This window comes from Chinchilla lanigera, unplaced genomic scaffold (assembly GCF_000276665.1).
Source record: "Chinchilla lanigera isolate Chin_1 unplaced genomic scaffold, ChiLan1.0 scaffold00074, whole genome shotgun sequence".
NCBI classification, from domain to species: Eukaryota; Metazoa; Chordata; class Mammalia; order Rodentia; family Chinchillidae; genus Chinchilla; species Chinchilla lanigera.
In genome coordinates this window covers 4426459-4498179 of record NW_004955475.1, presented here as the reverse complement: position 1 = coordinate 4498179, position 71721 = coordinate 4426459, and the positions used below count along the sequence as shown (strand labels likewise).

The window sequence follows — 71721 nt, the reverse complement described above, 5'->3', positions numbered from 1 at the left end:
AAACCCAGACAGCTTTAAGGGCCTGAGATCCACTCCCTGCCCCCTCCTCTCTTCCCCCGTCCCCCATCCGAGCTGAGCTGCACCTCAGACAGCTTCAGGAACTCCAGTGAGCTGGCCCTACCTCTGCCCCACTAGCTCGGGAGTCAAGGGGAGCCCCAGATAACCTCAAGGGCTTTAGGTGCTCCTCCCTGCCCCCGCCTTTCACCCTCAGGGTAGCTCAGCTGAAACTCAGACGGCTTCAGGGCACTCAGTACCTGGGCATTTACCCCCCTCACTGATGTGGGAGCTGGGCAGGGTAGTGGCAGTGTATGGAAACACAGTGACCACGACCCACCCACTACGACACCCCAGTGAAAACAGGGCTGAAACCTGGACAGCTTTGGGAACCCCTGAGTCGGAGCCAAGCTGAGCCACAGGCAGCTGTGGGAACACTGGGGATCACATCCTGCCCATACACACACCATTGAGGGAGTCACACCCAGCACTGGGGACCTTTATGTCCTTGCCCCACTACTGACATCATTCTGGGAATGAGGCTGAGCTCCAGGGAACCTCTGCATCTCTGAAAATGACAAAATGAAAGAGCAAAATGCAATCTCAGACCTCTAGCCCACCCAGAACAAGTCCAGGAGACATCAACACAGCTGAGTTTGGTGAGTTTGGAAGTCATATACCTGAAATTTCTGAAATGATAGCAGCTGAAGTAAAGAAACAACTCCATCAGGCCATAGAAGACTTCAGATCAGAAATAATCTCTGAGGTAAAAAAAGAAATGACAAAAACAATGAAATAATTGCTCAGCACATCTAAAGAAGACACAGAAAAAAATAGAGGAGCATAGTAAATTAATGGAAACCTTGAATGAACAGTATAGGAAAGAACTGGAATGCATAAAATATATTTAAACAGATATCCAGGATATTAAATCTTCCATCACAGCTGGCAAAACTGCTTGAATGAAGCTGAAGATACCCTTTCAGACCTTGAAGACAGCACTGCTGTGTATGACCGTGAAAAGAAGGATCTGTTAAAAATAAGAAACAAAGAAATCACAATTCAACAGCTGCAAAAGAACAGAATATTAAAAGCTGTTAGAGAAAATAACAGATCACCTATAAAGGAAAGCCCATCAGAATCACAGCAAGTTTTTCTACACAAACAATCAAGTCAAGAAGAGCTTGGAGTGAAATATTTCAGGTCCTGAAAGAAAACAGCTTCCAACCCAGATTGATATACCCTACAAAACTATCCTACAAAATTAGTGGAGAAATAAAATATTTCCATAATAAAGATCAACTGAAGAACTTTATGAGTGTCAAAGCAACCCTACAAAGAGTTCTAAAAGATATTCAAGAAAGAGACAAAAAAGACCACAACTTTAAGAACAAGAATAGAAAGGGAACACCAAGCAGAGGAAGCAATTAAACAGAGGCAAACAAGCGCAACCAACAGCAGGAAAACAACATGACAGAGATAAGCCAATACATATCTCTTATAACCATCAATGTAAATGGACTCAGTGCACCAACCAAAAGAAGTAGACTGGCAGATTGGATCAAGAAACAAAATCCAACTATATGCTGTATACAAGAAACACATTTAACTAAAAAAGAAATTCATAGACTGAAAATTAAAGGATTGAAAACAATATTCCATGCTACAGGTACCCAGCAAAAAGCGGGTGTCGCTATTCTGTTTGCAGACAATGGGAACATCAAACCAAGAACAATTGAAAGAGATAAAGAAGGTCACTACATAGTTGTGAGGGGAAAACTTCAAGAGAAAGAGATAACAATCATAAACATCTATGCATCAAACACAGGAGCACCCAAGTATATAAAACAAGTTTTAACAGACATGAAAAATGAAATAATCAGCAACATAATCATAACAGGGGACTTCAATACCCCATTGTCACAAAGAGATAAATCAACTGGACAAAAAATTGCCAAAGAAATAACAGAACTAAACCAAACATGTGAACAAATGGACTTAGTAGACCTGTACAGAGTGTTCCATCCAACAGCATCAGAATATGCATTCTTCTCAGTTGCACATGGGACATTCTCTAAAATAGACCATATGTTAGCACATAGAACATGCTTAAGGAAATGCAAAGGAGTTGAAATTATCTCATGCATACTATCAGACCATAGTGCAATGAAATTGGAAATTAATGACAAGGGAAATCACAAGAAATCCATAAACACATGGAAATTAAACAGTACCCTCCTGAACAATCAATGGGTCACAGATGAAATCAAAGAAGAAATCAAACACTATGTACAATGAAACAAAAATGTTGACATAACTTACAAGAGCCTGTGGGATGCAATGAAAGCAGTCCTCAGAGGGAAATTCATAGTAGTGAATTCCTACCTCAGGAAAATAGAATGAGCACAAATAAACAATCTTATGCTGCACCTCAAGTTTATAGAAAAAGAACAAATCAAACCAAAAGCCCAGAGAAGGCAAGAAATTATAAAGGTCAGGGCAGAAATTAATGCAATGGAGACTTAAAAAACAACACAAAGATCAATGAATCAAACAGTTGATTCTTTGAAAAAATAAATAAAATTGATAAACCCCTAGCCAACCTTATTAAAAAAAAGAAAGAAAAAATTGAAATACATGCAATTAGAAATGGAAGAGATGAAATTACTACAGATCCTGTAAAAATTCAGAAGATCATCACTACCTACTTTGAAAATCTTTACTCTCACAGGATGGAAAACACAGAGGACAGGATGGACACAGGATGGACACAGGATGGTCCACAGGATGGACAGATTTCTAGATACATGTGATCTACCAAGGCTGAATGAAGAGGATATAAAAATCTTGAATAACCCTATATCAGCAAGTGAAATTGAAAATGTAATAAAAAAAACTTACCAATGAAGAAAAGCCCAGGTCCTGATGGATTTACTGCTGCATTCTACAAGAAATTTGGAGAAGATTTAATGCCAATACTTCTCAAACTCTTTAAGGAAATTGAAAAGGAAGGAATTCTCCCCAACTCATTCCTGAAGGCAAGTATTATCTTGACACCAAAGCCAGAGAAAGAGCCAACCAAAAAAGGGAACTACAGGCCAATCTCCCTAATGAACTTAGATGCAAAAATACTCAATAAAATACTGGCAAGCAGAATGCAACAAATCATCAAGAAAATTATATACCATGACCAAGTAGATTCATTCCCGGAATGCAGCGATGGTTCAATATACACAAATCAACTAATGTAATATACCATATCAATAGACCCAAAGACAAAAATCACATGATCATCTCTATTGATGCAGAAAAAGCTTTTGATAAAGTTGAACACTTATTCGTGATAAAAACCCTACAGAAAATTGGTTTAGATGGACTTTACCTCAATCTGATAAAAGTCATCTAGAGAAACCAACAGCTAACGTCATTCTAAATGGTCAAAAACTGAAAGTTTGCCCTTTAAAGTCAGGAATAAGACAAGGATGTCCACTGTCACCACTCCTATTCAATATAGTTCTGGAAATATTAGGCATAGCAATTAGATAAGAGAGAGAACTAGGAGCAATAAGGAGAGGAAAAGAAAAAGTGAAATTATCATTATTTGCAGATGACATGATACTCTACATAGAAGACCCCAAAAACTCCCCCAAAAGGCTTACAGATTTAATAACTACATTCAGTAGCATAGCTGGATACAAATTCAGCACTTAAAAATCAAAAAATCCCATACACAAAAAACAAGCAGACTGAGAGAGAAATTAGTAAAACCACACCTTTCAAAATCTAAAAAAAAAATGAAATAATTGGGAATCAATCTAACAAAAGAAGTAAAAGATCTATACAGTGAAAATTACACTACTCTGACAAAAGAGATTGAAGGGGATATCAGAAAATGGAAAGATATTCCTTGCTCATAGATAGGAAGACCCAACATGGTGAAAATGGCCATACTCCCAAAATTGTTATACAGATTCAATGCAATCCCAATTAAAATACAATTAGTATACCTCACAGATCTAGAGAAAACATTCCTAAAATTCATCTGGAACCAGAAGAGGCCTAGAATAGCAATCTTGGGCAAAAAAGGAAAGGTAGGAGGCATCACAATCCCTGACTTGAAATTATACCACAAAGCTACTGTGATAGAATCGGCATGGTACTGGCAAAAAACCAGACCTGAAGATCAATGGAACAGGTTAGAAGATGCAGACACAGCTATAAACACACTCAACCACCTTATTTTTGACAAAGGGGCCAAACATATTCACTGGAAGAAAGATAGCCTCTTATCAAATGGTGCTGGAAAAACTGGCTTTCCTAATGTTGAAGACTAAAATTAGACCATGTCTTTCACCGTGCACTAAACTAAAGTCAAAGTGGATCAAAGATCTAAATATCAAAACAGAAACACTAAATCTACTGGAAGAGAAAGTAAGTAAAACTCTTAAAGGCATAAGGGTAGGTAGAGAGTTCATGAACAAAAAGCAAACTGCACAGGAAATACTTCAAAGAATCAACAAGTGGGATCTCATCTTATTGAAAAGTTTCTGCACATCAAAAGAAATCACCACAGAGTAAAAAGAAAACCCATGAATTGGGAAAAAATTTTATCCATCTGCCCCTCAAACAAAGGACTCCTATCTAGAACATGCAAAGAATTAAAAAAAAAATCAGGCCCCCCAAATTTGAAGACCCAATCCAAAAATGAGCATCTGGGATGAACACACACTTCTCAGATGAAGAAATAAGAATGGCAAATAAATATATAAAAAAAGTTCAACGTCATTAGTCATTCGAGAAATGCAAATTAAAACAACACTGTTTCATCTCACCCCACAAAGAATGGCTATCATTAAGAAATCAACCAATGACAAGTGCTGAAGAGGTTGTGGGGAAAAAGGAACACTTCTCCACTGTTAGTGGCAATGTAGGCTGATGAAACCACTGTGAAAATCAGTCTGGAGATTCCTCACAAAACTAGGATTAAAAGTCCCACTTAACCCAGCTATTCTCCTTCTGGGTATTTTTCGAGAAGAATTTAAAACGTCATAACACAGCAATATATGTGCACCCACTTTTATAGCAGCGCAATTTGTCATAGCTGAATCTTGGACACAACTCAAATGCCCATCCACTGAGTAATGGATAAAAAAGATGTAGTATTTCCATACAATGGAGTATTACTCAGCTATAAAAAAGATAAACTCAAGGCTTTTATAGGTAAACAGATGCAACCAGAGACCATACTCATAAGTGAAATAAATAGGACCTACATGTGTAGAGATCATGTTGTCTCCCTGGCATAAGAACATGAAAGAGTAAATAAAACCCAAAATGTACAATAGGTAATAAGAAAGGGAAAGAAATTGCTCAAAGGAAGGAACAACTGGGATGAAGGAAAGAGGAAAAGAAAGTACTAAGGCACTATATATATATATATATATATATATATATATATATATATATATATATGGATCAGTGGCATAACTGTACTGTTGGTGTCTGACAGCTTTTTTGAGGGGAACAGTTAATGATTAAAAGTTTTTTTTTTAAAGACATATTTTTACCAATTTTGCATGCTTGTATCTGGTAATCTGAGCAATTTATGTGACTACAACAATTTGCAATATAACATCCATTGGTGAATTCCTACAATCCTGCCTAGAGACACTATATATTGTCTCTAATGTTCTTTTAAATTATTATTTTCTTATTCCTTTTAATTATTTGATCAGTCTTCTATTCTTACATCTGGTAATCTGAGCAAATTTGTTGAAGATAACAATATGTAATATAGCAACAACTGTTAATCTCTATCATTTGGTTTGAAACCCTGTATCATTTTTAATGTCCTTGCTTTGTGTTGTTTATATTTTGCTATTGTTCTTTTTTTGTATTATTTTCTCTAAAATAAAATTAAAAAAATAAAAGCAGCTAGAGAAAAGATACATATCATCTATGAAGGAAAGCCCATCAGAATAACAGCATTCTTCTCAGCAAAAACCCTCAAGTCAAGGAGAGCTTGGAGTGATGTATTTTAAGTTCAAAGGAGAACAACTTCCAAGCTGACTGATGTATCCCACAAATCTATCTTTCAAAATTGATGGGAAAATAAGATACTTCCATGACAAAGAACAACCAAAACAATTTATGACCACCAAACCAGCTCCACAAAATGCTCTGTAAGACATATTAGAAAGAGATAACAAAGACCACAAATGCAGGAACAAGAGTAGAAAGAAGCCACTAGGCAGGACAAGCAATTAAACAGAAAAAGACAGGGAACAAATAACAAGAAAAACAACCTAAAAAAGAAAAGCCAGTACATATCGGTTATAACCATCAACATAAATTATCTCAATTTATTAATCAATAGAAATTGACTGACAAAATCTATCAAGAAGCCAGATCCAACATTCTGCATTCCAGAAACACATTTAACCCAAAAAAGAAATGCATAGACTAAAAGTCAAAGGATAGAAAACAATACTCCATCCAGCAGGAACCCAGAAAAAAGCAGGGGTAGCTTTTCTATTTGCAGACAGTGTGAAATTCAAGCCAAACAGATCAAAAGAGACAAAGAAGTTCACTACACACTCGCTAAGGGAAAACTCCAAAAAAAAGATAACAATCATAAATATTTATGCAACAAACACAATTTCACTCATCTACATGAAATACATACTAACTGACATGAAAAACAAAATAAAAACTATCACAATTGTAGTGGGGGATTGTAATATGCCACTCTCACAAATGGATAGATCAGCTAGACAAAAAATTAACAAAGAAGTAGTAGAAGTAAACCAAGCCTGTGAACACATGGATTTGGTAGATACCTGCAGAGTACTCCACCCTAAAAAGGTAGAATATATTCTTTTCAGCTGCGCATGGGTCATTCTCCAAAATATATCATAAATTAGCTGACAAAGCATGTTTAAGTAAATGTAGAAGAATTAAGTAAATCATTCCATGCATACTATGTGATCATAATGCAATGACACTGAAAATCAACAACAAAGGCAACCAAAAAAAATTACATTATAACATATGGAAATTAAGCAACATCCAACTGAACAATTAATAGGTCACAGAGCAAATTAAGAGCTAAATTAAAAAGTATATACAACTTTTATGGTTGATACATGTGTCAGCTTGAGGAGTCTGGAAGCTTAACTAAGTAACTCAGCAGTTCTACATCCTAGGGTGAAAGGGGTATTCCCTTGCTGCTCCAGGATGTTGTTCATTGTGTCAGTTTGAGAAGTTTAAAAGTTCAGTTGCATGATTCAGCAGGTGGCCAGGGTACTTGCTTTGTGAACTTTCTGAATTTGTGGAAGAGGAGGGAACAGAGATGGTGTGGGCATGGGTAGATAGCTGATATACAACATAAGGGAGAAAAGAGTCTTGCTACCCCGTAGTGCTCTTGTTACTTTTGCTGTATTCTGCCAGCCTAAATTGTTGTGCCTGTTCCATGCCACCTTACCTTTAAACCAGTTGATTATGGACTGAAACTTCCACAAACTATGAGCTAAATGAATCTTTCCTTCCTTAATTTGGGGTGTTAGGTATTTTGTCTCAGCAACTAAAAAAGTAAACAAGACAGAATTTGATACCACAGAAGTGGGGTCATTGTTGTGACTACGCCTGACAATGTGGTTCAAGAGCCTTTGCAAATGGCTTGTGGGAAGTCTTTGGAAAGGTTTGGAGATTTTGCCTGAAAGAGAAGTGCTAGAATGCCTTCAGCTGTTCTGTATTGGAGATTCTTGTCAGGGCTCAAAAGACCAGAAGGCTGGCAGAAATCCTAGCGGGAAAGACCTTTTCTTGAATCTATTGAGATGATCATGTCACGTTTGTCCTTAGCTCTGTTAATTTGGTGTATTGCTTTTATTGATTTACATATGTTGAGCGATCCCTGCATCCCTGGGGTGAATCCCACTTGGCCATGGCATATAACTTTCTTTTTTTTTTTTTTTTTTTTGTTTTTTGGTTTTTCTCCTGTACCGGGAACCGAACTCACGACCTTGCGCTTGCCAGGCAGGCGCTTTTGCCGCTGAGCTAAATCCCCAGCCCCAGGCATATAACTTTCTTGATCATATGCTGAATTCTGTTTGCCAATATCTTACTGAGGATTTTTGCATCTATGTTTATTACGGAGCTTGGCATGTAATTCTCTTCTTTTAGTTGGATCATTCTCTGGTTTTGCTATCAGGGTAATGCTTGCTTTCAGGAATAAATTTAGAAGTATTGCTTCCCTTTCAATTTCATTAATGACTTTGAGAAGTAGAAGTGTTAGTTCTTCTCTAAATTTCTTGTAGAATTGAGCAGTTTATTTGACATGTCCTTGGCTTTTCTTTGTTGGTAGAATTTTAATTACATCTTTGATTTCATTGATATTGTTTCATTTAGGATTTTTATATCTTCTTGATTCAGCTTTGGTAATTTATATGTATCTAGAAATCTGCATTTCTTTTACATTTTCCATCTTACTGGAATACTAGTTTTCAAATTAGGTATAAATGATCTTCTGGATTTCTGCAGCATCAACTTTGATTTCACCCTTTTCATTCCTAATTGCATGAACTTGAGTCCTGTCTTAACTTTTTTGATAAGGTTGAAAAAGGGTTTGTTGATTTTATTTAATCTTTCCATGAGCCAACTCTTTCATTAGTTGATTCTTTGTATTGTTTTTGGTCTCCATTGCATTAATTACTGCTTTAATCTTTATAATTTCCTCCTTCATATGAACTTTTGGCTTAGCCTGCTCTTCTTTTTTGGAAATCTGAGGTTCACCATTAAATTGTTTATTTACACTTGCTCTGTTTTTGTGATATGGGTATTCACTGCTATAAAATCCCCTCCTAAGACTGCTTTCATTGTGTCCCGTAAGTTCTGGTATATTGTATTGTCATTATCATTTAATTGTAGAAACTTTCCAATTTCTTATTTAATTTCTTCTGTGAGTCATTGGTTGTTCATTAGGGTTCTATTTCATTTTCATGTGTTTATGAAGTTCTTGTGGTTTCTTTTGCCATTGATTTAAAACTTTATTGCACTATGGTCTGATAATATGCATGTGATAATTTCAATTCCATTGCATTTCCTGAAACATGTTCTATGAGCTATAATGTGGTCTGTTTTGGAGGATGTCCCATGTGAATCTGAGAAGAATGTGTATTCTGATGTGGGATGGAATACTGTAGATATCTACTAAGTCCATTTGTTCATAAGTTTATTTTAATTCTGATTTTTCTTTGCTGATTTTTTGTCTAGTTTTTCTGTCTTTTGTCACAGTAGGGTATTGAGATTACCCAATAAAATTGTATTAATGCTGATCTGATTTTTCAGACCTATTAATATTTGTTTTACATACTTCAGTGCATTGGTATTTGTTGCTTATATATTTATGATTGTTTTCTCTTCATCTTGATTTTTCCCACTTCTATGATGTCATTGCCTTCTTTATCTCTATTAATCAGTCTTGGTTTGAAATTCACTTTTTCTGAAAATAGAATAGCTACCCCTTCTTTTCTCTGAGTTCTTGTCATGTGGAGTATTGTTTTCCATCCATTGACTTTCAGTCTATGAATTTCTTTTTGCATGAAATGTGTTTCTTGTATGCGGCATATTGCTGTATGCTGGTTTTTCTCCACTATGCCAACCTTAGTCTTTCAGTTGGGGAATTAAGACCATTAACATCAGTGGTTATAACTGACATGTATTGACTTATCTTTGTGAAATTACTTTCCTTTTGTTGGCTTCCCCTCTTTTTTCCCTTCTTCTGTTTGATTATTTGCCTTGTCTGGTAGATCCCTTCTGTTGGGCTTCATGGAGCTGTAGTCCTTGTTATCTCTTTCAAGAATGTGCTTCAAGATACTTTGGAGTGCTGCTTTGCTTTGAGAATAAACTTTTCTTATTCGACTCACGGCTCCTCTCTGTCCATCTATCTCTCTCTGTCTCACTCTCTTTCTCGCTCTCTGTCTCTCGACCTCTCTCTGTCTCTCTCTCTCTCAGGCTCTCCATCCCTTTTCCCCACTTGTCAAGTATTACTCAGCTATTTATAATCTATTCCTCTGTTAAATTTCTGTTATATTGACTAGCAAATCCCTGAAAGAAGATTTTTTTCCATGTCTAATTGGAGTTCTATATGTCTCAATTATTTGTATCTAAAATTCTTTTACTCTACCAGGGAAGTTTTCAGCCATGATGACTATGAGCAAATTTTTTATGCCATTTGTGCTGTTCCCTGCAATTTCATTCCCTCCAATCAATCTTACATCATTCTTCTTTGCTTTATCTAGCAGCTGCTCTATTGATTTCTCATGGTCCCTTGCTATTTTTAAGAAATCTTTCTTTTCATGCTTGCTAACTGCAAGCCTATCTTCTGTATCTGAGATCCTGCCCTCAAATTAACTTTATCTGCTGCAAAAACTTTTAATGGAACTTTTATTATCCTGGATATCTGCTTGAATTTGCATTATGGATTTCATTTCTTTGCTATGCTAATCATTGATGGCTTTCATAATTTTCTTACCTCTTCAATTTGTTGGGGATGAGAAGTTGCTTCTTGTTTGACAAAGCCCCTATTTCTTTGGTACTGTGCCACAGTATTCCCTGTGAACCTTAGTCAATCTCATTCTTGGAATACCAGGAAGAACATTGTTTAAAACAGTTATGTCACTTTTGGCTATAGTAGTACCAATGACAATAGCATTGCACACAGCCTAGAAAATGGCACACTAAGCTAAATATTAATTTGCTACCTTTAACCATATTCACTAGACTTATGGTTATATAACAAAATCTAAAACAAAGCAGAATATTATATGTAGTATACAAGTCCTTAATATGTCAATTTTGCCCTCAGGGGTTAAAATTTAAAATGGGTTAGGGAGAAAACAGAGACATGGAAGAAGAGGAAGAGATTAGAAGTAAGTCTGGAGGGCAAAGGGGCTACCAAGCTAACTTTGGGACAGTGGTGCAAAAGACTAGAGGGAAAAAGAATAGGAAGAGATAAAAGGAAGAACAGAACAGAACCACAACCACAAAGAAGCTAGAAGCCAGGTTGACACTCATATAAAAACAAGATCAAACAATGAAGGAAGAAAAAACTAACAATCACCACCACATCAAAAACAACAAAAACCACTTGCGCGTGTGAAGAAGTACACTTTCAGGTATGTCTGTGTTGTCTCTATAGATAACGTGTGGAGACAGTCTTGATCCATGCCATTTTATCCCAGCCAGCCAGTAGTAGCTTTTTGGTGGGGTAGTGGATAATCTCGGGGAGGCTGCACCTTCTGACCAAGACCAGACTCATTGGGCTTGCAGCCTTCAGTGTACATTCTGCAGGCATGAATCCAGCTGGGAGACACTAGATAGAGCCTGTATCCACAGTTCTGAACTCAGCTGGCCCCTGTACAAGATGGATGAGAACCAATTACTCTCTCATGTGTGGTGACTGAGCCCTCAACACTCACCACCAGCTAGTGCAGTCTTTCATATCCATTGTTCCCCTCCACTGCTGCATCTCTCTGTGGAGGCTTCTGGGGTTGCCAGCTCTCACTGTGTGTCTGCAGTTGTGAACTGCTCCTCTTGTGCAGTGAGCTCTGTGTCAGGGAGAAGGCACCACCAGATACCTCTTCCTTCTTTGTTAAAGATTCTCTGTTCACTCTCTATGTGGGTTTCAATTCTCACTTCAGGTCCTTCCTGGGTCCAGGGGACCCAGTGTCCTCCTTTTTGTCTTCCTCATGTTGCTATATTTCAGCATCCTGACAGCGACTCTCAGAGAGGCTCTTTCTCTGCTGCTTACCATTCTGCTATCTTGATGCTTTCTCAGAAAAGTATTTCTTGAGCTAAAGTATTTGAAGAAGTTTTAATGTACATTTTATTGACACAATTGTAGTTTCACATACAACTATAACACTAATATAGAGATCCCATGTACACTTTACCCCTATTGTAAGTTATACTACAATGTAACAAGCCTGATATTGGCAAGGACAAAATCCATTTAATTCAGATTTCCCTATGTTTACTTATAGTCATTTATGAATGTGTGTGCATGTGAGTATTTTTGTACCATTTTTATTCCATGTTGGTTCTTCTGTATCACTTTAGGTGATACAGAGAATGGTCCTGTACCAGCAAGTATACCTAATGTTGCCCTTTTATAACCACATTCACTTCTTCTTACTCCTCTCACTTTGGTCCTTAACCCTATGGAAATTCTCTAATCTACTCTCCAATTCTGCTATTTCACATTATATAAATGAAACCATTACAAATTAATTTTTACTCTTTTGGGTTAGCTTTTTCACTTAGCATACTCGAGATTCATCTAAATTGTTGTTTATATTATTTTTTCTTTTTCTTTTTGAGAGAAATTCATGGGATGTATATAACACAATATATTTATTTACCCATTGAAGGACATCTGTGTTGTATCTGGTATAGGAATAAAGCTGCTATGAACATGTGTATATATGTTGTTAGCACTGTACTTTTATGGTAGGCCTATCAGGTAGACTTTTTCCTCCCACTTGACTGTCCCATTTCAAGATGATTTTAGTTTTATAGGGTTTGTACATTTACACATGAAAAATCCTCCTTCCTCCCTACTATAAGAACCTCAAAGAGTAAATAAAATCTGAAAGGTACAGTAGATATTATGAAAGGAAAAAGAAACTGCTCAAATAGGAAGGAGCAACTGGGATGAAGGAGGGGAGAAGAAAAAGAAACAAAGAAGAGAGAAAAATATATGTATATATACACACAGGATAGCTACGATAATTGTACATCTAATATCTGTTGATTTATTGAAAGGCACTTTTAATGTGTAATTGTTTAATCAATCTTGCATGCCTATATTTGGTTATATGTGCAACCATTTTGAAGATGACATTGTGTAGTATAGCAACCATTGTTAATATCCTATCACCATGTTTTGAAATTCTGTATTATTTTTATTGCTCTCTATGCTGTTTTATTTATGTATTTGTTTTTGTTATGTTGGTTTTTCAAAAATGAAAAATAAAATTTATGTATATGTATATATAAGGATAAGGATTTTTTTAAAAAATGAAAAACAAAATTTATATGTATATATAATGGTTCATTTGAAAACTTTCCTGGATCTTCCATGATCTGTTTCAGGTTACTGAATGAAAAGGAGCACATGCATGTGGGTCATTCTAAATTTCCAATTTACTTCCTATAATGGATATTGTCCTTGAGGAGTTTTAACAAAATCAATTATAGATGGATACAGCCTCATAGAGGCTTTAATTATGGCTAGAAATTTCTGAAATTTCCTAGAAATTCCACCCTCAAGACCTTAATGGAAAGTAAGGAGAAGCCTCAGACTCAGTAATAGTGGGTAAGACTTTATGATTGTTTTAGAATCCTTGCCTTTAGGTTCCAAATTGCAAGGAAGAGTAGCCTCAGGCTCACTGATAGTGGATGCCTAAGGCCAGAAGTGTGTGGTTTTTCTGTGGCTCACATTTACATTTGAACACAAGTAAGGAATTTTTCATTAGTACAAAAAATTCTGAAAATAAGGCATTTTTGATCATTTTTCCTCTTTCTTACAGTTCAATTCTAGTTGTGCAGTAGGATTATAATCAGTATTTCCCTTTATATTAACAGGTATGTTTAAAGAAGGAAGCATTGCTTAGCACTAGACCATTGCTTTCTAGTTATTTGAAAGAGGGCTCTAAAGGTCCTTCTTAAATTTATTTTGACACCAATGATTTTAATATTTGTAATTTTTTTGTTATTTAGGGGCCATTGATCATCACATACCAGCTCGGGAGAAGCTGCTTTTCTGCTGATGGCTGTGGCACTGTCTCACTGTGGCCACCTCATTCCTGCAAGCACAGGTTTCATGCCACTGCCACCTTGGTCACTGCCACCCCTGGAGATGACAACACCATCTTGGGTACATTGTGTCAGCTTCTAAATATATTAGATGTATGGGCTAAGAGTCTCTCCACAAGTCTCATTAGTATACTGTATTTGTTGTGCTATATCTGCAAAGGCCCCGATACCAAAAAGGACCTCCACTTTTATGTTGGTACTATCTTCCTGTCTATTTCTATCAGCCTGATCTGTTGCCAATACCTGTAACTGCATATTGAAATGAAGATATGGACTGGGGCATAAGCAAATATGAATAAGGTCACTAACATCATGTGGGGGTAGATGATGTTATGGTTTGTGTCTGCATGTTCCCCCAAATCTTCATGCAGTCATGGGGTGGGCTTCTAGGATTTGTGATTGATCCATGATCCAATGCTGGGATTATGGGTGTGAGTGTTACACCTGCCCTGGGGCGGGTAGCTTGCATACAATGTAAGGGAGGGAAAGAGGCTGCTTGCTGCCATTCCTCCCTTTTGCTCTTGTTTTCACTGTGTTCTGCTGCCATGAACTATAGCCCTCTGCCATGTGCCACTCTGCCTTGGAACCAGCCAAGTATGGACTAAATCCTCCACAACTGTAAGCTAAATAAACCTTTCCTTCCTTAATTCTGGGCATCAGGTATTTTGTCTCAGCAATGAGAGAAAAGTAACCGAGACAGATGATGTTTTTCTCCAATTGAATCTGTGGTGAGTGGTCCCTGAGCTCCGTTATTTATGACACTCTGTTTCAATTCATAAGAAGTTTTAAATCAAACATCTGATGTTCATGGATGAGCTGAATTTGGTTATTAAAATAGTTTCTAGCCACCATCAGGAAACAACAAGTTCCAAGAATATCTCCTTGCATAGTTGCCTTCCTAACAGCCTTCTGGTATTTAGATGTACAAAGATCAGAATGTTTTATCTTTAAATATTCTGAAGGTGCAAGCTGAGGAGTTTCTTTAAAAGTCTCACTCAGCTCTGGGTCTTCCCCAGGAGCCAATGTCATAGTGGGCAGCTTTTCTTTTTCCTTATATTTTCTCCCTTGTTCTGTTCTAAAACAGAAACTTTTGAGGTACTGATATTTAATGGATCTAAAGCATATTTTAGCAAGCTCCAAGCTGAAAAGGTCTCAAGAAAAATATTTTCTCTTCTGTCAAGAGATCTCTTTAAATTTTTTTCACCTTGTCCCAATTTCCAATATCCAATATTCCTTCCTGTGGGAGCCAAGGATTGTACTTAATTATTTCCTGGAGTATTTTGGTGATACTGCTAGCTGGTACTGGGTACTTTATGTTCTTTAAAATAGATTTTAAAGAAAGAGATTTCAAAGAAAATGATTTTAAAGAAAGAGGTTTTTATGAAAGGGATTTATTTTTAAAGAAAGATTTCTTTTTAAAGAAGGAGAATACCCTTGCTTTAATCTCAGCAAATATATTACTTGTGTTGAAAGCAATTACCTTAGCTCCTCATCAGACATCTCTGGAACTGTCACATGAGATCCAAATATTGTTGAAACACTCCTATGAAATTCACTCATGAGGTGTTAATGCTATGGGTTCATGCCATGTTGGACCCCAGTTATTGGAGATCCCTGCAGTAGGCTCCAATTTCCTGTCAGATGTTATAGTGCATGATGAGAAGAAAGAACAAGAGACAAAAGAGCAGTATAACAGGGACCTGGGATGACAAATTGTTCACATGGAGCAAAAGGCTATGAGGCAGCCAGAACTTTGGTATTTATAGATCACACTCACATTAGGAAAAATGGTAGTTGTATGCACCAGACAAGTAGCTAAGAAGGCAAAGCTTGTAACAGAGGGAATAAAGCATCCTTGTGAAAGGGACAGGAACAGCCAGATTTAGGTTATGGTTAATGAATAAACTGCTGTGCAGCCAATTTGGGGAAGAAATTTTCCTCTGGAGTCATTCAGGCCTCAGTGGGAGCATTATCTCATATCTTCTATCATGAAGAGATGTCTGCAGCCTTGGTCAGACTCACTAATTCAACTGAAAGCCAATTTAGGCAAGTAGCCTCCATACAGCCTGCAGTGTTTACAAGTAAGCACAGTCACACTTGGGTCTGGGGGAGAACAATGTTGCAGTCCTCTACAATAACCCATCCCCAAAAAAGAGGAGTAGAAAAATGAGGGAAGCATAGTACAAACAAAGAAAATGATATAGGGTGGATAGAAAGGGACAAGGGGATTGGTCTCTTGCAACAGAGAAGTGGTCCAAGGAAACTGAGACAAAGGATCTCAAGGTAGGGAATGGGAAATAAGAAGAATAAAGATATACCATGTACATAAACCTAACAACTCCAATTAATGTAAATATATTTGTACACAAGATAGTCAAGATAGGTGTACAGCTAATTTCTCTTCATTGAAATGAAAGGTTTGTGCTAATATTTTTTGACAGTATATCATGTCTATATCTTCTACTCTGAATACTATGAAGACAATGATATGCAATGTATTAACTGGAGACAATGATATGCAATGATATGCAATGTATTAACTCTCCTACTAGCTTGTTTTTAAATTCTATTTTATTATTTTTATTTTTTCTCTTTAAAAACAGGGTTTTCCAACATAGAATATTTGTCCCAAAATGTCAATAAGTGTTAAAGTTGAAAAAAACTGACCTATAGCAAACTCAAATATAAATATGCTATAGTAGGAAATTACCCAGTTACAAATTCCCAGTCCCAAAAGGCAGAAAATAATGTAAGAGAAACAGTTCCTCTAAAGGATCAAATCTTTGCACAAAAAATATAATTTCAGTCTTACATCCTAGTTTACTTGCTTGTGAAAAGTAGTCAACAATTACTTTTTGAAAGTTTCTTTTACACCCAAATTTAAGAAAATATATTAAACTATTTTCTGGGTGAGATAAAAAGAACTAAAATGTAATATGTACAGTATGTGTACCAATTCCGTGTGATGAATATATTGATCATTTATCACAAACATGAGCTAATACATAAAATAAACTATTTTCTACACTGTGCAAATCAAAGAATATATGCCATAATATGAGGTAAAACAGAACAATACTAACAAGTATGAAAATGGAGATAGGGGAACTGGTGAGGAAAGGGAGATGGGCAAGGAAGAAGGTAAAACAAGCTATAATGTATATGCAGCCACTCCCAAAATGACTGCAAACTTCATGAATTGCAATAATGTACTAAAAGAAAACATTTTGAAAAACCACACAACCAAAAACAAAACAAAAGAAAGAGAAACTACACTCAGACAGGTGCCAGATAACACCACTACACACACACACACACACACACACACACACACACAAACACACATATATATACTCACTTTAGCATTACTATTCCTGTACCAGATACACATCTCTTTAACGTAATTTCTAACACTAAGCTGCCCCCTATGAGGTTCCCCCTATACTTATCCATCATAAAAGTGCAAGAGGAAGTCAAATGGCCAGAAAGAATGTAGATAAAGCTGTTCAAGGTTAGGCTCAAAGACAGCAAGAGCGCCAATCAGATGATGAGTTGTCAGGTGCTCACATAGGAAAATTCACTAGCTCTAAATAAAAAGGAGCTGAGGACAAAAACCCAATGGTAGTCATTTCTGATATCCCCCACCATTCCAGAATAGCTGGGGCTCTATTTTTATCCTTTTTCAAGATCTCTTTATTTACTTACTGGAGTTTGATAGCCTCTATATAAGAATAAATTGTATGGCCAAAGCATAAGCACCAGAATGGAAAAAAAAAATTGGGAAAAGGAGATGAGTCCAGATACTATTCTTATGGGTTTGGGATATGGATTGTAACCATCTGGATCCTACAACTGCCTACTCATGGAGGTTATTTATAAATCTGATATTTATTTTATTATTTTAAGATCCTTTTTCTACTTTATGTGAACTATTTATCTACAAACTACAAGATTCATAGTGCACAAATTCCACCAGCTTTAACTGTGATAAGATTAAGAACACTGATTTTGAATCACAGTGTCAGCTAAGGAATTTGAAAATGCTTGTTGAACTATTATAAGTTCCACTGTAGCCTTACTGAACCATAATAGTTGTGAGCTACAGGTGTAGGTGGAGACTACAGTAGAGGTCAGTGTAGTGATTGGAGTACACTTTTTTTCATTGTTATATGTATATATATGTTTATTACCACATATTTGTTCTGCATGCAATGTATAATCATCTTGGCAAGTGAGTTCATGCACATAATGTGGCTTGGGTCTTTCTTAAGTCTCCTTCCCCTTCTGTCTCATCTTCCCTTTTTCTCCTCTAAATCCCCTTTCCTCATTTCTATTCCTGTTTATACCATTAGTTTTGTCTCATGCTCATAATATGTTTATATTCATTGAGGTTATTAGGTTCCTGTACATGGTATATCCTTATTCTACTTGTTTGACCTTTCCTTCCTCACCTTCTCTCACTCATGTTACCTTGAACCCATCATTATGGTTTGCACTATTCCAAAAATAGTCAAAAGCACTTCATATAGTGTCAATAAGCTTCTGCTATCTCACGAGTGGTAAATTAACATAATCAAATAGCTCTATACTGTAAATTCACACTAGGAACTATGCTTTTAATATTATCAGAGAGAGACCATGGCAGATTTATATCTCATCACATCAGAGAGCCAATGCCAGAGGTTACTGAACTGAGAGAAATTTATGTTTCAAATTTTGCTTCTCTGGCACCACTCTTGGTACAAAAATCATTATTAGGACTTTTAAAAGGAGCAGAATTAAGAAAATACATAGTGCAAGGTGATTTATGAGGCAGGTTTAAAAAACATAAGCAAGATATTCCATAGTGAAGGATAAGAAGCAGAAGAGTCCACAAGAGCTGCATCTCCCAAGTCAAAGGATTGGAAGCTCATTGCAGAGTAGCTGGTATGAGTCTGCACTAGAATCCTTAAGGAACTGGAGGCCAGTGTACAAAGATAACGGTGAAGACTAGAGCTCTTCAGAATTTGTCACTCTTCCTTATTCTTTCCCTTTTCATTCCATCCAGACTACACACCTATTGGATTTTTTCATCCACATTTAGAGCAAGAATTCTCACCTTGCTTTGTTGGGCTGCATGTCAGTCATCCACAGAAAAACTTAAAACTGTGCTTTACAAATATATGTGGTTTTAGTTTATTCAAGTTAACATATCATAATAAATGATCACATAACAAAATTTGTGAAATTGGATTTTTTGGATAATTTTATTGATACATTTTAGATACACATAATGATCACATTCATCATAGGAAATCTATACTTATGCATGATATATCTTGATTCTTCTTTTTTCCCCAATCCTCTTGCCTTCCTTCAACATCTCTTCCCCTCCTTATTTACAAAAGCTTTGCTTCCGTTCTTACTTCTGTTCTCCCTTTTATTCTTTCCTTCTGTCTTTTCTCCCACACCCCTGCCTTTTCCTTATTTAACGTTTCTTCCCCATTTCCCAATATCTATTTATTTTTCATTCTTATTTACAGTTTTGATTTCTCACACCAGAAAAACAATGTGTGTTCAATTTATTTCACTTAATACTATGGTCTCAAAGTGCGTCCATTTACCTAGAAATGCCGTTAAGTTTATTCTTTATGGCAGAGTAGTACTTCCTTGCATACAATGTACCATATCTTCTTTATTCACACATCAATCGATGGGCATTGAGCTGTTTTCAAGATTGAGGTTCTACAAGTTGTGCTACTATAAACATGGCTGTGCATATTTCACTGTGGTATGATGCTTTTAATTCTTTCAGGAAGATATCAAAAAGGGGAATAGCTGGGTCAAAATGAATCTCTAATTATAGTGTTTTGAGGAATCTCCACACTGATTCTCACAATGATTGCACCAGTCTACACTCCCACCAAAAGTGGAGAAGGGTATATTTTTCCCCACATCCCTGCCAGCAGTTTTTATTGGCTGATTCTTTGATCATAGCCATTTTTCTGGAGTAAGATGAAATCTCCTGGGGCTGGGGATTTAGCTCAGGGGCACAGCACCTGCCTGGCAAGTGCAAGGTCATTAGTTCGATTCCTGGTACCGGAAGAAAAACAAACAAAACAAAACAAAACAAAATGAAATGAAATCTCGTTTTAATTTGCACCTCCTGAATGACCTGTGATGTTGAACATTTTTTCATGTATCTGTTTACCATTTGTACTTCTTCTGAGAAGAGTCTATTCATTTCAGATATGGCTTTTTAAATTGGGTCTTTAAATTTGGAAGGATCTGACTTTATTTGAGTTCTTTATAATTTCTAGTTGTTAGTCCTTTGTTTTTGAGGAACAGCTGGGAAAAATTTTTTACCACTATGTAGGATGTGTCTTTATTTTGTGGGTGGCTTTTTGTTCTGTAAAACTCATTAATAAGTGAGATCATGATTGATTTATTGTATTATTTCCTGTGTGATTGGGTTTTTTAAATAAAGTCTTTGCCTATACCTACGTCTTCAAGAGTTCTATTGTTTTATCTTCCAATAGATTTAGTGTTTCTGTTTTAATATTTAGATCCTTGATCCATTTTTTTTTTCTTTTCCGGTACCGGGAATCAAACTCATGACCTTGTGCTTGCTAGGCAGGCGCTGTGCCGCTGAGCTAAATCCCCAGCCCTTTGATCCATTTTGATTTTAGTTTAGTGCATGATAAATGATACGGGTCTCAGTTTAATCTTTGGCATGTAGAAAACCAATTTTCCAGTGCCATTCATTAAAGAAACTATCTTTCTTTAGTGAAGGTGTTTGGGCCCTTTGTCAAAGATAAGATGTTTGAGTGTGTTTGGAGTTATTTCTTTATCATCTGATCTGTTCCATTTATCCTCAGGTCTATTTTATTTTGCCAGCACCATGTTGGTTTTTTTACAATAGCTTTAGTATAACTTCAGATTGGGGGATGTGATAATGACTGCCTTGTCTTTGGTGCCCAGAATTGCTTTTGCTATTCCAGGTCTCTTCTGGTTCCAAATGAGTTGTAGAATTGCTTTTTCTAATTCTGTGAGGTATGTTGAGGTTATTTTGATCATGACTGCATTAAATCTATATAACAATTTGGGAGTATTGCCATTTTCACCATGATGGTTCTTCCTATCAATGAGCAAGGAGTATCTTTCCATTTTCTGATATCTTCTTGGAGTTCCTTTCACAGAGTAGTGTAGTTTTCAATATAAAGATCTTTAACTTCCTTTGTTAGATTGATTCCTAAGTATTTCATTTTTTTTTTTTTGAGATGCTATTATGAAGGGTGTGGTTTCCCTAAATTCTCTCTCAGTGAATTTGTTGTTTGGGTACAGAAATGATATTTTTTATATTTGTATTTTGTATACAACTACAAACTGAATTTAGTTATTAAATTCACAAGACTTTTGTTGGAGTTTCGGTGGTCTTCCATGTAGTGTTGTATCATCTTCTAATAGTGATAATTTAATTTCTTCCTTCCCTGCCATTATTCCTTTAATTTTTTCTCTTTTCTAATTGCTCTGACTAATGTTTCCACAAATATGTTGAGTAGGAGTGGTGATAGTGGATATCCTTGCCTTATTCCTGATTTTAGTGTGAGAACTTTTAGTTTTTGTTCATTTAGTATGATGTTGGCTATTGGTTTGTCATAGATGGCTTTTATCAATTGAGATAAAGACCATCTATTCCAACTTTCTGTAGGGTTTTTTTTTATCATAAATGGGTGCTGGGCTTTGTCAAAAGTTTTTCTGCATTTATTAAGATGATCATGTGATTTTGTCCTTGGTTCCATTGATATGGTGTATTACATTTATTGTTTTATGTATGTTGAACCATCCCTGCCTCACTTGGATGAATCCCACTTGGTTATGGTGTATAATCTTCTTGATGATTTGATGCAGTTGCTCACCCAGTTGGGGATTTTATCACTGGAAGTCCTGAGACAGAGACAGCCCACAGCTGCTCTATGTCCCAAGTTCAGTTGACTCCTCCTGGCTCTTGCACAGACCTTCTGTTGCACTCCACTGTCAGGGTTTTCTCCCTCTTATGCTGCTGGTTGTACTGGGAAGGTGCTTCTTCCTTTTTCACTGTGATTTTCTGTCGTCACTGTGCTTGATGTTTCTGCGGGTTCCAATTAGCTGCTGTAGTGCAGAGCATTTTCTGCTCTGCTCCACTGGTGTGTTTTTTGATGGAGGGCTTTGGGCTTTTTCACTTTCAATGTGTCCCTGTAGGTTCATTGCTCCTCTCCCCATGACCTGGGTGCAGGAGTCCAATATTGATGACTCCTAACTCGGTCAGAGTTTACTGAATTATCACAGTCTGGTTACAAACTGGTGACTATCAGGGAGGTCACTTCCTGGTCACTCACCCCTGGTGCGTGCAGTGAAATAAGTTGCCAGTCTTCAATGTTCTCTGTTTGGAGAATGGCAAAGAGTTGAGGGGCCATACAGACAGTCTATCCAGTGTGGATTGACTGTGCCATGCTATGAGGGTTCTATCACCCGAGAACTTCCAGAAATGGTGGTTCCTTTGTTGCACGAAGGTGGAGGTTGTGCTGGCAGCTGCATGGGACTGTTCTGCCTTTTCATAAATGCTTATGCCTATGTTTTTTTGATGGACAAGGCTCTTATTTCGAGTTGATTTTGGCAGAAGGATGTGTGTCCCTCCCTTTCTTCTGATTACCTGTTTTTAGTTGATTTTTCTCTGATTATTTCCAATGTGACTGCTCCTCTATTCAGCAATGCTGAATCTTCTCTCTTCCTTTTTTAAAAGAAATCTGCCTCTTTAATTCATTACTGAAGCTTAGAGATATGATACCTATAGTTGCATGTTGCAGATGAGCAGAGGTGTGTAAAGCCAACCCATCACAACACTCTGTCCACCTTAAGGCTTTCTAAAAGTTAATGGAGATGAAAGAAATTGGTAAACAAGAAAGTGCTGCTCTCAGGTCCCTTACTTTTATGGATGGATCAGGCTCTTAGAAGCTATGCAGTGAACTAAATCCTAGAAATTATGCAGACAGGATGGACATACTTAGAAGGGTTCTGAGCTTTCCTTGTGAACGGGAAAGGGCAGAGTTAGCTCTCTTATCTGTCGGGTGTGCATCTTTTCTAAACAAAATCTCTCTCATGTACAACTTTGGCTCTCAGAGGAAACATAGGACAGTGTGGAATTGACTGAGTGGTATGTTGCAGCCTATCAAGATATCCAGCAGTAAAAGAAAGATTTTAGATGGCTCCCTCTAGTACAGTTAGGAACAATGGCGCTGACGGAGTCATTCTCTTCTCTCCATTTAATTTTAGACAGCTCCCTATGGCTGTGGCCATTCCTCTTTCCATTATCCCAAGAGAAGTAGGAAATAAAATAACAAAAACCAAGGAGTTTTCTCATGCACTAGGGAAGAACATATGCATGTTGGATCAGTCGACCTACTCAAACCTCATTATGGGTTCATAAATACGTACTATATGTCATATATGTAATTAAGGTCAGAGGAAATGCTGAGGGAAACATCCACGTTGAGAGCTCCTGAAATAAGTCATCCTGTCAATCATACCTAGGGATTCATGGGGAAGCACCTGGGCTGAGGTGCATATCCTTTAAATTCCAAAAGCCTCGTTCATCTTGGGCTGCTGCCACTGCAGTGTGCTATGATTTCTGTGCAGTGTTTTTACTTTCCTGTCACCCTGGCACCTTTTTTTTATGTATGTGCTATATCTTTTGTCAGCATCTACATGCTCTGAGCACATCTTCCTGTAGTCTTCAATAAATGTAACTGCTTGCCACTTGCTACCAAGTGTATGCTTGCAATTCATTGTCTTACACAAGAGCCTGGATTAAATCTGGCATTCCATGGCAAGACCTCCACAAACAGTCCCCTCCAGTACTGCAAATGACTTCCTAGGTAGCCACAACAAAAGCAGCCATCTGTCAGTGCAAAACCTAAAGTGTTCCTACCTCCCCTCTTGTCCAGCAGGTCTAATGCACCAGAGTCATGGCACAACAAAAATTAATAGGACTCCACCTTAGCCCAATTGAGTCAGAATCAGGGTAAGGAATTCTGGATTTAGGTAGTTGAAAAAGTTCTGTGTCACTCTGAGATAATATGATATTCTGACCTACACACAAGAAGGTCATTGTCCAAGACTCAACTGATTAACAGGCACAAAGCAAGGACAGAAATCCAGTCCTCTGTGACTCCAACATTCCCATTAATTTCCACTGGATGTAATGAGTTGATGAATCTTCCAAGAGCATCTTTCTCAAAAGATTCTTTAGCAACCACACCAGCCCCACCCTGCCCGACCCACAGCATTCTATGTCAGACAAATCAATATTTTGTTAAGTGTCAAATCCCTTCCCAAGAAATTCTCTCTTGCTAATTTCCTTATTTTTTTCTCTCTTTTTTTTTTGGCTAATTTTCTTTTAATTGCCCTTGCTTAATTCATAAAGTCCCGGGGGCCACCAAACTTTTTCGCTGCTTTGAGAAGCGAGCCCAGAGAGCCCTCCCATTCTGTCCATGCCAGCACTGCCCCCAGGGCTTTCAAGCAGATGCTATTTCAAATCTTCTGGTTAGCTTGGAGATTTCAGGTGGGAGATCTTAAGGAAATACCCACAAGTGCCAGTAGGGCCAAGTAACTTTCCAGGGGCCAAGGGTAAGAGTCTGGATTAAAGAAACAAAAACTATGAGCACAATCACCTCCTCCTGGTTGGTGGCAAAGGTAGATATTTGTGCAAAACAGGAAGTGGTGACTCCTGCCATTATGGCTTGTATCTATCTAGATGTTCCCGCAAAGCTTCATCAGTCATAAGTGGGGCTTTTTGGAGGTGGCAGGAACTAGGGTGTATGATGTGGGGATCAAAGATATGATACTAGGATTAACAGTGTGAGTGTAAGGGTGGGTAGCCTGGATGAGATATAAAGGGAAGAGTGTCATTGCTTGTCACTTGCTGCTTGCATTTTTTGCTGCTTTCTGCCTGCCACAAACTATTTCTCCTCTGTGCTGTACCTTTGCCATGCCACCCTGCCTTGGAGCCAGCGAATTATGGACTGAAATCTCTCCAAACTGTGAGCCAAAATAAACCTTTCCTCTTTCAACTTTGGCTGTAAAATATTGTGCCTCAGCAATGAAAGAAAGTAACTAACACAGAATTTGGTACCAGAGAAGTGGGGTTATTGCTGTGACTATACCTGAACATGTGGTTCAGGAACCTTTGGAACTGGCTTATGAGAACAGTTTAGAAAGATTTGGAGATGCTGTCTGAAGCAGCAGCCCTGGAATGCCTTAAGCTGTATTTGATGGGAAATTCTTGTCAGAGAACAGAAGACCAAAATGCTGATAGAAATGCTACCAGTAAAGACCAGGTTCAGGAGGTTTCTGCTGAGTAGGAGAACTGCATTGGCTATTAGACTCCTGACAGTGTATATTATGCTTGGCAGGTTTGTATTTTGCTCAAGTCCATAGACTTTACTTGAGACTGAGATTAAGGGCAGTAAACTAATCTAGAAGAAATTTTAAGGCAATCTAATATTGAGGTGGTGGCATGGCTACTCTTGGGAGCCTTTTTCCAGATTTATGTTGAGAATAAAGAACAAAGTGCCCAGCAGGATGATTTTAAAACATTTTGTGTGTAGCCAAAAATGCTCCAGCAAAGTTGTGGCTTGCAAAGATTGAACAGAGGAGAAATTGGTTGCTGAGAAGACTAGCAAGAAGAATACAATTAGTTCAGAAGAGAACAATAGAAACAATGGCCTGAGGACATCACAAGAAGCAGGACACTCTTCCCTTTACAGCCTCAAAATTGCAAAGTGAAAGACTTTGCCTTGAGAAGACAGCCCCAGGGTATCATGTTCAAGAATGGCAACAGCCTGGGGAAGTTGTTTCTCAGAATTTGGCTCATAGGCAGTTGACCACTACAGATGAGAGAAAGAAGCCTGGCTACTGATCCAGCTGGCAGCAGACTTTGGCATCATCCATGTGGTGCAGACTTTAAGTGCATGCAGAATGTAAGAGTTGTGGTGTCAGGAAATCTTCTACCCAGATTTCAGAAGGCCCAGGAGGCTAGGCAGTGTGCCCCTGAGAGGGCAGTGTGTGAAGCTGTGAGTGTGAAGCTAAAGGTGCAGTGGAGACCCCAGAAGTTTGGAAAAGTCAGGGACATGGGGCATCTGAGGAAACTGCAGGAGGGAAAAGAACCAGCCCAAGAGAGAAGTCATGGGAGCTACAACCACCAGTGCTGCCTAAGGGGTGGGGGCCACTCAAGCTGTCTGGAGTTCAGTGTACTACAGAATGCTTGGGATGCTGGACATAGACCTGCAGGACTGTTTGCTCTGCTGGATTTTGGACTTCCTTTGTTCCCATTCCTTTCTATCCCCCTTTGTTCCTTTTGGATGGAAATATTTATCTTGTGCCATTGTATGTTGGAAGTGTTTATCATTCATTTGTGCAGGTAAGCTTTGCCTTAATCTCAGAGGAGACTTTGGACTTGGATTTTTCAGCAGTTCTAAAACTGTTAGGACTTTTGGGCAACTCCTAGAGATGGATTAAATGCATTTTGCATAAAGAAATGTATATGAGTTTTTGGGTGGGCCAGGGGTGAAATGTTATGGTTTGTATCTAGCTGCCCCGACAAAGCCTCATTCATTCATAAGTGACTTTTAGGAAATGGCTGGATCTAGAGTTTGTGATGTGGGGCTCAAGGATGTGATGCTAGGATTAAGGGTGTGAGTGTGACCCATTTTAAGTGTGGGTAGCCTGGATAAGATATAAGGGGCAGAGAGTTGTTGCTTGTCACTTGCTTAGATGATTTTGTTGCCTTCTGCCTGACATAAACTATTTTTCCTCTGTGATGCCCCTCTGTCATGCCCTGCCTTGGACCCAACTGACTATGGACTGAAACCTCTACAAACTGTGAGCCAAAATAAACCCCTTGTCTTTTAACATTGGGTGTTTGATATTTTGTCACAGCAATGAGAAAAAAAAACTAAGACACCCGCCTAAGGTAGGATAGGGCTGAACACCAACAGATAAGCCTAAGGGGGCAGTTGCCGCTGTGCTATATCTGTGGAGCCCACTCGATAAGACACCCTACAATAAGGAACAAAAGCTGTATTTCCCCTCTCCAACTCACAGCCAAACAAGTGCAACCTTCATCTTCGGCAGCCATCTAGACAATAGTCTTGGTGAAGGATACCATTCCTGCAGCTTGAACTACCCTACTAGACACATCCTTTTCAGTGAGCCACCAGTAAGGGGTGACTATCTTTGGCATCAGAGGCAGCACAAACAGATTAACTTTAGAGGTGCCAGCTAGCCACTGGCAGTGCAAAAAGAAGGGGCAGGTCTCAACATGTAGATGGTGTCGTAGTGTTTACTGGCATATAATCTGACTGGGATACAGGGCCTGGTCTGAAAGAACTGAAGTTTTCTTTGATCTTTTTCAGCTCTGGTTTATTTCCCCTGCTGGATGCCCCTTCCCCCACTTTCTCAGTTCTCCATTTTCCTTCAAGCAAACCTACCAACCACAGATCCCAGGCATGTTGCTGTGGAGTAAGTGACAAGAATGCACTTCAGTGATGTGCAGGTGGGGTCCCTCCTGTACCCAAATTTATTAGTATTCAGCAAAAGAAATATATGTTGTAACATACAGGCAGTGCATCAAGATATAGAGATGTCATTGAGAGCTAGGAGTAGAGAGGTCAAAATCCAAGTTATTCTGTGATACCTCAGGGAAATTTCAGACACGGCAAGGGACCATACGCCCCTCTACACTGGGATAGAAGTCTTACATCTATGGTGAGGATGTACTGTAGTTCCTAATTTCTTCCCTTGTTCCCCAAGACATTTTATTTAACATGACCTAAATATACACTCCTGTTTTCTTCTCCCGCCCCACTCCTATATACCAGCAGTGGAAATAAGCACCAGTAGCAACAACAATAATAATCAAAGCCCAATCTCTTAATAGGTTTAACACACACATATACATCAATATGAGCTTTCTTCTTTTGAATGACTATAGGATGGAAAAATGGAGGATCAGGCCAATAAGCCATTACCTGGAAAATCACTGTTTCCCAAAGTATCATCCACATATGAGCTGGAGCAGGGTAGGGAAGGGGGAACAGTGGTAGGAAGAAAGTCCCCCAAAGCAGCAAGAAGGATCAAAGAGTTCCTCAAAGTCTCTTCTTGGTGTCACAATCTACAATCTGAGCTCCAGGAAAGTCTCATCCAAGGATTTCCTTAATGAGATAATTAATTCCTGATGGTTGGAGCATCATTGCCATTTGTCTCTCCCAGCATCTTGAGGAAAGGGATGTGGCTTAAAAGCTATGCCCTCCTTCCTGGATGGAGAATGTTTCCAAAATGCTCCTTTGGAAAAGTTCAATATGACAAATAGTACAAGAAGGAAACACCGGTTTCAAAACGGAAGCATGAAATATAAAAAAAAGAGAGATGAGCACTTTGAGAAGGTGTACACAAAATGAAGGATACAAGGGAAAAACATAAAGCCATAAAACAACACACTGTCTACCTGATTATGCATACCTTAGGTACCTAGCATTTGTCTTCAGTACTTGGACATCTGCTGTTCCTATCATGCTGGGGAGGGAACAAACAGCGCATTATGGCAGGAGTGGGAAGCGGGAAACGAGAAAGTGGGCCCTAGATAGTTGAAAGCCCAGCCCTCTGCAGAAGCAGCAGTGATTTTTGTAGTCATCTTTTGTTTAAAACTATAAACAGCACCTTTTAAAAATAAAATATATCAGAAAAGAACAATTGGTAAACATTGTTTTCCATGAATATAAAATGCAAACAATACAAAAATAGATAATTGACTTTTGATACATATACATATATATATATATGTATATGTATCAACTTGGATGCAACATACACATGGGTAAACTTGAAGTCTTCCTGCTAAACTCCTTATGTCTCCCTCTAGCAATGGGGCCTGGGGGTCAAGGGCAGGTAGGATGGCAGCACAGATGGGAAAGCCACTGGCAGTAGGACGAGGGCACACACCCAACCTTCTTAGTGTAGAAAGCTACTTTCCTCCTTGAGGGAGAGACTGTTTACTTAAGTCTTTATCCTGGGAAACTTGTGTCCCAGTACCCGGGCTAAAGCCAGTTGAGCAGGAAAGGCTTCCTTGGAGACTCTAAAGCACCAAGAAGCTATTATCCTGGCCTTGGGAGAGGGCTGCTGGGTAGACTTCTCTATCAACATTCGCTGGTCCCTGAAGGACTGGTCTTACGTGGGAATTCTCTTGATCGGAGCTATCAAACACTAACATAGGACTAGAATTTGGTTGGTTCTCCCACTGCCAATCTGTGCTGCCATCACCAGATATTCCCAGCCAAGTATTTCTCTTCAAAAATGCAGCTGGCATTTAGTCATAAGTTTCTAAGCTCTAGAGACTCAAAGGGGCATGCTTCTTTAGCCATGAAACCCAACTGCCCCACTTTTGGTAATAAGGACCCTGTCCCTGGGCTAGCCAGAGAAGTGAAGGAGCTTGGAGGCAGTGATGATGTCCAAACCATGAATTGCTAATTAACCCCAGGTCCTACGCTGGTGTGTAAGCTTCCAAAGCCCAGCAAAGTATATTAAGGTTATAACAGCTCTCTACAGAGTCAGTGCATCTTGCTGACCTTTTGATCCTGAGGGTAGCCCTCTGCTCTTGGCCAAGGGCTGAAAACTTCCTTTTCCTCTCCCCAGATTTGGTGACCGGCCTTCTCCAGCAGGATATAGAGGCTGGTGATAGCTACCATCTGTGTGGCTGGTACAGTCCACACTCAGATAGGAGCTCAAGTTGCCCTGAATGCAGAGTGAGGTGGGTTTTCTCCTGTTGTAAAGGCATTTGGTGTTTCCTTCTGGCCAAATAGCCAGGACAATTTCAGCCTTACCCTTCCACAGCAGTTTTGGTAAGAGGCTAAATGGTGGGAATCTGGTAACTTCTCTCTTGGAATGCTGTGCTGAGATGGGGTGGACATTCCTTCCATTTTTCTGCTCCATGGCAGATGCATTTCTTCACAGTATAGCAAATATTAGCCTGGAGAGCTGGTCAGGGTTCCTTGAGGTGTGTTGCTGGCATCACAGAAACTCGTGTGGTACTTCCAGGGACATAACACCTGCCAGGCAGGTCTGCTTTTTTTAGGGAAGGTTATGAGACCAGCCCAAATCTGAGCATCATGACAAAGAGCCTGGATGAATACAGCCCCTTGCCAAGGAGCACTTTCCTTCAAAATCACCTTGATTCAGTGAGCCATCAGCATCTGTTCCAAGCTTAAATTGCCATATCTCAGGAATGGCAAGAGCTCTGTTGACTTCTCTTAACAGGCATAAAGATGGCTGGAGGGAGGGTCAGACAAGGCAAGAATGATAATTTAGGTCAACACATCCAGGTAACACAAAATGTCCATGCCATTTCCAATAAAGAAATTTAAAAGCATCTTTCCCTTAGGGGGATTAATGAGAAGTTGGGCATGAGAAGATTAGACTGTTGCAATGTCTTCCTGACAGCAAACTCTTCATCACCAGTATTTCCAACCTAGTTCAACATGAAAACTCATGGATGCAGAAGAGAGGGTGCTATTCATTTCATAAAGGACTGAAACTGCCACACGAATCAGAATCTTGTAGTTTGATAAGAGTGAGGGCATACCACAGTCTTTCCTCTCAAGAAGCCTGGTCCTTTGGTGATGCTAAAGACTTGACTAGTTGAAAGATGAAAGTTCTTCAGAGTGCTGGTAATAGCAGCTGAGTTGCCTTTGGTATCCTGTGGTAAGAGTGCAAGCCTAGTCTCTCTTTATAACATCCAAAATAAGAGGTGAGCAAGGCTTAAGAAACTTTTTGGTTTTGGGGAGAAGCAATTTTCCTTTATAAGAAGTTGGGCTGGCTCAAGCTCCACAGTATGAAATCTCCTCTCTTGCCAGCTGGGACAAATGGACCTCCTTTTTCCCTGCCCCTGTATCCCACAAAAAGCCCACTCCCTATAGCCAAGTCTAATATAGGTTGTGTTTCTTGCCTTATTTCCATGAAAAGACTACGGTGAGATTATGAAAACTTCTCTTACAGGACAAAGTGAAAATTCAAGTGTCTGTAACTCAAGCGATCACAGGGTTAAGAGAAGAAAGAAAAAAATTCCTATCATTCCAGAGCTCATGACTATGGCAGTGTCCACAATAGAACTTTTTTTTAATCCTTTGTTTGCAACTGGACAAAATTAATCATTCCATTAAGGGGATTAGTGTTTTTGTCTTCAATCCAAACTATGGCAGGCCAAGTTAAAAGGCCCCATCTGGTGATGATGCCAAAGTCCACAGCGATAAGGAGTTAGACACATGCTACTTGATCTTAAGCATACCTAGCTGGCATGAATAGCTTACAGTCATTTGATGTAATAGTGACAGCTATGCCAAGGCTGAATGTGAGGGGGAGGATCTGTACCATAACTTCACATTGCTAACAGCAAACAGCCCCCCATCCCCAAGTGAAAAGCAGTACATACAGACTTGGCTGCTCGTCAGTTCATCATTAACTAGGGGGAGGGAACAGAAGACGGTAAAGGTTTAGAGTTTGTCTAGGATGCATGATATATATAATCACTAACTTGGCAACTTGAATAGGCACAAAATTATAGCATCCCAAATCCTGCATTGGTCACAAGAAGAAACCCTGAAAACAAAAACTGGAGCACAGCAGCAGTAGGCTTTCTGGGCAGACGTTCTTGAGCTGAACGTGGCCATAGATGGCAGAAGTGGGAAAGGGGAAAACAAAAGTGAAAACCCAGAGGAGTTTTCCTCCACAAAAGGATTTTCAAGTTAAACAGCAATACCCACCCCCACCCCTCTGCCCAACCCCTAATCCCCATTCACATGCTCAGGCCCCATGCCCCTACTCCAGAACTGATGATGACTACTTGGCTAAGTTTCCATTCATAGCAGTGGAGGAGTAGCTTGTGGGAAGAGAGGCACCTTGCTCAGTCTTTTCCTTTGACAGGTCAAGGCTGGAAGCCCTGTAGTGACTGGGCTGAGGCTGGGAGGACTCAGACTGGACCCTAGGCAGCTGAGGGATGCCGTGAGTGATGCCCACAGGTTTAGCCTGGTGCAAAGGGCTGGGGCTGAATCTTCCAGTACTGGAGGAACAACTGGGCTCATCAGCAGGCACTAACACATCTTGAGGCCTGGTTCTCACACTCTGGGAGGCCTGTGGCTGGAGATCATAGCAAGGGCCCATGGGCAGGGGGAGGTGTGAAGGCCGGGCTATCTGCGGCCTAGATTCCCCAGGTGCTATTGTCTCTGGCTCTGGCCCTGATGCTGACATGGCTACAGGAGGTACACAACAGGCTGCTTGCCCATACGGAGACTGGCTGGAAGGCCCACCCAACTGGCTGGAGTTTATCCAGGCAGGGCATGGCCTCACTGGAAGAGGACAGGGAGCCCAGGTAGACCATCTGTAAGCCCCTGGGGGTTCAGTATAGAGCGACAGAGAACTGACTCGGCCCCATTCTTCCTCCCCTTCATCTTCTTCGTCTGAATCTTCCTGCTGGGCCTGAAGCTCAGAGTCCAGACAGCCCTGGGCCAGGTGAGAATTAGAGAGTTCCAGCTCCAGGGTCTCTGCAGTGTCAAGAGATCGGCTTCTCCTGTTGAGAGCTATGGCAGCAGGTGGAGGTCGACGGTGCATGCCAGGTAGCCCCAAATATCGAGGGAGGCTGCTTACACCCCAAGATAGACCTTGGTAGAATCGGCTGTGGTAGTTGTTGAAGGCATGTTTGTGGTAACAGCCCAGCTCAAAAGCTTCCAAGGAGGCTGCAAGGTCTTCATTATTGTGAAACTCAGGATTCTCTTCACACTTCCCTTCCCCTTCTCGCTCCACATCAACTATGTCAAAGGTCACCATGGGGGGCAGCTCAGGGAGGTTTTGAGTGAAGGAGGAGTCAGAATCCGAGCTGCAAGACATGCTAGAAAAAAGGTTTCCATTGCTAGTAAACTCCACTAGGGCCTGTGAGAAACTCACAGCGACATTCCCTTCCTTTTCACCCCCCTCTTCTGGTTCCGCGGGGGGTGAATAAGTAGGGTAGGCCCTCCTGAGAGAGCCTCCAAAATTGACTTCTTGCGTGTCTGGGTCGAACATGGCACTGTTCTGGAAAAGCTGCATCAGACAGGTACTTTGATCTTTCTTGGAGCAGGTTCCCTCGAAACGCTTCTCCAGAGGACGGAAGTCCCTCCAGTCTGGCTCACTGCTCGCAGTGGCAGGGAAAGCTGAAGTGCTTCCTTGGTGGGAAGTCTGAGAGGCTTCTGATGTCCCTGCCACCAGGCCCATCACTGATGGGCCTAAGGGCCTCATCTGATACTCCAAAATAGGCTTCTCCTGCCAGGCCTGGGCTTCTTGGACTTTAACCTCTATAGCACGACCCTCTGGGCCTTGGGTTTCTTGGGTTTCAGCCTCCCCGGAATGAGATTCCCAAGTCTGAGTCTCTCGAGCACATGCCTCTATGGCATGAGCCTCTTGGGTATAGGCCTTTCTGTTGTGGGGCTCCCTGGCGTGCACCTCTCGAGCACACGTCTCCCAGGCCTCAAGCTGCTCCCTACGAAGTTCCCAGTACAGCAACTGTTTCTGTATAGTCACTAGCCTTTCTTCCTCTGTTTCCATTGCCCCAGGAGGCCGAGAAGAGGAAAAGGGCTCAAAGTTCAAGAAGGGATCAAATATCTCAGAGCTATGACCATGGAGGTCATAAAGGCAGTCATCCTCAGGTGGAGAGTTCTCAAGACTGTCATCTGGCTCATAAAACTCATATAGGGCATCTCCACTATAGCTGTCTCTGGGTAAGCAATCCCTGTGGACAAGCCCCAGTGCCTCACCCGAATCATCCTCAAATCCAGGTGTGGTGGAGTCATAGTAACCTTCATCACTATTGGGGGCAGACTCTTGCTGGTCACTCTGAGGAGTCAAAAGTTCTCCAGGGGCAAGACCAGCATAGGACTGAACTGAGTCAAGGAGCACATAGCCATGGTGGCCTGGGGATGTGGTGGAATGGTAGTCTAGATTAAGATTGGGCCTTGGGTACATCTGGGCAGTTGCCCAAAGATATTCTAAGTCATCATCTTCTTCTTCTTTGGCTTCTTCTTCCTCCTCTAATTCTACCTCCTCATCCTCTTCTTCCTCTTCCTCATCATCATCTGGCAAGGCCATTTCTTCTCCACCTCCTTGGTAGGTCACCAGGCAAGAACTTCGCTTGGTCCCATCTCTGTTGGCCCTCTGACCCCCAGAAGCCATGCTGTCTGTCATACTATCCATGTCCTGTTCTGCTATAATATCACCACAACCTGTCAATGAGTCAAAGCTTTTCAGGGATGTGACATCCCCAAAGAGGAGGCTCAGCTGATCCCCCATAGGGCCATTGGGTGGATTTAGCTCTGCCAACACAACCTTATCTGCCATTTGCCTGTGGGACTCCTCTAGGGTACTGGCTTCAGGGGCAAGCTTGGGCTGTACAAGTGATGAGGCAGAGATTCCTATGGATTTTTCTAGATTTTTACAGGCTATCTTCTCCGTAGCTGGTAAAGAAGGCTCTGGTGCTGGAGATATTTTTGGCCCTGGAGTATCTTGGGGTTTGGCATTTTCCTTTGCAGGGGCTTGGAGGGTCTCCTCAGAGCAAGGCACAGGGACTGAGCTCACATGCTCATGAGATCTAGCTCTGGCCCCCTCAGGTGCCTTGGCCCATGGCTCACTTTGCTCAGCTCTAGCAACCCTGCTCTTCCGGTGACGGCGGATACTGTTAAAAAAATCTTTCAGGCCTTTCTTTGGCTTTGGAGCAGGGGCTATCTTGTCAGCTCCAACATTTTTGGTGGCTCCCGCCACAGATGTTTTATGCCTGTAGCCTATCTCCAAAGCCCCATGGGTACTCTGGGAGCTGGGAAATTGGCAGAGTGAACCAGGAAAAGGTAGGGAGTAGCCAGTTTCTTCACTGACAACATCTTTAGCGTCATGGGCTACTTCACTCAGGCCATCATGTGTTTTGCTTTTTCTTAGACCCTTCTTGGAGATGTTTTTTCCAGAACCTTTATTTCGTCCCCCTCCAAAGAAACTAGGCAGAGTACAGATTCCCTTCTTGCCACCAAAGAGTTTCATAGCAGTTTTCTTCAGTCTACCAGGGCCAGATGAGTGTCGCTCTGACACTGGCCCTTCTGTTACCTCATCTGTCTTGTGCTTGGCTCCTTTCTCTGCCTCCTGGTCCTGGTTATCCCCAGAAGTCGCCACTCCCTTGGTCTGAGCAGCTTCATTCTTTTGAGTCTCCATGATGCGGGGGAAAACTCAGGTATGTTCAGGTGGTAACGCAGCCTCAAGCTTCCAGGTGGTGTTATATCATCAGTCAAGAAGAATCACAGGGCCGCCTGGAGGAGACGAGAGAGACAAAGACAAAGAGGTAGATACCGGTGAGCAAGCACCCAGGTTGGGTTTGTTTTCACAGGTATCTGTGGTCTCAAGCTTAAGTGGAACCATGGGCAAAGGAAGACAATGTGGGGAAAAACTTCATTCACTCTATGTGCTTGGGTCATTGAGCCAGCCCCTTCTAGGCCCCAAGTCAACGAAACCCTACACTGAGCAGTAGACAGTTGTCGCTAGCTGCTTCCTTACCAATCTACTTCTTTCAGGCCACCCTAAACTCAGGGGAGCACTGGGCAGAGGCAACTGCAGATGTACAAAAGGCCTAGTGTTGCTATTGGTTGCCAAGAGAGATTACAAAACTCCAGAGAAGCAGTCTCACAAATTTGCAGACCAGAGATGCAATGCAGAACTTACTCTGACAATGTAAGTGCCTCAGGAAAAATATAATCTGGGCTTCAGTATCCTGCATCCAGGAGGCCTACTAACACCTCCCGTTCATAGGGGTTGTCTGAGAGGCTGGCCTAGGTGAGACTCTATTGACTATCCTCCTGAGAAGAGATTTTAATGTTGCCTTTGACAAGTGGAATCACTCTCCACTCTACTTTAGAACCAAAAGGCAGATTTTCTCTCTTCCTCTCATTATTTTGGCCTCATCTAGCTCCTTTTCTGGGAAGGCAACTCCTAGAAGGCTCAACTCTACATGATTCATGCTTCTGGTCTGGGAGACAGGCTCTTCATAGCTATTTAAGCAAATAAACAAGAAGCAAGCCATACCCTTTTGGTCTAGGTTCCCAATTCTCCAAAAACCCCAGTGCCAACAGAGATGAAACAAAAAGAACTAACAACCAACCTTCCCAAAATACCTCCCTTTCCTTCCACACTCCCACCATGGTCTCCCTACCCCCACCAGGCTTGTATTTTACAGTGACTGCAGCCATCATTTTGCAAAACCCTAGTGACCTTTAGACTATTACATATAAGACTTCCTATTAGACTAGGAGCTCCCTTTAAAAGCAAGGGCTGGAGGCCTCCATGCTTGATCTGCTCTGCAGCACTTAGCTCAATGCCTGTCACTTACTAAATGTTCAGGAGAGGTTTGTTTCATGAATGCTGCAGAGGGGAATAAAACTTCACAGAACGATTCTATTATTGCCATCCTATCTCCAACACCATAATAACAATCTTGTCAGTAATTTCAGGGATGAAGTAAAAACATGTGTAGTAAGTTATGTGCACCAAGTTCAGTGTTACAGAGCAGACAAAGAAGAGAAACCCATTCTTGATTTCAGGGAGCTCCTATTCTAATAGGGAGAGAGTCCTATATGCAACAGTCTGAAGCCACAACATATAGGCCTTAAAGAATAGCCCCCATTATTCCTTAAGTTGAGTATTAAGGCATGATTCCTTATAAAGTACCTTGTTAGCATAACCCCAAATAAAACAGGGTTGATTTCCAGAAACTTGATACCCTAGCTAGAGGGCAAATCCCTTTGGGTCTTGTCTTGCCCTTGATCTTGTGCTCTGTAAGGGTAGAAGTGAAGCTACTATGTTGTCCTTTTTCCTGTCACAGGCAGCTGCAGTGTTGCAAAAGGAGCCATGGTCCACAGGAAGTCCAAGTCATGCCAGCTACCTGTCGGCCAGGGCACTCCAAACAGGTCAAGGTAGCTACTGAGATTGTGAGCTATTCTGAGACCATGAGATCACAAAAGTTCCTTTACTTATCTCTTTACCTGGCTAGTCCAATTGCAGTGGTCATTAGATGAGTGAGGATTAGATGACATAAGTGGCATCAAAAAAGCACTTTGAAAAGTACAGTGCAAATAAGAAATATTAGCATTACTGTTACTATTATCCGCTTCTAAGTTAGGACCCAGTTTCATAGAAAGCAGGAGACCATACACAAGAGGCTTTTCATGTGACATACATCCATTTCCTGTGTGGAAATGAAGGGATAGGTTGGTTGCTTTGGACCATAGTGTGAATTTGTGACTGAGGCCCAGGGTCAGGAAATTGAGGATGACAGACCTGCAAGAAGCATGTAGAGTGAGCAAGTCCTGTAGGTCAGGCAAAGGGATTTGACCCTGTGTTGAGGACCAGGCTACGTGACAGATTATGAGGGGCCCTCTGTGTGACTTAAGCCCCACTCCCCAGTCCTGAGGTCGGTGTGAGCCTGCTTTAGAAACGAGGAGGAGCTACAGGGAATGACACGTGCCCCTGTCTATGGACTGAATGGTAATAACATTTGGAAAGCCAGATGTAAAAGGGTTTTATTTCTCAATTTTTAAAAGTGTAGATCTATACAAAATTATTTGCTAAGAGCAGTTTTAAAAACCCTCTGTGTGTGGGAAGAGCAGATAAGTTAGGTAGGTTGTGTTCCTGTAATGGAGATTCTGTTTCCCTACTTCAGGCCCACTGTTACCTTTGCTGGCAAGAACCAGCCCTGAAACCTTATATCTTACCATGTTTCTCTTGCCTTGTTCTCCCAAAGGCATGTTCCTCTTCCAGCCACTCGTAGTGTCTCTGCCTATGTGCACCAGGACACTGAAAAGGAGGATAACAAGAGCCTGCCATAGCTGCCAGTCTCCCACCTACCTATGTCCATTCTAGGCCTCTTTGTACTCCTTGCTAATACACCAGGTCCCAAAGCTGTCCCTCTCCAATAGGCTATGCTGCCTTCACTTAGGAACGTAAGAGTTCACCAGGAGACAACTGGGGTAGAAAGCAAAAAGAATAACAAGGGACAGACTCTGCAGCTTCCTTGGGATGAAGCTAGCTTCCTGCAGAGTTTCTGCTAAGAAGTATCCTACCAAGTGCAGCACCCCTCAATCCTTGGGTTCTTTAATTAGTGTGACTAAGTTTCAGGTGGGCTGGTGAGTAAGGTACTTCTTCCAAACTAGTCTGGTCCAGCTGTTACTATTATAGGAAGGAAAAAGGTTGTAGTAGAGAATGCTAAGCCATGCCAGCTCCCAGGGCTACTTTCAGGCCATTCTGAGAGCAGTGAAAGGTTGGTATAAGGGCAAAGCTTCCTTCTCCCATCCAGTCAAACTACAGATCTGAGCCAGAGACCCTTCTTGGGGAAAAGGAAGCAGCTGCAGCCTGAGTTTTGCACATACTACTCCCAGCCCAGCTTCCTGGGGCCAGCTTAACCAATTTAGGGAAGGCTGAGTTAAGGGAAGAAAGAGAAGATTATGGATTTGTGCAGTAGCTCCAGAGGCACGGTCTTGATCAGTTGCAGTTTTCCAGGACTTTTCCAAGCAGTCTTCCTGGAGATAAGGGCACTCTGAGTCCACCCTTCCCTTCTGTATATATTACAGAGTGAGGATAAGGAAGGAATGGAGAGAATGGGAAGTCTACTTTCCCCACCCTCAGAGCTAGCCGCAGGAATCAGCTCTGTCAACCAGGGTAGCAGTCAGAATGTTATTTCACACGTTTACACTTAAGTTTCCTTAACTGTAAAATGAGGCTATTGAGAGTTTCTACTTCTTAAAGCTATTGTAAGCTTCAGAACCTGTATATATGAAGTATCAAATAAAATGCATAAAGTAGTAGAAGCTCATTGTAACAACTTGTATTAATATTTGGTTCTCAATTTCTAAATGGTAAATGAGGATGACTATGTAGTCATCCTACAGGAGGCCTCATCTGTTCTTTTGGCTAAATTTTAATGTTCAGAGACTCCTAAGAGTCAGCTACTGGCTAAAATCTGTGGATCACCTAGGAATTTTAATCAGTCAGATTCTCTAGCCTAAGGCAGAAAGGACAAAACTTCAAACCTGGCTAAAAGTATCAACAGCAAAAGAAATGCAAATTGACAGATACCCCTTCATTTAGGGTACCTACCAGTTTACAAGTCCCCACCCACTATTTGCCTTTCCCAGCAACCCATTAATCATTAAAGCCTAGTGGGGGATGGTTACTCATTGTCACTCAGAAGGAAAATGTGCCTAGGCTTGGAAAAGATCACACAGTGGGGGGCTGGGGATTTAGCTCAGCGGCAAAGCACCTGCCTGGCAAGCGCAAGTTTGTGAGTTCGGTTCCCGGTACCGGAGAAAAACCAAAAAAAAAAACGATCACACAGTGGGATGGTGACACAAACACACTAGCTCCCAAGCCTCCTGAGTTCTAGTTTCATTCCACTCTATTGTACTGTGTGGGTCTCGATTAAAGGGGGAAGGCTGAGCCACAAGGACTGGGAAAGTTCCCCTCACACATACATGAGCCGTCCTCTTCCTTTCCTATCCTACCCTTCATAGCCATCTCGGCAGAATTTCCAGTCTTCACCAGCTGCTACTGTTTTGGTCCTAGCCAGCACATTTCAGAAAACCTATTGACTTAGAATCTAAGGGACCTTTTGGCCTAGCCTGTGACTGTTCTCCTCATCAGAAACATCGTCACCACTACCCCAAAACTGTGGAACATGCCCGACTTCTCTCCATGTTCTTGACAGATAAGTTTGAGGGGCCCAAAAAAGGTTCAAATAAAAACCTGCCATTGTGGACAAAAGATGCGGGATTTGAGTTAAAGAGAAGGACCAGGGAGATGATATGGAACATTTTGAAATCCTACAGCAGAAGCCTACTTTAAAAACAGTTTATGGGCTGAAAGAAGGGCTACCTGGCTTGGTACACTTCTGTAAAGCTGTGGAGGCTGCTGTCAGAAACGCTCTTAGCTGGCTTTGCAATGACCACTCCCCTATTTTGTAATCTTCCTGGTGACGGGCACCTCTTCTCCAGGAGGCAGTTCACTGACTGCAGACGCAGAACAAACTCAAACTGAGTTTTATCTTCCCTGCTCTCTCAATTTGTTTACATATTCATCCTTGCTGCATCCACTGTGACAGGCCTCAATCTGTCCCTTTATCTTTCTCAAATGTACTCTCCATTTTATGGTCACTATAGCTACTGGTAGCACACAGCAGGCGCTCAAATGGTGTTGATTCAACTGTATTCTAATTCAGTTGGAGTTTGTAGAATAAATCGTTACAAGGTGTTTGGTTTGAGAAAGTGGCCTAACCTTTCTGAGACTTAAATGCTTTTTCTGTAAAATAAACAAAATGCTACATACCATCCAGGGTCATGATAAGGCCCGAATATGCTCAGTGTAAAGACAAACTGATCAGTAGGCACAGAGTCGATATTCAATAATGGGCCCTTGTGATGCAGCTGCTTGCAGTGATCTTCAGTTTCTTAGCTGCTACCAAAGGTCCTCAAGACACAAACTTCATGGTCCCTCTTCGCCTCAGTGCTGAAATCTTGTCCCCTGCCTCCCTGCTCCAATGTCATCTATGTTGCACACCATTATCAGACTCATTTTCCTGCAACACTGACTTCAGTGCATCAGTCCTCTACTTACCAAATTAGTCCACACTGCTTACAGGATCAGGGTTACGGAGGGCTGATAAAGAAAAACGAGACAAACTTCAGGATACAAGGTGTACAGGGAGGAGTTCGCGTCTAGTGGACTGGCTCCGGGGACCTCCGATACTGAGGCATTTATATTGGCTAGCAAGAAATGCAAAGGGAGGGGTAGCATGCATTTCATGGAACAGCAACTGTACAGAATGGGAGGATATGGATTAAATTAATGAGGAATCAGATTTTCTCTAAACCCTGATGTCTGTATCTCGACAACTGTCCTCTGCCGAGGTTCTTTTGCCTCAGGAATGCTGGGTTATTAGCATTCTGGCCATAGCCAGGGAGCACGTGTCCTTCCCTGTAGCTCTTCCCCTTTTCTGAAGCAAGGTCACACCAACTTCAGGACTGCGGAGTGGGCCTTAAGTCACACAGAGAGCTCACATAATCTATCGCATAGCCTGGTCCTCCACACAAGGTCAAAGCCCTTTGTCTGATTTATAGGACTTGCTCTCTCTACACGCTTCTTACAGGTTTGTCAGCCTCAATTTTTGACCCTGGGACTCAGTCACAAATTCACAGAGGGTTCTCTTCAGTCTAGGAGATGTGGTCATTTAGACACAGCTTCTCCTTAGAAATGAATTTACTTGATTCTTTTCCCTTTTTTTTCTTTTTCCTTGTGGTACTAGGGGATGGAACCCAGGGCCCTGGACACGCTGGGAAAGTATAATACCAGTGAACTATAACCCTAGCCCTGGTAAGTATTGTTGATATGCTAGCTTTCTCCTCAGGGAGCTAAAGTCCTCTTCTCACCTAAATGACAGGGCCTTTGGGAGCCACCTACTTGCTATTCCCCTCTCAATCTCCCAAGTCACCTCAGAGAGGAGTATGTTTGAGATAGGTACCGTACCTGCATAAGCTTCCAGTATGTCAGTATTAGCACAGCAAAGGTGAAATCAGAAATAGGCTCCACTCCCTCCGCAGGTCCTCCCTTAGGTAAAGAACAAGAGGAGCTAAACTCAAGGACACAGAAGTGACAGAGTATCCACAGAAAGTCTATAGAGGAGCAGTTAGGCCAAGCAAATAATGCAGACCCCTGACTTTTCTATGTAGCCACTCCCTTCTCTTCACCATACTCTATGTGGGAGGACAAGGGAGGAAATAGGCTTGGCGGGCATATGGAGAGTGTCCTTTGAAGAAGAGACCTTCAAATTGGGGGCCAGGTGCTTTGGACTTACATGCATCCCTGGGCAATTCTCTTTAATATTCTGGATCTCCGTTTCCCCATCTAGAAAAGGAAGACTGAACCAGAAGATCCACTTACCTCACACTGTGCTGAGAGGCTAGGGGGAAGGTAGTACTGTGCCCAATTTTACTGCTGAGTCAAGAGGCATGATAGGGGTTAATGGGTTGACTTTGGGAGTCCTAGGCCTTGCTAGGCCTGGATATCTAGTTGGCTGGGCTCAGTCCACCTCTGCAAAATAGAAGTGCACCACTAACACTAGCTGTAACATTTTAATCTTTCAAAATGTACTAGGCCTGGCCTATAGGTATTTCCAAATATTCAGAGAGACTAGAACTTGCCTGGCCTAGCTCTGTTTTTTAAAAGAGTTGCCGCACCCAGTGGGGATGTTTGAGTAGATGGGAAGGGAGGGCTAAGCTATGCAGGCTAAGGAAGAAGGGTTAGTATCTGCTTAAAAGCCCAACAGGGGTAAAAAGTCTGTAGGAGATAAACACAATGAAGGCTCTGTGACAAGAAATGCAGATCAAAGGGTTTAAAAGGTCCCCACACCACCAATATGCCTGTCTCTGAGCCCACCAAGTCCCCTCAGGCTAGTTTCTCTATTGTCCATATTTTCCCTTCATCCCTAAAGGGTAGCTGGAGATGCAATGTAACCTCATTCAGTTGACATGTGCATCTTGCAGTGGTTCTGGCTTCCCTGTCTGCCTGACACATACACATGCAAAGGTTTAAAAAATACGACCAAGTAGAGGAAACAAAAGACTATGTGATCATTTAATTTAAAAGGGAGAAGTTGGTGAGTAGAGTTTAGGGTTAATGCCTGTGAAATCACCAATGAATTGTTAAACTGAAGAATACTGGTAGCCAGCTGTTGTTAACTCCACCCCCTCAACACACACACACACACACACACACACATACACAAACGCATGCGTGCAGGTTAACTGTAGCATGAGAGGCTCAGATTAGCTCTGAGGAAGAATTTCCTGGTGGCGAAATGTGGGACTCTGGAATAAGTGACAAAAGAAGGATATGAAATACCTCTTCTGGGGGCTTTGCCTTTGTCATCTATTTTATCTGCCCAGACAGGACTGGAGGCAGGGATTTTTTTTTTTATTTTAAATTTTTTATTTTATCAATACATGCTTGCAGTTCATGCAGTTCACAATCATCCTGGGGAGTGGTTACATGTACACACCACAGCTTGTGTCTCTTAGGGAGTGGTGACACGTACATACCACAGCTTTTTAAAAAAAAAATTTAATCCCCTTCCCCCTCCCTCCTCCAATTCCCCGTCCCATTTTTCATTCTTGTTGATATTATTAATCTTAGCTCATGTTATGGCATATAATGTCTATATTAATTGAGGTTACTAGGTTCTTACACATGGCATATTCTACTTATTTCCCCTTCCCCCCCTCCTCACCCTTGCATTTTTTCCTTTGGACCACTTTCCTATTCCAAGAGATCCACCTCTTGTTCTCTTCCATCCATCCTTTATTATTTTCTTTATACTTTGGAGGCAGCTCCTTCCAGCTTCAGTTGCCTATCTGTTAAGTAAGGAAGCTGGAACCCTTTCTTCTCAGTTCTGCAAGCAAGCCTGTGATCTGTGATGCTTGCTGCTATTTCTCTCATTCCCTTATTTCCCTAGATCAGTGGAGCAGGGGTGTTCCCACCATACACACATTCCAAGAGTATAAATGTAACAGTTCTTAAGGAACTTTTAACACCTCTAGTATACTAGGAAAGACTCATTAGACTGCTAACTTCTCCCAACAATATTCTCTCCTTCTGAAACCTTCAGCCCCAACAGGCTGCAGACTAAGAGCAAGAGACAAAGAAATAAGAAAGGAGTGAAGGGATCCTCAGATGCAGCCCCCAAATTAATTGAGCCTGCCCTCAGTCTTACAGAATGGAAGAAGTAAGAGGAAGGAAGGAGGCATTGAAATCTATATTGGGTGAAGGCAGTTGAAGACAGTGAAACATAGTACGAAGAGCCACTACACAGGAGGTAGTAGCCTCTCCCTAAATAGTTTCGAGAACTTAAGCAAGCCCCTGTCGCTTTCCAGGGCGCAGGAATCTCATCAGTAAAAACAGTGGTCTGAACTCCTGCTCCTCAAAAGCCTATCTAGCTGAGAAGAAGGGGTTCAGCAGAGGCCTGGAAGACACGTCTGAACCCCTACCATATGGGTATGTAGGCTCTAGGTCCCCCTCCTCCTTTGCCTCCACAAGGCCAAAAGAAAGGATGAGTCATGAAACTTCTCTCTGGAGAGAGCCTACCCTCGGGTCTATTTCCAAATCTACAGATGTCCTCTTACCTACCTGATTTGCAGCATGCTTTCATTAACTTTCTAAGACCTTATTCTAAAACCTTTAGAAAATTTTCATTTTTAGTATAGCACAGTTATACACAAAATATCCCCTAGTTCTCTACAATGTTCTTTCCCCCAGAAGGATTACATTGCCATTCCACAGTCTGGTGTTTAGGTTCAGGAATCCTCAGCACTGAGGCCCAGCCTCTTCTCTACCTCAGAGCCGTATCATCTCAACTAGAAGGGACTCAAAAACCTCACTCACCCTCCTTGCCAGCCACCGGCTCCCAGCCTTAATTTTGCTTATACTTTGTTTACTAAACCCCTATACTTTCTGGCAGCTTCCTAGGGTAACTCTGCCAGCATATATAGATCTTTCATTTCTCTCCATGGCAGTCTGCCTCTAGGCTCATCAGTCAGTAACCAAAGGTATTCGATGCCTGGGGTCTGGGCAGGCACAACCCTAAGATTATTATTGAGGGGATATATCATGACTTATTTTTTTTTCTTATAGTTGCAAACCATCCCCTTTCTTCATCCTCATTAGGCAACTCGGTAAATATTTGAAACTTGAATGTCATCTGTCTAATCACTCATGTGGATCAGGACAAGCAAAAGCAGGAATGGTGCAGGTCTTGGAAGTTATATAAAGACAATAAGTATTTCCAGAGTATTCATGAAGTACTCTCTACTCTTAGACTGTGAGAGGGCTATGTTTGATGTCCAGGTTGAGGTTACTCCTCTGTGGGGTCCTGATAGAACCCAGCCATTGACAACAACAGGGAGACAAAGCAGAGGCAGGGAAGTTTACTTATGGTCTGTCCCCTGTTATAACCTAAGCCTGAAAAGTCCCAGGAGCCACAGCAGCCCTAGGGAAGAAGTCATCATGGGTAGCAAGAGGAAGGCAGGAAAGGGACCAGGGGAATGTATGGTGAGAACTGAGGCCTGAGAGGGAAGAGGTACAGGATGAGTCAGTGTGGGTATGGGGAAGGGAGTTCTACAAAACAGATACAGTAGGTGGCTGTTGGACTGGGGCAAAGGTGAGGGACAGACAGGTGTAGCCCTGAGCTGGAAATGCCGAGCTGCAAGTAGAGGTTTGTGTTGGGGGTCTGGTGGATGTAGGAGGAAGTGACTACAGATAGTGTGGAATCTCTAGTTCTGGATGAAGTCAAAAAAGTCACAAGCCAGTCTTTCCCAAGTAAGAGATTTAGTGCCTCTCATTACCTCACCTCAAAGGTGTCCAGGTTTTGCTGGGCCCTGCTGCTCGCTGGGCTATCTATTCTCATCGATTCGTCAAAGGTCTGGAAACAGCCTGCAAAGTCCCTCGGTCATGGTCATGTCCTATCTCTTTCTCAGGAAGACCTAGAGCCCATTGCTAGAGGTGCTACAAGGTGAGGTGCAGTGGGTGGGTTCCAATGAAGCGAGCTACAGTGGTGGAGGGGGCTCTGCTGGAATTCTCAGATGAGCAGAGAATCCAACAGCAACACAGTGTTGTCTGCCCTGCCCATGCCCCTGCTTCAGGGAGCAGAGCTGCAGAGGGAGGTGTTTGTATGGACAAGGCTTGCCTTAAGCAGCAGTCCATGCCAAGGCAAACTTGGCCAGATGGAGGATAGCTCTATGGGGGTAATCCAGCTGCTGGCTGGGAGCCCTGGCTGTGCCACATCTGTCAGGCTTAGTCCCTTGCTACTGGGAAGACCAAGTGAAGTACAACGTTAGGGTGGTCACCAGTGTCAGAGGTGTCTGCAGCAGGCGATGACAGCAACCCAAAAGGATGAAGATTTTTAAGTAACTGCCAAGTTATAGAGTTTGGCTCCTTTGCTAGCTTGATCACAAACACACAGTGAGTTCCTTACTACAATGACTGTCCCTCTCCGCCTCTGGCAGCGAAATCCATCCCCCCACCCCAAACATCGTGGCTATAGCTATTTTTAAACAGGAGGCTGAAGAGAAAAAACTGGGCCAATGCCCTGCAAGGGGAAAAGAGGCAAGACGGGAGACAAAGCGGCCCTGCGGCTCTAACCCAAGGAAAAGAAAGAACCCTGTTATGGCCCGCTCGCCTGCCGACCGGTCAGGACTTCCACCAGATGCGCCTTAGAGGCCCAGGAGAAGAAGATGAGACTTGGGCCACAGGGCCAAAGTTCCAAAGGGAAGCCGGCGGCCCACGGGCCCAACTGAGGTCCACTTGGGGAGAAACAGCATGGATATTCTAACCTGTGTCTAAGCCTTGGCTTCATTTGCAAAGAGGAGAGGCAGGAGAGGCACAGCTGAGAGGGAAGAAGGAGGGGCCGCAACAAGGCCGCGGGGGTGAGCAGCACCCGCATAACACAGCTGTTCCAGCAAATGTGCTACAACAAAGCTTCGGTGCTCCAGGCCTACAAATGCACTGCTTGGGGTGCAGATTGGCGGGGCCCCTCCCGGGACCGCGCAGCAGCACATGCGGGCCCATCTCCTCCTCCAAGTGCCCGAGGTAAGGCCCAGGTTAGCCGGCCCGCCTGTTTTCCCTCTCCACCCCACCCCCAGCCGTAGTTGCCCGCCTCAAGGGGACTCACGCCAGCTCCGCCGTCCACTGGACCGTCCGCAAAGCGGACTCCAACGGAGAGAAGCCAGACACCCAGACTCCGACCGGCCCAGCCCTCAGTGCCCTCCGCCAGGCGACCTAAGCGAAGCACGCGGTAATACACCCGACAGCCAGCAGACAGAGACTCCTGTCTGCTTCTTAGGCTTACCCGGCCTGGTCCGGCTCCCTACCCGGCTAGTTATTGTTTGCTGTGCCGTTCTAGCCCCAGATGGGGCCGGAGCTGTCGCGGCTGAGAGCACCGAAACCGCTGCTCTTGCTGCTGCTGCCGCCGCTGCCGCCACCGCCGCAGCCGGAGCTCCACAGTCATCTCCTGCACAGATTCCTCTTCCCCAGGTTCTGGGCAGCTACCCCATACCCTCCTCCCTAGGACTCTTTGGACACAGGGTGGGGCGTCCGTGCCCTGATTGGCGGGCCTGTGGCCCAATCGCTACTGTGGATTGGCATGCTCTGGTCCGCCCACTGTTTTCCTCGGTGCATTTCTCTTTAAATGCAAATAAGTGCGGGCGTGGTGTTGGCAGGGGACCGAGAGGGCGCGGAACCTCTTGCTGGGGCTCTACCCTCCCGCCCTTACGCTGGGCGGGTAGCGGCGTGGCTACGTTGCCCGCTCAAGGGGAGGGCTCAGCCCGGATGGGATTCTCTGGGTCGCCGGAGCTCTGTTTCGTTCTTTGGACGGGCACTTCTATTTCCCCGGCTACTGTTCTCTGGCTGCCATCTAGAAGTTTATCCCCAGAGACAGACGTAGAGAAGTGGGGCAGAGAGGTTGAGGAGGCTGGAGGGATTGCAGAGCCCCTTGGCACCCTGGCTGGCTCATGCTTAGGTGTGGAAGCAGGGCCAAGTGGTTAGCACTCCAGGCCACTCAGAGGAGGTGCTCAACTTCTGGGAAAGCCAGCTGTGGTGCCTGGGTCTTACCTTTGACCACCTCCGACACACCAGGAAGGGCACCATAGAGGTCAACTTGCACCTGTTACTGATGGGCCCACAGCTGCCTATAGAAGAGAAAGTGCTTTAACAAGGGTACTGTTATGGCTTGTATCTAGATTTCTCCCCAAAGCCTCCCGTGGTCGTTGATGGGGGTATTTCGGAGGTGGCTAGATAGAGGGTGCCTGATAGTGGGACTAAGGATGTGATCCTGGGATTAAGGGTGTGATGCTGGCATTATGGGTGCCCACCCTGGGTTTATGTAGTACCAATCAATGGCTTGGCAGCCTGGATGAAATATAAAGTCTGGCTTGTTTCCTGTTGCTGCTATTTTGCTGCTTTGCTGCCTTCTGCCTGCCACACTATGAACTGTTTCTCCTCTGTGATGTCCATCTGCCATGCCACCCTGCCTTGGAGCCAGCCAACTATGGACTGAAGCCTCCACAAATTGTGAGTTACAATAAAACTTTCCTCCTTTAGCTTGGATGTTGGGTAATTTGTCTCAGCAATGAGAAAAGTAACTAAGACAAGTAGCCAGACCACCAGTGACAGGACCAGTTTTGGAATCCAGAGCTGTGGGATTATGCTCCAAGGCTGCTTTCACTTTTCTTCTGTGGGCAGATAACAGTTTTCGCAGTTTGATTCTTACCCAAGTTTCCTACTTTCAAGGCAACATGTAGGGGATACCTAATGTCTCTGGAGCACACCGTCCCCCTTAATTGTGTGAGCAGAGCTTTGTGCAGATCCCTTTCCCTGAAAAGTCTGGATATTAAGAGTCTTATTTGGGCCCTAATGGGAGGTCAGGCTGAGGACAATGAGATGAGGCCTGTACTAACCTTGCCTTCTGCTGTGTCTAGATATGGCATGGGGCCAGCTGGGTTTGAGTCTCTAGCTTAAAGAAATTAAGTGTCATTAGTGGCTGCCAGGACCAGGTGATCTGAGGCAACAAAGAATCCAGTTGTACACTAGCTCAAGAATATCAGGAAGGCCCAGTATTAAAACTCTTTGAATGTTTTAAAGGGGGAAAGGGAATGGATTAAGCTTGAGAAGAGAGGGAAGGATTAGAAAGCAATGTGAGTCATTTTTTTCACTGAAGGAGTATTCAGACTGCTCTCCTGGGTCCTGTCTGCTGCTGAACTGGTAAGAGGTTGACTGCAGCCTCTGCATGTGTGGAACACAGGAACTGACATGGATGCGAGGATTGGATTTGCTGCACCTGGAACTGCTGTGAGACTTGGGCCATTTTATCATCCCATCTCTACAAGGAGGTAAATTCTATCAGCTCAACCCAGTTCTTCCTCTAATATTCTACTATGTTCCATGGCCTTTTTTGACATTATGTATATCCATAAAAATGAGCATTGAATGTTACACCCTTATCCTATTCCTAGGTTTAAATAAATGTGTGGGAATGAGATTTTTTTGTAACTTCTTTCTCCCTATCTTTAGTTTCCACATCGGGATTGGTAGATTCTGTTTTTCTGCTTGGCAAAGTCCTGATTCTCATTATTGGGCCTAATCTGAAAGTATATTCTCCTTTCCAGCACCTTTATCGTAAGCTTTCTTGCTGTCTTGTGCCTTCGGTCACTTGTTAGCTGCTCACATTTCACTCAGACCATTGTTTTTATTTTAAACAGAATAATAATAATAAAAGAACAATAGCAAAATACCAATAACATAGACAAAAACAAAACAAAGCAAAACCAATAAGAATGGTGCAGGGTTTCAGAACAAAATGGTAGGAGCTAACATTGGTAGTTATATTACATATTTTTATCTTCAGTGGAGTTGCTCAGATTAACAGATGTAAGAATGCAAGATTGATCAAACCATTAAAGAGAATAAAACTAAAAATAAAAGAAAAAATTATAAATGATACAGAGTTTAACTAAACAAGATGATAGGAATTCAACAATGGTTGTTATATGCATATTGTTGTCTTTATATTAGTTGTTCTGATTACCAGATATATGCATGCAAAATTGGCCAATAAATAAAACACTAGCTGTTCCTTTCAATAAATGATTTCCAAATCCACAGTCCAGGGAAACAAAAGGCCAGGGCAGTCTCAGATGTGAGAATGTGGAAAGAGGTGGTGTGAAGAGTGTATGTACATGTGTGTTCTCATGCATGCAGATGTTTACACACTAAGGGGGAGGGGGAGGGAGAGGGAGAGTACAGGTCCTTAATTCTTGTAGGTAACGTGCAGCTTAAAATACATTCTCTCAGAGGAGTCCACGAAGGCCCCCATGCCACGTGATGACTGACACTCAATCGAGTTACTTGGCCAGGACAGGGGTTGATAGTGGGGAGCAGGAATTCTTTCTTAGATTTTTTTTTTATCTCAAAAATGGAGATAAACCCCTTGCTACCCAGTATCTATGGCTACAGCGACAAGCAGAAAGTGCAAGTTGTGTGAAGGAAACTCCATAAACTCATTTACACAAATGAGGGCACATGATTACAATGCTTGATTCTTTTTTCACCAAATATTCCATGGGCACCTTCTCTATGCTCGGCCTAAAGATAGGTATTAGGCACTGTAGTAACCTTCTTGGGGGACGTAAAGAGAGTTCTGACAAGAGCTGAAAGCTAAACCAGAGGCCTGGCAAAGGTGTGCTATAACACTGCAGATGAAAAGAGTTCTTCCCAGGTGGTAAGGGGCATCAGAGAAAAGTTCTGTAGAGAATGGCCTTGATGATTGAATCAAGTCAGAAATGGGAAGGATTCCTTCTCAAGCCAAAGCCCATCAGTATGAGAGGGTATGATACTTTGGGTAAATGCTAGGATTCAGGGTGGCTGTGGTTACTTGTGTAGTGGGGAAAGGAAGAACTTAATATTATGCAGTACTAGAAAGATACATCTGAGGCCAAAATGTAAAAGGCCGTGACTTCCTGGGTAAGTTGAGGGTCAACTAAGCAAGTTCATCCTTCCCATGGAAGTAGTACAGTGTAGTGGCTGTATATCAGACTGCCTGGGCTGCTATACTAACCCATCCTCTTAGGAGCAATGTGATGTGAACAGTTTAATTCACCACTCCTAGTCTCGGTTATTTTTCGTCTACAAAATGAAGATAGTAATACTACTATGTCATAAGCCACAGTGTTGTGATAATAATCAGTGAGTATTCTTTATAAAGTAGCGCAGAGGCTAGTGCACACAAGGCTCTTGATAAATGTTAGCTGTCATTATCATTATTTTTATTATTAGTCTCCTATATACAGATCCAATATACAGATCTTCAAAATTATGGAACTCATAATAAGACTTTGAAATCATTTTTAGCATAAGCACACTTGAACCTGTGATTCCTTTTGATGGTGCAGGCCTGTACTGAGTTTCCCAGAGAAGAGTTTTTTGTTCATCTTTATATCCTCAGCACCCAGCAGAGGGCTTGGCACAAATGCAGTGCCGAGCATATGTTTGCTGATCAAAGTGAAGTGAGACATTTTCAGGTCTAATATCAAGCTGAAGTGCCAGCATCTATCAGTGAAGTGTGATGTTGCCACTCACCGAACACTTCTGCCGTGCCAGCTGTTGCATACTGCATTCAGTACCTAGAATGGTGAGCTAGACTCTTCTGTCCTCAAGGGCGGCTAGTCTAGTGTAGGAGTAACACAACTCATCAGACAATGTCCTGCGAGGCAAGGGACGATTGGACGGTGTTTCTGTCCATAGAACTGAGGAGCATACAAACAGGATTTGGAAAACATATTCTGTTTAGGACATTCTGAGTGTTTTGTATGTCAAAAACTCAACCTGAGGACCTTTGTATTTGCTGTTTCCTCTGTCAGTGATGTTTGTCCTCATATATATAGGCATGGTTTGAACTTCACTTCCTTTAGGTGTTTGCTGAAAAGTCATGCTCAGTGTGACATTGCCTGGAATGTCATAAAATAGCAATCACTATTTCCATGCCCTTCACGTTCCAATTCTTTAATTGGCCTTTTCTTTTCCTATCCCTTGCATTTACCACCTCCTGTGATATTATTTCTTATTGTTACTTATCTATTTATATTATCATTTTTTCACTGCTTGTTTCGATCATAATAATGGAAGCTCCCTGTGGGCTAAGAGATAGGAAACAAAATATATAGGTAAATATACACAGTATGTACTTTGCTTCAGTTGCTCTGGCTGTCATGTTGTTTCTCTAACATCCTAGCATATTACCACCTGGGGGCCTTTCCACTTTCTGTTCTCCGTGCCTGGAATGCTCTGTTTTTCTCCATGATATTTACCACTATCTGACATACCATATATATTTACCTGTATACTTTGTTCACTATCTCTTAACCCCTAGGAAGCTTCCATTATCATGAAGGAAATGGACGCTGAAAAAAATAGGAACACACAAAGCCCTCAGAGGGAAGGATTGGCAAGATGAGACCAGAGTCAGGCGATCCAGTTCTCCCAGAAGCCAAAGAAGGTACCGAGGTTATGAAAAATAGCGTTGCCAAACTTGTATGTGTCAGATGTTTCCCAGAGGTTCACCAAGGTAAAGGTAAAAATATGCCATTGGCTATGGATCTAGCAATTTACTAGTAATGTAGGTAAGGCTAGTTTGGAGCATATATGAGGGTATATACCAGATTGCAGTGGGATGTTAAGAGAATGGTCTCTGAATGTTACGCTTTGATCTAAAATGTCCTGCAAAAGTCACATTCAGAGGTGGGACTTGGTTGAAAGGGGCAAGTCACTAGAGGTTGTGACCTGGAAAGGTGTATTCCACATCATCCCATCTCTGTGCTTCATGGTCACTATTCAGTGAAGAGCTTCCCTCCACCATGCCGTCTGCCATGCTCTTTCTGTCTTGGAACAACCATTGGATCATAGGCTGAATATACTGAACCTGTCAGCCAAAATAAACCCGTCCTCCTTTAAATTGTGGGTGTTTGTTATTTTGTCCCAGGAACAGAATGTAATCAATACAGAAATTGGTACTGAGAGTGCAGTTGTGGCTGTGAGTGTACCTGACCATGTGGTTTAGAAGTTTTTGAAGTGGTTTGCAGGAGTTTGGAAATGTTTGGAGATGCAGAGTAGAGAATTCCTAGAATATTGTGAGCCGTGCTTTATGTGTGATACTAGTCAAAGCTCAGAACACTAGAATGCTGAGAGGAATATGGACAGTAAAGGTCAGCGAGTTTAAGTTAAGGCAAGGACTCCATTGGCAGCTGGACAAGATACCATATGTGCTATGCTATGGCAGAAAATTTGTCTACATTTTGTCCTTGTCCTGAGACTTTCCAGGAGACTGAGGTTGAGGGTGGAAGATTAATGAATCTGGTAGAGGAAACTTTAGGGCAGCTCAGTGGTGAGGCTGTGCCATATACTGTTGCCTACTTTTAGCCAGATCTACAGAGAGAATCACGAACAAACAGCAGAGCTCAATCATTTGAAGAGTTTGCAGTTTCACCGGAAAGGAAGTTCCCGCAAGGCTGGAGCAAAGGAGAGCATAGTTGATGAAAAGATTAGCATTATAAGGAAGCCAAGTACTTTGTACAAGGACCTGAAGAAAAATGCTTTGAGGGCAACTCAGAAATCATCAAGACCCCAGCCATCACAGGCTCAGGTTGCAAAACCGTAGATTTTGAGAAAAGAGTCCCTGGGACATCTGCTCATTGAAGAGTGCCTAGAGAAGTGTTTCCTTGAGTTCAGCCAACCAGACAAGCAGAGGTCCAACAAGTCCATTGTCTATGGGGATCCAGCTACTTCTTAAACTGGCAGCTGACTGGGGTCATCTACATGGTGCTGGTTTTCGATATGCAGACTGCAAAAGTTTTGGGCTCATGGAGGATTCCACCTAAATTCACAACAAGGCCTAATAGGAGAAGAAGACTGTGAAAAATAAGTTACTGGATTACAGTTCCTATGAGAGAACAGTGTGTGAAGCTGTGAGAGTGAAGCCAGAAGTACAGTGGAGACACTAGTAATTTGGAGATACGAGGAATGTGGAATATTTTCTCAGGAAAGCTGTCAGCAGAGAACAGAGTTAGCCCAGAGAGAGGCAATATGGGTTTAAACCAGCAAGATGATAGAGGCAGGCTTCCCAAGTTCTTTGGAGCCTACATCTCATCCCAGCTTGCCCTGGATGATGGACATACAGCTTAAAATTTAATGTTTGCCCTGCTAGGTTTTGGTTTTGTTTTCATACAGTTTCTGTGTTTTCCCGTATTCTTCTCTTTTGTAACGGCTATGTTTACCCTGTGCCATTATATGTTGGTAGTACTTGACATTCTTTGTTTTTTTTTTTTTTTGTGCTGGGAATCAAACTCAGGACCTCTCACTTGTCAGGCAGGCACTGTGCCACTGAGCTATAACCCCAGCCCTTCTTTTTCATTTTTACAGAGACAGAAAGCTAATAATTTTCCTTGAGTTTTAAAGACTTTGGCTTTGGACTTTTCAGTAATGCTGGAACTAAGACTTTGGCAACTATTAGTGATGAACTAAATGCATTTTGCATAATGACATGAATATGAGTCTTTATGGAGCCAGGGGAGAAATGTTACATTTCACATCTAAAATGTCCTGCAATAGTCTCACATTCAGTGGGTTGGGCTGAATCAGAAATGGCTGATCACCAGGAGCATGACATGGAAGGGTTAGTTCCTCCCTTCTCTCTCTGCTACCTGGTTGGCATGCAGTGAACAGCTTGCCTTCGTCATCCTACCTGCCATGTTGTTTCTTCCTTGGACACAGCTGATCAGAGACTGAATCAACTGAAACCATGAACCACAATAAAGTTCTCCCCTTAAGTTGTGAGTTTTGGGTATTTTTTTCCTAGTGGGGAGAAAGTGACTAGTACAGTGAGGAAAGGGAGAATGTATGCAGTCTCCTTGTTCACGCAGTTTGACTGCAAAAAGGTAGTGGCTAGTAGGGGCCCTGGGTTTCATTTTTAGTTTTATAAGATAGTAGGATGCAAGTTTGTTTATGTGTTGAGAGGAAAATAATCAAGTAGAAGATATGGGAGAAGGGATAAATGATGGTGGGTAGCAATGGATGAAGGTAGCGGATGGAATCCTGAGTGCCTGCAGATGAGTTACTCTTACCTAAGAGGAGGGGCCAAGATAAGAGGGAGGCATAGTTGGATTCAGGAGGGGTTTTTGTTATGAAAGATTTTAAATATTATGCCTAATGATTTCTACTTGCTCTGGGAGGTAGAAGGCAAAATCCTCAGTTGATAGAGAAAAAGTGTCAAGAAAGCTTGTTAATTTGGGGCAACATTTGAAATAGCTACTGAAAAGCATGGGTAGTTGATAGAAGTCCAGGTAGACTGTTACCTAGGAATGTACAACCACCCTATTTTGTACTTTTCCTGAGATCGTACTTCTTAGCTATAAGATCTTGAACAAATAACTTACCTCAGTGTACCTATTTCGTCATTTTTACAGTGGGGCATTACTAAGACCAAGCTGTTGAATTAAATGATTTATTCCATGTAAAAAAATTACTGAGCACATTGCCTTGACAGAAAGTAATTCTTATATTACTTTTAAAAACAGTATTATTAGTATTGTTTTTGATTGACAAATCATAATTGTATATATTTATGAGGTACACTGTAATATTTTGATACATGTGTACAAGGTGGCAATGTTCAACCAAACTAATTAATGTATTCATCTCACTTATCTTTAATTTTTTTATGGTGAGATACTTGAAATTTAGTTTTTTAGTTACAACTCCCAGTTTGCCTCTGGAAACAATTGTTCTACTCTCCACTCTTTATATTTCTATAGTGACTAGTTATTTTATGATATTCATCAGTACAGGCTTAGGACAGGATATTGGCTTAGTACAACTTAGTATGCTGCTGTTTAAGAGGTTGAAATAATTGAACACAGAGTGAATTAATGAATGGATAAAAAACGTGGTACATATGTACAACAAAATACTATTCAACCATAAAAAATGAAATCCTGTCATCTCTGACCATATGGATGGACCTGGAGATCATTATGCTAAGTAAAATAACCCAGGTACAGTAAGATAATTATTCAATAATATCATTCATATGTGGAATCCAAAAAAGTTTATCTCATACAAATGGAAATTAGAATGTTGGTTATAATAGGCTGGAGAAAGTAAAGGAGAGGAAGGAAGAGGGAGAAGTTGATCAATGAGCACTAAATTATGGTTATATTAGAAAAATAAGTTCTGATGTTTTATTGCACAGTAGGGTGACTATAGCGAATGCTAATATACTGTGTATTTTGAAAATCTAGAAAATTTGGTTTTGAATATTTGCCCTATAAATAAATGATAAATGTTTGAGGAGCTAGGTTAGATGAACCTGATTTAAACATTACAGAATGTGTACATATATAGAAACATCAAATTAAAGCCAGAGTATGTATATTTTTATATATCACTGCTCTGGTCTGGGGCTTCTTGCAAGGTGAACAATATAATACAGGATACACATTTTATAAGATTATATGTAATAGTCACCCAAAGACTCATATACAAAAAGAGTACAGGAAATCTGTCCACATACTAACAACCAAAGAATCCAGCTGAGGGCCTGGATCCCATGATAATGTCGTGCATGAGTCAAGTTGAAGACTTAGAGCTCATAACAGTGCCTCCCACAAGTCCAGCTGGAAGCCTAGAGCCCATGACAATGTCTCATAAAGGCCTGTTTCATGGATGTATGCTGGGAAGGCCCAAAGGTCAGTGGTGGAAGCTAGAAAGTCTGTGCCAGTGGGATGAAGGATCTGTGCTAGCAGGCTGAGGGATCTGAACTGGAGCCAGGAAGTGAGGCTCAAAGTAAGAACCAGAGCTCCCCCAAAAAGTACCACAGACATCCTCAGCAACAGTGAGGTGCCAGTCTCCTCAGATTATGAGGAAACCCAAGTTCCCTTCAGGAAAGCCAATGTGACAAGCTTCTCCTGGACACTGAGCAGTGCACCATCTTCCCCTTCAGAGCCAGGAAGAGATGCTCAAAGTGAGGACCAGAGCTCCACCAAAATGAACCAAAGCCATTCTCAGTGCCAACAAGGTCCCAAGCTCATCAGGAAAGCCAGCATGACAAGCTCCTCCAAAAGAACCATCAGCTCCTTACAGCTTCTACCAGCTCACAACAGCCTTCTTCTTCTCCAGTTGTGCCTCTTATGCTGCTGGCAACAATCCCCAGGTGGGCCTCCCACACCCAGCACCACGCTTACTCAGTTCAGCTGGGTGGTATAAGTTGACTACCAGTTGTCAATCCACCACAATCACTTAATTTTTTTAAAAAAAATTATGAAGGTGGACAGGAAAGAAGAAGAAAAAAGAGAGGGAGAATGGAGACTAGGATTCATATGTTGCCTGAAATTCAGTGCCTAACATAGAAGTTAGTACTCAATATTTTTTGAATGATAGAGTGGGAAATTCTACGATCAAACCCTAGGGTTCCAGAAATGTAACTTCTAGAAAAGCAGGCAATTCTAACTATATAGAGGTTCTGCATCTTTAGGTGAGGAGTGCAAAAATAGAGAGTGGGTGGTACTGTAAGAATCAAGGAGATGAAGGAACTACAGGCCAGGACATTGAAGTGGTCACTGGACCCAATACTGCCATTATCCCAGTTGCTGCTTTTCTACTGGGATGAAGAGCCTATATAAAGTCTGGCAGAGTAGGAGCTTGCAAGCAGGCTAGTGGCTGGAAGCTAATGTCTTCTGTAATTGTAGGTGAACAGAAGTCAGAGGATACCAGAATGTCTTGATTACTTTTTTCATTGCTGAGACAAAATACCTGGCACCCAAAGCTGAAGAAGGAAAGGTTTATTTAGCTCACAGTTTATAGAGATTTCAGTCCATAATCAGTCAGCTCCAAGGCAGGGTGGTGTGGCAGACAGGCATTATGGAGGAGAAACAGTTCATGATGGGCAGAAGTTAGCAAAAATAATGAGTTGACCGTAGCTCTTTCTATCGCTTATATCTTATCCAGGCTACTTAGAGTGGGTAGCACTCATACCCTTAATCCTAGTGCCCTTGATCCTAGGATTGTACCATGAATCCATTCCAGCATCACACACTGTAGATCCAGCTACCTCTGAAAAAGCCCCACCTATGACTGCATGAGGCTGAGGAAACATCTAAACACAAGCCATAACACAGAATGAAGCAGATGATTTCAGACCTAACTGTATAGATGTAGGGTTTCATCAGGGAAGGGATAAAAAATGAAATCCCATTATAGTTTTGATATAGGGGAGTCAGGGCACCTGATAGGGACAGGGAAAGCTCTGATGCTCCCATAGGGGCATCCTTATCACAGTTCCCTTTACCCATTCTCAGTACCTGGGGCTATTACCTGCATCTGTACAGAAACTTCTACCTACTGAACTGGGTTATTCTATGAAGTAATTGGAATGATGAGTATGTAAATTGCCCTGTATCCACAAGAGAATGTTTAATGATATGAGATTTGCCATGGGAATCAGGGAACACATTCTCCATATGCTTCAGTAAGTCATTCCTATGACTCAGCGTGTCCCATGCTAAGAGCTAAAAACCTTCATTTCCAAAGAACTAGGATATTTGCCATTCTCTTCAGTCTAGTAGCTAGCCTAGTTCCCATTGAAATACACCAAACTGGAGCCCAACTAGACTGTTGCTCAAAACACCCCGTGTTTTCCCAATTCTATGCTTTTACTCAATACCTGCCCCTCAGTACCTTTTAATTCATCTCTGATAAATAATATCCGGTCAACCAAGATCAAATACCACCTCTTCCATCAGATTTTCAAACATTTTAGCAGGTAAAGGGGATATCTTTGGGTTTTGCAATCTCATGGACTATTTTTCATTTTGGAACTAGTGTTTGGGCGCCATATTTCTGAATAAAACAAAACAAATTTCCCATTACAAGAGAGAGTATAGACTGGTCAGTAGCATCTGCAATGTAGAACCAAGACTCAAGCTCATGACAGTGTTAGGGAGAAAGAAAGGGAGGTATTTTAGTCTACTTGCACTAGGTAATTTATGAACAAGAGAAATTTATTGCTCACAGTTTAGGAGGCTGGGAAGTTCAAGATCAAGATTTTGTGTCTGGTGAAAACTCATTCCTCATTGATGGTGTCTGCTCTGTGTCCACACATGGCAAAAGGAGGAAAAGGGAGCTCACTAGAAATTCTTTTATAAGGGTACTGATCCTGTTGATAAGGAAGAAGCCCTTATAACTTAATAGCTTCTCAGAGTCTCTACCTCACATGAATTTTGGAGGATACCAGGTTAAAACTCTAGCACAATAATGGCAAACCTTTTGGAGACCGAGTGCCCAAACTGAAAGCCAAAACCCACTTTTTCATTGCAAATTGCCAACACTGCAATTAAATCTGAATATCCAGTGCTCAGCTGCTGGGGTGACTTGGCTTGTGTGCCAACAGAGAGGGCTCTGCATACCCGCTGCAGCACATGTGCCATAGGTTCATCACCACTGCAGAAAGAGAAAAGACAGAGGCAAAAGAGAGGATGAGAAGGAAGAAGGGAAAGGAAGTTCAGGAGGGAGCAAAAAGAGAGGAAAAGAACGAGCCTTGCACTCACTTGAAGTGGTTAAGACTTAGACTTCATGAGAGCTATGGCTATGGCTATGGCTGGGGACAGGGTGGGAGGGAAAGGGAGTGGGAATACTAGCCTCTCAGTTGGGCTCAATGCCAACAAAGGCAAAAAAGCTAAGGGAAAGATTTCACTCCAGGAACTGTAATTTCACCTCTGCTTCCTCTTCATACCTCCTAGAAAAAGTGACCTTGGAATATTCATCACCAGACTTTCAGATGCACTCTCACCTATAGCCCAATGTCTAGATAAGAATAGTGAGGCTGGAGATGGTAAAGGACTAAGGTACTAGACCTTGAGGAGATCTTTGCCCACTAGCAACATAGGCACCTGAAAAAATACGTTTGGAGTAATTTAGAGAGCTGGGCCACCAATAAAATGGGCACTGAAGTTCGTTGAGTTGTCATTTCCCTCATGTAGAAAATGGGGTTGTTTCAGTCTTTCCTCTTTGCTCAATACTTGGTTCACTCTATAACATCTTCAAATGCAGCCATTTGAAATGTTCATGTACTTTTATAGGTCAAAAAATCTGTGTTCCAAATGCTACAGGGGAGGCCACCATGACTGGACCCTACTGAAGGGTATGCTTTCCCACAAGCCTGTAGCAGATGGGCCGGTTGGGGTTGACTCCTAATCCCAAAAGGCCTTTTCTATAGGGATAGTGGGGAAGGTTGGGGCTTTGGTCCTGGACAAATCATCCCTCAGGAACCCAGCCTGAAAGAAAGTCAGAAGAGAGCTTAGCGTGCCTTATATGAAGCCTCTGTTGGTAAACTCTGTTTACACTTAATTCAACTCTCATGATTGCTGGAGATAAACAGTTTCACTGGTCTCCATACTACCCAAGAATGAAAATATGGAAGCTGATTGGGCAGGATCTTGCAAATGTCTAGTATTTATTTGCCTTCCTTGCTAAAGTATCAGGAACTAGTGAGTAGGGAGAGTAGGGGGTTGGCAGAGGAGAGAGACAAGTCAGTTAAGATCCCATGCCCTGCTTCCCTTTTGTCATGATAGGAGAGCATGATTTAAGGGGCCATCAAGGCACCACCCAGGAGGACCTCTAAACATCTAAAGTGCTTCCTGGGAACTGATTCTACGGCACTGTCCTCCTCCACCTTTTCGGGTCATCTCTCTCTCACTACTTACTCAGATCCTCACTCATAGATGCACAAAGGAAATACATGAAGCTCTTGTGGAAGGATAAAGATTTAGTATTTTTTTTAAGAAAGGTGCATAGATCTGGGCCCATAGTCTGTTTATCTCCATCCATTGCTCTTCTCCATATCATAGGGTGCCTTAACCTGTAGGCTGCCTTTTCTAGTTTTCCATTTCAACTACCTTCTGGCTTGGTTCAAGCAATGGAGAGCACTGATGGAAAGGGAGAACAAATGGAGACTCTAAAATCCTTATCTTCTGCCTTTTTGCATCAGTCAGTGACTATGCTGTATCTCTTCTATGGTTTCTCCTGCTGGCATGTTTCGAGTATTGCTGTGTGATTCCAGCTCATGGCTCAGGTCATACAACATCCATCCACTGTCCCTCCATTCTTTGTCTTCCCCCTGCTTTGCCCTAGATGACAAGGGGTCTGACCTCTGTAGGCTGTTTTCCAGGCTCTAAAATTAGTTGACTTCAAGTTTTCCCAAAAAGGTATCAAAAACAAACTAGAAGGCAAAAATAAGGGAAAGAACAGTGTATTTCTTCCTTTCTTCTGCTTTGGGCAATATGTCTTGTCTATGGGTCTAGCTATCATGGATTACACTTCCCATCAGGTGATTCTTGACCCCAAATTCTGGAAATATCTCCCCCATTCCTCCTCTAGCCTAGGGGTGATATTAGCTTCTTGCTCTCATTAATCTCTGGGCAAAGCTTCGAAGCTTTGTGCTGGTTGGATTCTCAGCCTATCACCTATGTAACCAAATTTTTGTTTGCATTAAACTCCCTGTTATAAATATTTGGTTGATTGTTTTCCCATTGATCTTGACTATAAAATGGACTGGTAGAAATGCAGTCTATAGTTTAATGTGTGAATACATGAGAAGCTCCTTGGTCATTTGACTCAAAGTAATAAGAGATAAAGTGACAGCTCCAGAAATGGTGTCTTGTAACAGCTGGAGAAGTAAAAAGGCATGGGGATGGGGACCCACTTGGATTCTTCACGATCTTGCTTCCAGGGCAACATGGCTCCAAACTCTATAGGGGACCTTGATGGGGGAGGTATAGACATAGGGTTGGTTTTCTCTTGATTTTACAGTGGCTTGCACCTGTCAGATGCAAGCCAAGTACCATTCTTTCATGGTCAGGCAGACACCTTTCCCCCAGTGAACCTCCACCTCCACCCCAGACACAGTAGCCACCAGAACTTATTTTGTTGAGGGTTTTATTATGGAGGATACTATGGGAGAGCAGCTCCTGAGGTGGTAGAGCTGTAGTGTTCTTCAGCTACCTAGGTCTTCAAGTGGTTCTTGGAGGCATCATGGGCTTCTAGGAATACTTCAGAATTATAGTTGATGTTTGAGGTAGCTAATCAACATGGAGGGAATATCCAGCTGGTCGATGGCTTCTGGTTGGCTGGCCTGGTGCAGGGCTCTGCGGATAACTAAACGGGCCTGGGATAGGAGCGACTGTGGAGTGGCTACAGCAAGGAGAAATAAGTCAGGAGGAGCATTTCTCAATATAATTCTCCCACCAAAGCCTACATTCACCCTACCCTGGCTGCTACAGCTCTAATGTCCTCTTCCTTCTGAAAAATGTCCCCCACTGTATGGTACCAAAGGAGCTGCCTGGAGACCTAGGATGGGAATGCTCAAGGCCACAAAAACAGCCAGGACCAGAAATTGAGCAAGTGCTTCTCCCCACCCACCTCATCTTAGTGGTCCTTTCGCTAACATGGAGTCTGTAACATTTTCTCCAATGGGGCCCAAGGAAAGAGGGGAAGATGAAGTTTTCTCCAGTTCATCCCATAGAAATGGCTTGAACAGTGATTTGGGATGCTTGGACCTATAAGCTGAGGATCCTTGGGGGCTGGCTTGCTCACCACTCACCTCTGGCCTGTAGCAGCAATGCAACACCTTTATCATCTTTTGAGGTCATGTCCAGAGGGAGGGATGGAAGGTAGATGTTAGCACCAAAATCAATTAACAACTGGATATACTCTGGCTCACAATTGTGGTGGAGGCAGACTTCAAGGAGAGTGCGGGGCTGGGGAACGTGAGCCAGTAGGCCTTTATCGGTGCAGTTGTAATCAGGATCTGCCCCATGGAGCAAAAGTAGGCGAAAACAGTCGAGATGGCCATAGACTGCAGCCAAATAGAGGGGGCCAGAACATAAAGCTATGTTCGATGCCCACATTGGTAGTTTAGCCTTGACGTTGGCCTCTGCTCCATGACCTAGGAGCTCCTGCAAGATGGCAACAGAACCGTCACGGGCAGCTGTGAGCACAGGAGAACAGTTGTTGTAGATGCTACCACCAGGACAGGCCCCAGCCTCCAAAAGCACACGCACACAGTCCAGATGGCCATGACTGACAGCGGTGAAAAGCGGTGTCTGTGCTTTGACATCCAAGCTGTCAACATCAGCACCATGTGCTAGCAGGACCTGCAAACAGCTCAAGTGGCCATAAGAAGCAGCCAAGCGCAAAGGTGTCCCAGGAACACCCCAGCCACTCCTGCTGTTAATGAATCGTTTGTAGCGCTCTTGGCATAGAAGCTGATCCAAGGTATAGGAGTCATTGTCGTATACTGCTTGATTAAGAGCCTGCTTCTCCCCTGTGTCAGTGTCCTCCTCCTCTTCGGGCTGCAGGAGGGAGAGGATCTTGGTGATGTCCATGAGGTTCATCTCGGCTGACTGGAACACGACTATTCTCATTATGAGGAGGATGGTATGCCAGATCTGTGGGTGACAAAAGAAGGGAGAGATACTGAAGATATCTGGAATGCTATCTTCTTCTCGAACCTTTTGTCCCCTGCCCATCACCATCAGGGTACTCATCCATGGGTCTCCTACTTCTCATTCTGCTATCCTATTTCAGGCCCCAGGACAACTGTCAAAGCAGGTGAGGCCTCTTCACACCTTAGTGCTTTCTCAGCTACTGTTCTACCTGCCCTTCAGACTTACTTCTGGGATGCCTTTCCTGATTTCTTCCTGCCTGAGGATTCTAAAAAAAAAATCACAACTAGATTTCAGCTGTGAGCTTTCAGTGCATTTTCACAGATCCATGCTCCATGACAGTATAAACACCAGGGTGAGAACTCTATTTATCTTGCATTCCTTTACCTCCAATAGAGCCTACATCATGGCTGAAGATTTAGTAGATCCATTTTACTCAGGTTAGTATATGTGGATTAATGAGGTGGCTTAAGTTTGGCAGTTGCTAGGCCAATAAAAAGGTGGTTTATAGTGTCAAGCTTGTATCCCTGAGCATTCTAGCATCTATTTCGTGGGGCAGACCCTCAGCTCCTGGTCTCTCCCTTTTAGGTGAAGTTCATGTTCTCCACATGTTCTCAAATCTCATCAAATCCCCTTCTTTTGAGTTTTCTGTAGCTTTCTCTCAGTCTCAGACCCAGGCTTCATGAACAGAGGTAATCAGAAAGTGGGTGTTGAATGTCATTTTCTGATTAAATGAGAAGGTGCATTACAAAGAGCACACTTCAAGTAAAATGAAGGCAAACAAGTATCAGGACACAACTGAAGTTTCCAAAACCAGTTGTCCTCTCTGGTGTAACTGGCTTTTCCCCAGAAAGACTCTGAGCCAGGAGCCCCCCAGATTGCCAGTGTCCTCATACTGATTACATCATAACCTACTGCTCCACCATTCTTATGGCTCAAGCTTTTTCCCATTCTCTGCAAAATCCAGCCTGAAACCTTGACTCCAACCTCAACTCCTCTCTCCTCGTAATCCTCAGGCCCACAAAATCACTCACGACTCGATAGCTGACCCGATTTATCGACTGATTTTACTAACCTTGTTCTAGTTCTCCAAAATGGAGTTCACCCATCTCATGCTGCCGTGTTGTCAGGGTGGGCTGGCAGGTTTTTCAAAACTCAGATCTCCGTACTCTCCCATATCTGCAGCCAAGATCTCACAGCCACGATCTCACAGCCACATACCTCCTTTTATTGACTGTCTACCCCCACCCCTCTTTGTGAGCCAGAGACCTCAGGTGCTCACTTCATAGAGAGAAATTTTTGAGGTGGGTGGGGTCACCCTCAACTTTAAGCTCTTCTCAGATGGTCAGCATCGGCACCATATACGGACCTCTTATTGATTCATTCTTGAGGTACAGTGGCAGTAAGGTTTGTGAAATTAACTACATCCAGGTTTACAGCTCATCATCCCTCAGTTCCTAATGAGTAAGCTTGGGCAAGTCATTTCCCTTTTACTGACTTACTTTTCTCATCTACCAGACAGAAATGATAGTCCGTGTTTCATGAGGTTGATAGTAGAAAGAAAACTACCCATCCATGAGATCTTCAAAGGTAAGCGTCTCTGTTTGTACCTTCAACATCCTCACTCTGGCTTATCCTCCTCAATTATTTTAGAAATTAAAACAAACTTTCTATAGTCATTTGTTTCACTTCTATAGCTACCTTTCTCTCCATCTTTCCCCTTTTTTGTGGCACTGGGCAATAAACCCAGAACTTTCACAATGAGCTAGATCCCCAGCCCCTTTTACATTTTCTATTCTGAAATAGGGTCTCACTAAGTCCTAAATTGCCCAACCTAGGCTAAACTTGATCCTCCAGCTTCAGCCTTCAGGGTGTGCATAGGAGGCCATCTTTCCATCCTTTACCAAATGTATCAAATTAGCTACTACCTCCTTTCCCATTTTCCATTTATTTTAGTCTCTGCAGTCTGCCTCTACTCACCCTCAGTCATTCTAAGAAAGCTCTTAAAAAGTGTATCGAAATGGCTAAGTTCAGTGAATATTTCTTGGTCTGATCTTTCTATTGCTGACTTTTCTGGGACATCTGTCCTGACCACTCCTTCCTACAAACTCCTTCATCTTCCTTCCCAGCACTCTCACCCGATTTTTCTCCTCACGCATTCTGCCTTGGAATATATATGTTCACCCTGTTCTCATCTCCACTGTCTTTGCTCCAGTCCCAGAACTTTCACTCTCGCCTTTATTCTGATATTTTGAGGCCCCCAGCTCTCTTCTGAGATTCTGCAGGTACTTCAAGATCAGAAATATCAAACCACTGAGAGCAGCGGTAGCAGCAAACTTAATCTGTATGTAAGTTTGTCATCATCTATAAAGGCCAACCAAACTAAAATGCCAGCACCCATCTCAGTCCCCTTACCTCTTGTTTCGCTTATTAATTCTTTTGGATTTTACTTTATAGAAACAGCATCCATCCTCTTCAAGCCCATATACATTGGCAGTACTTTATCTAGATTCTCATCATTTTGTTTTTGCCTCAACAGTTATAACAGTTTTCTAGCTAGTTTCCCTTTTCAGTATTGTCTCCATATTGTGGCTAAAGTGATGATTTAAAAATATAATTCTGGTCTGCACCATTCTACTATTTTAAATCCCTAAATAGTTCCCCTCTTTCAGGGCATAGCTCAGATGATTTAGGTAAGCTCACAGATCCAGCCAGTCACTCCCGTGTCACTTACTATTAATTTTCTATTTATATTCCGTAATCCAGTGATAAGAAAATGGTGGTTTTCTCTGTACCTTGTGCTTCCTTCTGCCAAATATATTTCCCTCTGGAGAGTTAGTTCCTTCAGAATCTGTGCTCTTATTATATTATAGGAGTCATCATACTATATTATAACTCCTCTATTGGTCTGTTTTTCCCCCACTGCAGATGGAAATGCCATATGGTATAGTGTTAAACCACTGCCTGCCTACTTCAATTGCAGCTCTACCATTTAGTAACTGTGCAATCTAGGATACATTACTTAATCTCCCTGTGCCTATTGCTTCATCTTTAAAGACAGGATAATAGTGCCTACCTTGGAGTGTTGTTAGGATTGGATATACCAATATGTAGCAATTTTTAGAGTAGTACCTGAACATATTTCTCAATAACTATTTTTACTATGATAATCAACACTTAGGCCTTGAATTTCTATGACTTTTGCACCTTACTCAATGTCCTATAACTTCAGCTGGAATAGAATTTGTAGATAATTTAATATAATACCCTCAATTTAGAGATGGGGAAACCAAGTCTGAGAGGGGTAACAGCTACTTTGTTAAGGTCACATGGCTATAACTATCATATATCTCATTTTCCAGAACCCAAAGCACATTTATAATTTTGTGCATTTCAAAGCTCTTTAATGTAGTATGGTAGGGAATGATATCCTCATTTTTTGTGTGGTGGAAAGTGAGGGGTTTTCCAGGTGACATACATGAAGGCAGTACCAGAGCCAGACATAGAACACAGGTTCCCTACTGGCTATCCTGTTCTTTCTGTTTCACCATAAAAAACAGAAACACATCCTTCCCCTTGTTTCAAGCAGAGTTACACTGCAGCTCCCAGGATGCTCACCTTTTGAGTGTCGTGCTGAATGTTATGGAATCTGGTAATGAAAGATTCCTATACAAATCATTTCACTTACAGTCAACAGGAATTCTATTGTTCCTATTTTATATTTTGTTTGTTTGGGGCTTTTTTTTTTTTTTTTTTTTGAGACAGGGTTTTGCTGTATAGTTCAGGCTAACCTTGAACTTACTATGTAGCCCAGGCTGGCCTTGAACTCAGGGCAATCCTCCTGCCTCAGCCTCCCAAATGCTGGGATTACAGGTGTGCACCACCACACCTGGCTCTCTTCTTATTTTATTTTGGTGACTCAGATCTAATTAGATGAAGAAAGCAGGAAGCAGTGGAGAGGAATACTGAAGCTTTCACCTAGGTTGTTCGTGAGACCATAGCAAAACGCACATAATGAACCTCCCAAAGGAGATCAAAGAAGCGCTTCCTGAGGCTTTGGAACTTGAGTGAATGCTGCTTATATTAGATGCGGACAAGAAAATGCAGCTAGTCTATTGTCTGTCTTCACCTTACTATAATTTATTGATCAAAATGTTATTGTGTGTAGCTGCGGTGTACCGAAAGCCATTTTCTGATTCCTAAAAGTTCGGGGCTTTTAAACCTTTTTTTGGTAATTTTGTCCCTGGTGAAGTCTGTGGATACCTGTCATTACACTTTAGCAGATAAAATGTACTTAGAATTAAAGGACACCAATTTTATTAAAATACTGCTATCAAAATATTTTAAAACTGCGTGACACAGTAATAGGCCTTCTTTATAACTCATTAAATAACAAGATCTAATAATTTCTAAGTTGCAATGAGTGTAAATGACATTTCAAGATCTCTGTCACACTGTAATATGATATGAAATGTCTTTGATTTCTTCTTGTTACCAAGTTACAGGAACTGGTAATAGTACTGCCATTTACTGCCTTAATCCTTAAAAGAAATAGTAAATTTCAGTTACAGTTTAGGGGTTAGCAGGGAAAAAAACCTGTTAACTCTTCTGTTTCTGAGTCCTTCATATTTTATCTAAGTCCTTCTTGGGGTCTAGGAATCTAGGTTAAGAACTCCTATAGGACAGTGGCTGGTTTCTGTGGGACCCAGAACACTCCTTCAGGCATCAATAAACTGCTTTTCAGCCTTACCTTTCTCCTTTCTCCCTGAGGAGCTCTGAATTTCTGGTTTTAAACCCACTCTGCTGCACCTCCCCCCACAAACTTGCAACGCAATGTAAGGACACAGACAAACCTTTACCCTCTGTGAATTGTATAACTACAGATGCCTTTAAGAAGTGGGGGTCTATAGAGCAGAGGGCGCAGGTGGACACACTTTCTGGGAACAACAAGACAGAAAGCCCATATAATATCCCTCCTCCTAAGTGCTCCCATGTCCCAGACCCAATAGTAACAACCAGGATCACTTTTCTATGACCGATTTGTGTCTTATGTCCACATACTTACCGGACTTCAGGCTGAGGCTGCTGTGAGCTGGGGTCACTGCCACTGCCCCTCTGTGAAGCATTCAGGGCTTGTTGGCCACTCTGCAGGTAGCCCCTCTGCAGGGAACCCCTCCTGCTCCAGGCTGGAGCAGGCGGGGCTCTGCTTTCCCACTGTTAACAACCCAGCAGAAAGGCTAGGCCTCGGCTCCTAGGCTAACTTGTTCCAGGGGACTAATTTTAGGCTACCCTCCACCCCTCCTCTCAGCCCGTGTTATCTTACCAATGTCATTCTGGGAGCTGTCCCAGGGAGAGGAGGGGGCTGCCCCCGGGAAAGTCTTGGAAGGGCTGAAAAGTAAACAGGTGCCTAGTAAGGTAGTAAGACTAGGGTTACTGCTCCCCGTTTGCCCTTTCATATCCTGTTGCATCACTCAAATGGGCACCAAGGTAGGGCCCCTGGTCTGAGGTTATTCCAGCCTCACCTCTACCACCGATGAACCTGAGAAGGACCAGCTTCTGTTAGCACACTTCCTTCTGAGCTGCAACCTCTTTAATTTATTCTCTGAACTTAACTTTTCTGGATTTCCTTTTTGGCTTCTCTAGGACCCAGAAACATTCTGGCTTACCCTCTGCTAACTCCTTAGAGTGAGGAGGAGGATGGGAAGAAGCCTCCATACTGGAATGTGCTATCAGTCAGCTTTTCTAACGCTTAAGAAGGTCCTGCTCTTTTATAAAGACTTCCCTTGTCAATTTACCCACCAAGCTCAACCTAAAGGAAATTCCCATAGCCTCCCACTCTTCTTACCCCTGAAGTATCACTATTAGATTAATATCACTGGAAAGTTTGTCAAAAGTTCAGCTCGTAAGAGTACTATTTTATATCTCTGGTTTCTTTCAAGTGAAGGAAGTGGTAGGAAAATACCTTTAAAAATAGTCACATTATGTATTTTAGATGTAACACAAAATGAAACTTGGAACCAGCATCCTGCCTCACTCTAGGATGAAAAGCCAGCCCAACTTTATGTATAGAAACCACACCACAATCTGATGATGTCTGAAACTACAAAGCAGCCACTATATACAAAGTCTAGATTCAGGTAGAACACAAAAGAAAAGGAAGACATAGTGTTCTTTAAAAGCTCTTTTTACTAGGAAAAATATCCCTGGAAACAATTGTATTTCACATAATGAAAAAAATGCCAGAACTTAAAACTGCCCTGGATACCGGTAGTTATTCTATACCCACCACAGGGGGCTGTTTTGTGGTTCTGTTTCTCTGTGTCCCCGTGAAAACTAATTATAATGAGTTTTCTTTTAGTAAACTTCAGTCTATACTGAACACTGATTCCATAACCTTGTAGCACTTCTCTTACTCTTTCCAATCATCAAGAAAGAATATTTCAGTAAGCAAAACAAAAATCCTGTCAGGAGACCAGAGATAATAATGGGATAAAGTACTAGCACTTCTGTTTCACATAATTAGTTTAGTTGTTAGAATTTGCGCATTAAAAAGGAATGTCCAGGGGCTGGGGATTTAGCTCAGCGGCACAATGCCTGCCTGGCAAGCACGAGATCGTGAGTTCAATTCCCGGTACTGGAAAAAAAACAAAAAAAAATGGAATGTCCATATTTCTTAAACATATTCAATGCCTTTGACTTTAATGTTTCCAATAATAGGGCACTTGCTCCAACCAGAGGTAGCCTATCTCTTTTTAAAAAAATGTTTGTTAATTGGTACATATTGGTAGTACAGGATAATGAAATTTGTGATGATATATATTATTCATTACTGTGCAGTTCAATCAGTCCTTCTTTTGGCTAAGCTAATATCTCCATGTACAAAGTACCCCTGAGTTGATTCTATTCTCTGCTTACCCTTGGGAGCCCAGGGCACACGGTCACTTTCACTACACTACCTCAAAACAACCTGTTAGGAATTTGAACCAAGATATTTTATCCTCCATGTCCCATTATCTCAGGGAAAACAACTATTTCAACTATTTCTTTCAAGCTGATATCTGTTTAGTCTACCATAAAGTGAATAGTCATGCAGCCTGCTTGCACATTGATGTTACCTGGGAGTTCACAGGAGGCCAGATGACTCCTTTCAAATCTGTCATTGTGTCAGTAATCAGTGACTCTGATGACCAGCAACATCAAAAGCTTATCAAACGAGGCATGATGGTGCAGACCTCTAAACCCAGCATTATGGGAGAGGGAAGCAGTAGGATCACAGGCTTGAGCCCAATCTGGACATCTTAGTAATTTAGTGAGACCCTATCTCAAAATAAAAGTAAAAAAGGTGGGGATGTAGCTTAGTATGAAGGCTCTGGCTTCATTCCCCAGTACTGCACAAAGGAAGGAAGGAAGAAAGGAGGGAAGGAAGGAAGGAAAGAAGAAAAGAAAGAAAGAAAAAGGAAAGGAAAGGAAAGAAAAGAAAAAAAGGAAGCATTAGCTTCTGCTTCGTTTGAGCAAATGGTTAATAGCTGTTCATTGTCAGAGGCTTATGGGAGGCTGATTAGTAGTCAATAAATAAGCTATTATTATGGTAAAAGCAACAGAATAGAAAAAGTATTTTTTATTTTAGAGGAAAAAAAACAAAATTTCAAAACAAGATAGTATGAGAGTAACAATGGTTAATACATTGCTTATTGTTATCTTTAAATTAGTTATTCAGAATACAAAATATCAGCATTTAAGTGTCCAAACAATAGTAGTACAAGCATTTCTTTCCAATGAACTGAGAGAAATATGTAGTATAACGACTTAACTATTATATATATGTTTCTTTTCTTTTCCTTCCCTTGTTTTCTCCATTCCCTATTCGAATTTCTCTTTCCTTTTGAAGTTTCTTCCCATTTTCCAATATCGCTTGTATGTTTTGGATCTAATTTTTCATCTCACACTAGGGAGACAATACAATGTTTACACATATGAGTCTAACTTATTTCACTTATGAGTAGGGTCTCAAGTTGCATCCATTTACCTATGAAAGTCTCCAGTTTATCTTTCCCTATGGCTGAGTACTACTCTATTGTATAAAAAGGCCACATTTTTTATCTATTCCTCAGTTGATGGGCATCTAGATTGTTTCCAAGCTCTAGCTATTGCAAATTGTGCTGCTATAACACAGATGTACGTATATCACTGTGGTATGTTGTTTTTAATTCTTCTGGGAAGATACTGAGAAGGGGAATAGCTGGGTCAAATGGGACTGCCAGTCCTCGTTTTTTGAGGAATCTCCACACTGATTTCCACAGTCGTTGTTCCAGGGTATACTCCCACCAACAGTGGAGAAGGGCTCCTTTTTCGCCACAGCAACTCCAGCATTTGTTATGGGTTGATTTCTTGATAGCAGCCATTCTTTCTGGGGTGAGATGGAATCTCAGTGTTGTTTTAATTTGTATTTCTCTGATGACCAGTGATGTTGAACACTTTTTCATATACTTATTTGCTATTTGTATTTCTTCATCTGAGAAATTTGGAGTTTCTGCATCTTCTTGTCTTTTCCTTTGACTTTGAGTTCTGTTGAGTTTTTTTTTTTTTTTTTCCCAGTATCATGCTATTTTTATCGCAGTAGCTCTATATCACAATTTCAAGTCAGGGATTT

At 41.9% G+C, this 71721-nt stretch overlaps 2 protein-coding genes and 1 long non-coding RNA gene across 9 annotated transcripts; 1 reads left to right on the top strand and 2 right to left on the bottom strand.

The window, feature by feature from the left end:
• Positions 1 to 27429: 27429 nt before the first annotated feature.
• Positions 27430 to 47086, bottom strand: Amer1 (APC membrane recruitment protein 1). Of its 6 annotated transcripts, XM_005401556.2 has the most exons (5): positions 46880 to 47086; positions 41509 to 41589; positions 40600 to 40641; positions 37707 to 37788; positions 27430 to 35252 (listed from the first exon to the last, which is right to left on the bottom strand). In XM_005401556.2, exon 5 carries the CDS (start codon positions 35155 to 35157, stop codon positions 31774 to 31776), a length of 3384 nt encoding a protein of 1127 aa, XP_005401613.1. In that variant the 5' UTR covers positions 35158 to 35252; positions 37707 to 37788; positions 40600 to 40641; positions 41509 to 41589; positions 46880 to 47086; the 3' UTR covers positions 27430 to 31773. The 6 variants fall into 6 exon arrangements, with proteins under 6 accessions (XP_005401613.1, XP_005401615.1, XP_005401614.1 ...); XM_005401558.2 differs by lacking the exon at positions 37707 to 37788; XM_005401557.2 differs by lacking the exon at positions 41509 to 41589.
• A 973-nt stretch (positions 47087 to 48059) lies between these two features.
• On the top strand, positions 48060 to 64661 carry LOC102004472. The gene is made up of 4 exons (XR_263611.2): positions 48060 to 48099; positions 48746 to 48917; positions 51953 to 52078; positions 64590 to 64661. It is a non-coding gene; the product is annotated as an uncharacterized LOC102004472 (long non-coding RNA).
• On the bottom strand, positions 61547 to 68326 carry Asb12 (ankyrin repeat and SOCS box containing 12). Of its 2 annotated transcripts, none has more exons than XM_005401554.1 (3): positions 68137 to 68326; positions 62228 to 63074; positions 61547 to 61818 (listed from the first exon to the last, which is right to left on the bottom strand). In XM_005401554.1, the coding sequence occupies exons 2-3, from the start codon at positions 63048 to 63050 to the stop codon at positions 61685 to 61687; spliced, it is 957 nt and encodes a 318-aa protein (XP_005401611.1). In that variant the 5' UTR covers positions 63051 to 63074; positions 68137 to 68326; the 3' UTR covers positions 61547 to 61684. The 2 variants fall into 2 exon arrangements, with proteins under 2 accessions (XP_005401611.1, XP_005401612.1); XM_005401555.2 differs by lacking the exon at positions 68137 to 68326 and adding an exon at positions 64147 to 64283.
• Positions 68327 to 71721: the final 3395 nt, after the last annotated feature.

What these genes read in the sequence shown, in the direction of transcription:
- Amer1 (XM_005401556.2), bottom strand. Translation starts at nt 35,157, where the DNA reads ATGGAGACTCAAAAGAATGAAGCTGCTCAGACCAAGGGAGTGGCGACT.
- Asb12 (XM_005401554.1), bottom strand. Translation starts at nt 63,050, where the DNA reads ATGAGAATAGTCGTGTTCCAGTCAGCCGAGATGAACCTCATGGACATC. An exon ending in ATTGCTGCTACAGGCCAGAG is followed by an intron (nt 61,819 to 62,227) that starts GTGAGTGGTGAG and finishes TCCTTGCTGTAG; the next exon opens with CCACTCCACAGTCGCTCCTA.